At 33.8% G+C, this 72,089-nt stretch overlaps 5 protein-coding genes across 6 annotated transcripts; all 5 read left to right on the top strand.

Annotated features, from left to right (window-relative positions):
* Positions 1–2,162: 2,162 nt before the first annotated feature.
* On the top strand, positions 2,163–7,022 carry LOC105780650 (histone deacetylase 14, chloroplastic). The gene is made up of 9 exons (XM_012605098.2): positions 2,163–2,328; positions 2,741–2,994; positions 3,653–3,727; positions 4,415–4,516; positions 4,604–4,675; positions 5,158–5,214; positions 5,710–5,961; positions 6,243–6,424; positions 6,582–7,022. Exons 1-9 carry the CDS (start codon positions 2,274–2,276, stop codon positions 6,880–6,882), a joined length of 1,350 nt encoding a protein of 449 aa, XP_012460552.1. The 5' UTR covers positions 2,163–2,273; the 3' UTR covers positions 6,883–7,022.
* A 22,028-nt stretch (positions 7,023–29,050) lies between these two features.
* Positions 29,051–30,511, top strand: LOC105779242 (NAC domain-containing protein 104). 2 transcript variants are annotated; one of them, XM_012603012.2, is made up of 3 exons: positions 29,051–29,362; positions 29,463–29,737; positions 29,833–30,511. In XM_012603012.2, the coding sequence occupies exons 1-3, from the start codon at positions 29,188–29,190 to the stop codon at positions 29,995–29,997; spliced, it is 615 nt and encodes a 204-aa protein (XP_012458466.1). In that variant the 5' UTR covers positions 29,051–29,187; the 3' UTR covers positions 29,998–30,511. The 2 variants fall into 2 exon arrangements, with proteins under 2 accessions (XP_012458466.1, XP_012458465.1); XM_012603011.2 differs by having other exon boundaries at positions 29,864–30,511.
* A 5,280-nt stretch (positions 30,512–35,791) lies between these two features.
* Positions 35,792–36,376, top strand: LOC105778872 (uncharacterized). Its single transcript, XM_012602626.1, has one exon. It carries the CDS (start codon positions 35,792–35,794, stop codon positions 36,374–36,376), a length of 585 nt encoding a protein of 194 aa, XP_012458080.1.
* Positions 36,377–37,762: 1,386 nt separating this feature from the next.
* Positions 37,763–42,673, top strand: LOC105780146 (2-oxoisovalerate dehydrogenase subunit alpha 2, mitochondrial). The gene is made up of 9 exons (XM_012604289.2): positions 37,763–38,147; positions 38,740–38,877; positions 38,975–39,157; positions 39,394–39,551; positions 39,661–39,760; positions 40,122–40,233; positions 40,345–40,484; positions 40,610–40,795; positions 41,391–42,673. Exons 1-9 carry the CDS (start codon positions 37,869–37,871, stop codon positions 41,556–41,558), a joined length of 1,464 nt encoding a protein of 487 aa, XP_012459743.1. The 5' UTR covers positions 37,763–37,868; the 3' UTR covers positions 41,559–42,673.
* A 14,070-nt stretch (positions 42,674–56,743) lies between these two features.
* On the top strand, positions 56,744–59,340 carry LOC105780763 (cation/H(+) antiporter 15). The gene is made up of 2 exons (XM_012605258.2): positions 56,744–56,965; positions 57,049–59,340. Exons 1-2 carry the CDS (start codon positions 56,744–56,746, stop codon positions 59,338–59,340), a joined length of 2,514 nt encoding a protein of 837 aa, XP_012460712.1.
* The last annotated feature ends 12,749 nt before the right edge of the window (positions 59,341–72,089 follow it).

The following is a 72,089-nucleotide window of genomic DNA, read 5'->3' on the forward strand; positions in this document are numbered from 1 at the left end:
TGATTAAGCTTCAAATAAATAGATTTTTCATAATATTTTAAGAATTAGATATAGATTATTCTGCGAACCTTAGTTGTTTTGCAAACCTTAATTATGTTCCTTTGCGCATGAATCTTGACAGAAGTTTTTACCACACTCTAAACAAATATTAGTTTATTTTGTTAATCTTTCTTACATGAAACTAATTAGAAATGTTCATGGGTGGACCTAAAGGTTCGTCTGAAAAGTGAGAGGGTTTGAGAAAAAATATAGACATGAAAAATAGGCTTGGACAAAAAAATGTCTATTTAGAAAAAAACGGGTTAGGCCTCGTGTAAGACGTTTTTGTTCCGGGCCCGGCCCAACAAAAAGACAAATAAGAATTGCTATTTTTTGTTGTTTTCTCCTTATTTTGTTATCATTTCACTATTATATTACTATTATTTTGTTGTTATTGTTTGGATATTATATAGCACTTGTTTTATTGTTAATTTTGTTATTATTTTAGAGACATTTACTTGTTAAGTTACATCTATCTTAGTGTTATTTAAGTATACATATTTTTTAAAATTTATTTTCAATTTGTTGAGAAATATTTATGTAATTTTGATATTATATATATTTAAAAAATATATATAAAAAATTAATATAGCCGGACTGACCCGAATTTTAACATTTTTATTCGAATTAAACTTGGACAAAATTTTAAATTTATTTTTTGGGCCAAACCCAGGTCTAATAAACTAACCTAAATTTTTTTTTGAGTTCAATCCGGACCCGACCCAACCCATAAAGAATTCTAAAACCAATGTTTTCATGGTCTTGCTTTAGTTCAGCCTAAATGCCTAAATGTACTGTCTAAGCTTTATCAGACTTGATTTACTGATAAAGAAAAACAATTAAAGACAGCTGTAGGGATTTCCTTTCACAAAGTTTCTTGTGATAAAATATTCTTTGATTTTCTGGGCAAAACTTCTATCTTGGGCTCAGTGATGATTATCCCATAAATGATGAAAAATCCAAAAGCTGTTTATCAAAAAACATGTTAATGTGGTACAGTAGTTGCTTGAATTTTTAACGCATAACCAAACTAGGAAGTTGGAATGGTGGTGGAGAACTGAAGTATATTAATGGCATCAAGAACTAAAGCCATAAGTATATATCCACCTTAGCTAAATTTTGCTTCCGGTGCCTCCCCCCTTTATTATAAATTATAATTTTAAAAATTCAATTCTTAAATACAAAGGTTTACTACAACTTTTTAGTTTCTCGACACTTTCGCTTAATTTGATATTTAGATTTTTGGGGTCAGTTGATACTTAAACTCGACACTTTTTTTAATTTGATATTCAATATTTTTCTAGTCCGGTTTAGTATTTAAATTTGGACACTTTTTTCCTAATTTAGTACCTAATATTTTGTTTTGATCTGAATTGGTAAACTAAATTTGTCAACTGTTATATAAATTACTCCAACAGACTAACAAAAAGTTATTTTTATGAGGTAGCAAAAATAATTAATGTATGGTCGACCATGCTTGAAGCATGTGGTCCCTCTTGAATCATTTTTATCATTATTAGTCAAAATAATCTCAGCTGAGCTCCAATGAAAAGTAAAATTTGAGCATATTGTTTAGCGAAATATAGGAAACTCAAAATAAATGTAATTATTTCCGTTATCTGTTACATGCCGGCCATCCATTATTTGTATGTTTTTAGATAATTTATACAACATTCGATTTGGAGAGAAGTGGAAGAGAGGATCTGAAAGCAAGGTAAGTTAATCTTCCTTACTTTTATTTGGATAACAATTAAAATAAAATAAAGGGAAGTGTTCTAGAGTTCCTTTTCTTCAAAACTCTTATGCCTTATTTGGTTAGGAAAAAATTATTTATTATATTTATATTATAATAATTAGAAATAAAATAAAAATAATTAGTATAAATTCAAACTTAATATATATTTTTAAATTCATGAAAAATTCTTAAATTTTTATTTTTGAATTTATAAACAATTTTTGAATGAAAAAAATAAAACATAGGTCGTGCTAAGGTTGAACTTTGAATATTAAAATTGAAGCAGGATTTGTATTTTAATTAAATTCCGAACTTAATATTTTTATTTAAAAGGATAATCCTATTTCCAAAATTTATAGATTTTATAAATCAAACGAAATTCAGGATACAAATATCTTTCTATTTCCACAAATTTTCCTTCATAGAAAATATCCAATGTAGTTTTCATTATCAGCCATCAAGATATTATTATATATGGATCACAGTTGAAGAGAGTCGCATGCCGCTCAGTCATCTAATGGAGCTTCAAACCTTTCGCCCTCCCTCTTTTGCAGGTAACCATTTCTCTCTTTTATGTTCCTACTAGCTTCGATCCTTCCTTAGCTTTAGTTTTCTCAGAAGAACCCATAGATTATATATATACATGGTCAGTATGGAACTTTGGGTATTACTAATATTATGGCATTCTCATTGAAACAGGATATAATTAACTTTGTTTTCTTTTCATTTTCTCTGCATATTTTGGGATTGTACCCCTTTTTTTTATGTTTATTTTTTAATTTTAGCTTATCTATATTTTTTTGTTGAAAATATTATGACCTCTACAAGGTTCGTTTATTGGACCTTGCACTGGACATGGAAGAATATAAAGAAAAGAATCTTGTTTCAACCAAATTCAGAATCAGTGTGCTAATAATAAGGTGGTTATGTAGTTCTAATTATCAAAGCTGACTCCAATTGGTGTAGGAACTATGGTGTTTTTGGTTCGAAACCAAGTGCAACAATGGAAGAATCATTGTAGATTTAGTGCAAATACCATGCTTTCGGAGCATAGGTTCTATAAGCATTTATTATCAGGGAGGAAATGCGTCTCGAAAAATACCAAAACTTCGGTCTCTTGTTCTTATAGCACAGAGCAGAATGATACTTTGCCATCCATAAATCAGCTGAGTGATGCGAGAGTGATTTATGCTGTGGCTGCTGCCCTGGGTCATAACAAGGTATAGTTGTGGTTGTTGACTTTATCCTGATGAGCGAGTTTACTGCTTATAAATTTCTTATTTGTATAGTTTGTACTGTGATTTCTGGTTCTCTAAGATTTTTGTATTTAGGAAATCTTGACTTAGTTTTTATTTTTTGGTACAGAGAGCTTGGTTTAGTTTTAAGACATGAATTTCTGTGCATTTCATGCTTGAACGTCTGCCTTTTTACATAATTAAAGAGCTAAATCAAGTTCATCTTCAAAATTTTTGTTATGGCATGCGCTATTGTAACTATGCTGGAGTCCTTTTAATGTATATCTCCAATTTTATATATTTTTTTCCCCTTTTAAATCAAGCTCACTTAGTCATCCGTTTTTGGGGCAAGATTGTTTAAATTGGAGGGAACTCTTTTACCTTTACCTGTTTCTGATCATTTGATCTTTCATGTTGATTTAACTTGGAATAGTCAAAAAATAGTTTTATATGGAATGGATATTTTTCAGTCAAACCCTTCGTTCTTGAGCATGGGAAGTTTTTTTTTCTAATTATGTTGTTTTTTCTTTCATTGAAAGTGCAAGATAGTGATTAATTTGATTCTCATATTTCTCATCTATTAAATATAATACATATCCTCTAAGGCTTGCATATTCCTTGTATTATGGTTTTCTTACTATAGGAGTCACATCCAGAATCCAGTGCTAGAGTGCCTGCAATTGTGAAAGCTCTAGAGAAGATGGAGCTTACCCCAAAGGTACTGAAATGAATTATTTCTGTCCCTGTTTTGTTTCTGTGTCATTTGTTTTCAGTTGCAAACGTTCCTTGTTGATGCATGTTCCATACTTTGAACATTTATCTGTTAACAAAAAAGATGTACAGTTCTTTATGAAATGGCTTATAAATAGCTCTGCCATGAAATCACCACTCCTGAGTCTGTCAGTCAAATTGATGTTCAGGGCAATAGGTAATAAAGACAAGTTGTTTGAAAGGAAATTATAGTTAGTTAAGAAAAACCTCTTCATGTTGTTTGATTCAAATTTATTTTTTCAAATAATAACTTACTAGGAGATTTTGCTGGTGACAGAACTGTCCTATCAACGAAGGTTAGTATTCGTTGATAGTCTATGGCTTATTTGATTTTTTCTTTTAATTCTTTCTCCTTATCTTAATTGGAATTGGAAGGTCAAATTCAAATGAATTAAATGTAATTCATTGCCCTAATGGCTGAAGCAAGGGTTGCTCTCAGCTTCTCTAAAAGAAAAAATATATCCTGTAAGAACTGTGGATGGAAGAGAGGGGTCATTTTACAAGAAATATGAATAGTAGAGATGTGCTGTTTGAAGAAAACTGAACTGATTGACAGTAAAAAACTTAGTACAGTTCTATAATGATATTATTTTGAGAATTTTCGTTTTGTGTTCATTTTTCTTGTTTATGTCAGTTTCGTGGCTCAGACATCCTTGAACTTCAAAATTTCAATCTTGCTTCAGTTGATGACATTGCCAGTGTTCATGCAAAGGCTTATGTGTCTGGCCTTGAAAAGGTGGCCTCTAGGTCATGCGCTTCATATTTTCCTTTACATCTATTATTTGAAAACGGAACTTCATTTGTTACATGCTTCAAGTTATAGGCTATGGATCAGGCTTCTGAGAAGGGCCTTATTTTAATTGAAGGTTCTGGACCAACATACGCTACTTCCACAGTAAGTATATAAACTTATTGATTATTTCTTTGCATTTCTTTAGTTTTTATTTCATAATTTGATTAGTATCTTTACGAATTTAACCATATGCCTTTTATAACCACGAATGCCACTACTTTTTCCCAATTCAAAGGGGACTGGAGCTAAATTTCTTAACATATTCTGATGTTTTATTAGCATTCTCAACTGTTTTTAGGATCTCTGCAGGGCAGTGTCCCCTTTTCCTCCATTATGCATCTGTCCATAGTGGTCACGCTTCTACATTATACATTGGATTCAAATAGCAATTGTAACAATCTCATTGTAATGAATATCAGATACTTTTCAGTTAGAAGTGATTACTAGATCAAAACATTTGACAGTTCCATATTAAGAAAATTGAACAAATAATTGGTTGAAGGCATGCAATTTGCTTATATTGCTTCAGGTTCTTAAATATGTGTTCAATATGTCTTACATTGTCTTTTCGTTTTGTGATACAGACATTCCATGAGTCGCTAGTTGCAGCTGGAGCAGGACTTGCCTTAGTTGATTCAGTGGTGATGTCTCAACTTAGAACGTTAGTCGCTTAAATGATTATATCTTTCGGTCTTCTTGTTAGCTCTTCCCCTTTTGACTTTCAATTGTTACATTTCTAGAAAGTGAAAGTTCCATTCTCCTGTGTTTCTTTAAAGCTATGGAAAACATTTGTAATATTAGGAACCTAAAATAGCTAAAAGTGCATTAAATTTAATGCTGAGCCCAAAAGCCTTCTTGGAATGTGGTTTTCTTCCTCAAACAGATGAGCCATATATGTAGGAGTAACTTTTCTATGGGCCTAGAATTACTGTCCATACTTCAAAATAAAATAAAATAATGTAGAAAACGACAATTTCAAATGACATTATTCGAAAAAGCGAAGGATGCAATTAGGGGTAAACAACAATTTGAAACACTGCTCTTAGCTCTACAGACTAACAAATTCTTTCTTATTGTGAGATGGGGAAGTTGTTCCCGAATCTCTAAAAAGCCAAACATATTTATGTCATATTCAGGTTGCAGCATCAAAGAACCAACTGGATCCACCTACTGCTTTTGCTTTGATAAGACCTCCAGGACATCATGCTATTCCAAAAGGTCCAATGGGGTTCTGTGTATTTGGCAATGTGGCTATTGCAGCTCGTCATGCTCAGCGTGTACATGGATTGAAGCGGGTCTTTATTATTGATTTTGATGTTCACCATGGTAACGGAACCAATGACGCCTTCTTGGATGATCCAGATATATTCTTTCTTTCAACCCATCAGGTACACAACTTCTCTGATGCATATCAATACCTTTTTTACTCTTCATTTTGCAATATTATATCTTTCTAACCATTATTGGTATAAAACAATGCCAACTATTTGGTACTCGTGCTTTGCTTTTTCTGCTCAAACCAGTAAGAATTGGAATTAGGGGTACATGCTCTACTAACTTTTCACTCGAGTCATCTTCTGATATTAGACAAATGCATCTTTTAGAATCTTATTAACAGAATATGTTAGTAGCTAATAAATAAATCCCAGTTTCACTAATGTTGGTATAGGATGGAAGCTACCCTGGCACTGGAAAATTTGATGAGATAGGTATAGGAGCTGGTGAAGGAGCAACACTTAATCTACCACTACCTGGAGGCTCAGGCGATACTGCAATGAGAGCAGTTTTTGATGAAGTCATCGTGCCCTGCGCTCAAAGGTTCAAACCAGATATAATCCTTGTCTCTGCTGGGTATGCTCTCAATCACTCGAGGATGTTTGGTTAGATAATGAATCCAGAGAGTATTGGCAGTGCAATAGGATTGGGATGTAAATAGGACAATTTGTTTGTTTATTATATTTTGGAGAAGATTATGTCTTGAGCAGGGTTTGGATTGATCTTTGTGCAGGTATGATGGTCATGTATTGGATCCACTAGCCAGTTTACAGTTTACAACAGGAACGTACTACATGCTTGCATCTAATATCAAACAGCTTGCCAAAGATTTATGTGGTGGTCGCTGTGTATTTTTCCTGGAAGGAGGATACAACCTCGATTCACTTTCGTATTCAGTGGCAGACTCATTCCGAGCATTTCTTGGTGAGCCAAGTTTGGCAGCTGAGTTTGATGACCCTGCAATATTGTATGAAGAACCATCAACCAGGGTGAAGCAAGCGATTCAGAGAGTAAAGCACATACATTCACTGTGAATGTGCAGATATCTAAATCTTAAAAAGTATATACATGGAGATTAAAGTTCATATTGTTATTAACTGTGAATGGCAGTTATAACTATACTAACTCTATACTAGAAAGCTGAAATGCAAAATGTTAAAGCTTTTTCTACAAATTACCATAGCTAAAGGAGGGGAAATTCTGCTATAGCTCGTACTAAAACAAAAAAAAAGTTTGAAAATGGAGTTCTACAATATTCTGTTTCCATGATTTTTCTTAAATGGTAATTAGGCTTCTATATCTATTGTTTATTTGCGAAGCAGACCTGGACATTGGGTTAACAGTTTCATCAGTAAGTAAGCTATTTTCTAGTTTCAAAAGGAGGGATTGATTTGATACATTGGTTTCCACAATCAACTGGCTGATAGCAATTATCCCATTTCACAAGAGTGGGCTTTTGCATCCCATCCATTGATCTCCAAAAGCCCCTACACTATTCTTCGACTTCATTGCATGCATGAATAGGAAACAAAGCAATTTGCAAGTAATTCGAAATACACAAGACTGACTTTGCTAAAGTTACGTGTCTCGCAATGGATAATAGCTTCGAATCCCACCCACTCAATCGTTTCTTAACCTTATCAATAATGAATAGGAAAGTATCACAGGTAACTCCCAAACACTTCCCAAGATCTAAAACCTGGTTGTTATAATAAACATTCATAATGGCGATAAAATGATCGCAAAATAATAAAATAAGAAAAATAAGAAAGCATAAATTTCATGTGAAAACCCTTTTGAAAAATAATTAGAGGCAGAGGAGAAATTCACTAATGTTGAAAAACGAATGATGCAAGAGGAGTTTTGACTATATCTAGTTAAGGGTTAAAAAATCCTATTCTCATCAAAGTCAAATAGGAGAAAAATAGTTCTATACAGATTCAACTTGTGCTGTATGATTTATACCGCGGGAATCTATGGCGGGCTACAGCCCTCAGTCTTTCGCCCCATAGATCCTCTTATTTTGCCATTGTATTTATTTCTTCAACAAGTGAAGGGTTCAGGTCACACAATCTCTAAGAGAGGAAACCAATTTTTTTTCTTGATGGTGGGTACCATGCACTCTTCTGTATTCATTGAGAAAAACAATTAAGCCTTCATCGGAGAATTAATTTTATATTCGAAATACTAATTAAATTGTTGAACTCTAGACACCATGTTCGCTTGATCTAACTCTGCCTCAGCAATGAATAAATATGTGATTTGAGGTCAACCTCTAGACAAACAAATAGGTTCCCAAATCTGATTTCTCACCTCCCTAAGAATATTTTATCCCAAACTTTTCATACCCAAAACAAATAAATAACGTGATAAAGGATCACCATCCCTTATTCGTTCCTATGTGAATGTCCCATTCCAATGGATCTATGTAATAGCCGACGAAGTACAACTCATGATGGTTTTCTTCTTAAAGCGTAACTTCAAGAAATTCTCATTAGACTCCTCAAAATCCAACTTAATGGGCATCCATCTCTGCCTTCCTTAATTTGCGAGATTTCATAGAGTAGAACATTTCCTGCGCAATAAGGATATATAATCTGTAATTTTTCAACCAGCCACGAAGCTTACCTAATTGGGAGCAATGAGGTACACACCATAATGCTCTTGAGCATGTTAGCAATGACTTCCGTGACCACGTTGTAAAGCCCAATACATAAGTTGATGGAAAGATAGAGTTTTGTTAAGATTCGTGGCTAACTGCTGTTTTTGAAAAACTTACTTCACCATACTACAAGCTTAAATGCCAACAATGTTCCACTGACTCTGAAAAAATTGAGCATGTAAATTATGGATCGATCCCTGAAGCTTTTAACCACACCATATCAAAAAGAGCCCACCTAATTTCTTCATTTTTTAAGGCACTGGCCAATATCCCAAGTCTTTATTTTAAAATTTGGGAAAGCACCCTGTTAGTGGGAATTTCCTCCAAACCTGACCGGTGACCATCCACGATATAAAGATATTTGAAAGTTCTCATTATAGCACCATTCTCCATCACCTAGCTTTAGTTCCTCAAAACAGTTCGAGCCAAGGTCTGGTTATGAAAGTATTTCATGCTTCAATCCCCACATACTAACCAATTAATCATTGATTTCTGCTTCCATAACAGTTCTTGATCGACCTCTTCAAGTTTCTCGCATAACTCGATTTCCAACTCACACAACTTACTGGTTTGATAGCAAACATACAAATATAATTATTTGATCATGAATTTTTATTTAAGCACGAAATTATTATATTAAGTGCACAAAATGCTTGAGAAGTGGAGAAAGATGAGGTCCACGGTTGTACTGTAAAGTATTGGTTTTACACAACCCAGAGACCCTCGGATAACACCCTTGTATAGCTATCTATTGATCAAACTTTATCATTTAATAATCATTTTCCAAGTCCGTAAATTAAAGAGGCTGAGAAGGTTTCCACATAGCCAAAACCTTATTCCATTAGGCATTAAACCTAATTCTCCTTCCCAATAACTCGATAATTACAGTTTTAGACATGTTTTTTCCCATCAATAGATCGTACTCTCTTGGAGAAACTAATGGACGAAATTTCGTCAATAAGTTTAGTAATCACATCTCCCTCATTTAGATTGATATCTTTAAATTCACATAGTACTTTTTTGGTACTTCGACCACCACCACCCTTCGGAGTTGGCCATCTCCCTAAGTCTCCAGCGCCCCCATCGTTAGAGAGTATTATCCTTAAGCTCTCTAAGCTCATAAGACCCCTAGAAGCTATCATTCTTAATGGCTTTCCAACAATATTTTTAAAATTGGATCGGTGGTCGAATCAGTCAAGCCATTAGTTCATTGATCCTACTAAAAAATATAAAAAAATTAAAAATTTTAAAAAAATATAGTTCAGTTGGTCCATACTAGTTCACGTTTAACTGGTTCAATGCCATTCTTCGAATCAGTACCTTAGTTAGCTCCCAGTCTGACCAGTCGGTCTAGTCCGATTCAAGCACCATTACTCTCCGCACCATCTACAGTGTGAATCTCCTCCACCTTAATGACTCTTCATACCTTAATGATTCTTCACACACTTACAATGTGAACCACCAAAACAAGTTACTCCCAATTTTTAATGGATATATAAACTACACTAGTAGTGACCTGACTATTAGTAAATTTCTTTTTTGGCCACTCAACTATGAAAAGTTAAAAATTTTTACCCAACTATTCAAATTTTCTTTTTTGGCCACAAGTTGGCTAATGTAAAAAATGGAAACACTAAAAAATCCAAGATAGTTGGGTGACAAGAAGACAAAATTGACTAATAGTTGAGTGACAATTTTGTAACTATTCACAATTGAGTGATAAAAAATAATAATAATATTTAAGCGACTAATATGATAGTTTACCCATTTTTTTTTATTAAAGTAGCTAAGTATAAAGCATTAGCTTATTGCATATGAATAATACAGAAGGAATTGTATGAAATTGTGATTCAACGTCATTCCTATCCTTTTTTGATAGGAGAATAACAAATCAGATTTTTTTCCCTGAAAAAATTCAAATCCAACTAAAAATGCGGAGGAAAAATTTGATTAGCCATTCTCCTATTAGAAAGGGATAGAAATGACGTGAAATTACAATTTTATATAATCCTCTCTCACGAACAATATTATAGACTTATATAAACACCAATTTCAAATATAATTTCCTTTCAGCAACACTATAAGGTTATAATAGTTGGTTTGAATTTGCATTTGTGTTTAATAATTTGTTCAACGAATGTGCTTAAATTACGGCATATGTATATATTCTGTAAAACCCACGAAATCCAAATGGAAAACATTGACTTTTGAGGAAAGGATCTATCGTTGACTTTTTTTCTTCTTTTCACATAGGTTTTTCCAAGCTCAAAGGGATCAATCCTCATATTGAAGAAATACTTTTCACGTCATTCAAATAAAAAACCCCAAAATTCCTCAAAACAAGTAAATATCTTTCAATAATGATTTTGAATGGATGTGTCCAAATTTAATATGAAAAAGTTTTCATGTTATGAGTTTATCACACATAGACAAGAGTCACATCCCAAATCGGTAGTTCCTCTTAAACCATCCAACCCATAGTTCTTTTTTATGGTGGTGGTTGAAAAAGAAAAACGCATGCATGAAGCTATGCACACACACGTATGTATTTAGAAAATGTTGTATGGAATTGTGATTCCACGTCACTCTTATTCATTTTCAGAATAACAATAAGTGAACGATAAATTAAAATTTTCCTATTAATATTCAGCCTTTTCCTCTTGAAAAAATACAAATCTAACCAAAAATGTTAAGGAAAAAAAATCTAATTTATCATTCTCCTACTAGAAAATTTAATTTATCAATCTGCTATTAGAAAAGAGTAGGAATATCGTAAAAACACAGTTTTATACCATCTTTTTTCTATGTATATATGTTGAGAGTTTAACATTAGTTTCTATTGCAGCAGTGATTTTAGGGTTATCAAGCGAAAATGGGGAAAAAAGAGGAAAGACAGCAAAGTTACCACTTACCACCACATAACAATTTCCAAGTGTGAAAATGAATGTAGTCTAAAAGAGCAAAAAGGACACATTCTTGGAGACAAAGGGATTAAAGAAATCAAAATCTAGCATTCAAAAATTGACACGGCGAAAGAACAAAAGAAAGAAAACAAGCTTTCACATCTCTCAAGCAAATGAAAACTATTGTTTAAAAGAATAGGTAAGCAAAGGCAATGATGATGGAAACAGACATGTGTGTGGCCATTGGAGTCTCAAGCTTTCGTTTTAGACCTCGTCCTACCCACTACTACATATGGGAGATTGCGATTTGCCAGCTTTAGTAACTTGTAATCATGGTGGGTTTCAGATAAAGATGTTTTTCTATGTTTCTCTCTGGATGATTCACTGTGATAATATGTTAGTACCCATACCTTTTTTTCCCACTTTTTGTATAGAAAGGGCAAAAATTTCATCAGCTCAAGACAAAATAAAGGAGTATCAGTATGTATGAGAATTTTTAGTACTAAATGACATCCTATTTTCACTATTTAACTCTTAAAATTATTCTAAAATTCGAATTTTTGGTTATTGGGTCCATTGATGTAGTTGGTGATGAGTGTCAATTATGTGAAACATACTCATTGTACAATTTGACGAGATTTCCCATACCTTCTTTAGAAATATTCGTGGGTTCCTTTTTCTTTATAATTTTGGAAGCTTTCAGATTTATTTATTTATTTATGTCTAAATAGAAGAGGAAGGTTTTATAAGAAAAGGGTTCTCTGAGAAAAGATTATTGTATAACACTGAAATTTCACGTCATCTTTAATCTTTTTAAATGGGAGAATAATAAATCAAATTTTTCTTCCTGATTTTTAGTGTTTTTAGTTTGATTTGAATTTTTTCAAGAGAAAAAAGCTGAAAATCAGGAGAAAAAAATCTGATTTGTCATTCTCTTATTGGAAAGGGATAAGGATGACGTAGAATCATAATTTTATATAATCCTTTCTCTGTCTAAGTATATTTATATTATATATAAAATGGTTGATTGAGTTGATGTCACGGATTAACTCGATACTAATTCAATTGTAAAATTATTAAAATACTTTTATTTCAAAGGATAAATAATATTACTATAATGATATTTTCGCATAAAAATTTTTACCACTCCACTAATAATCATTTATATATAAAATATTTTTGTCCGCTCGTATAATAAAATTTAATTTTAAGATAATGTTTATTTATTTAAGTCAAACATTTATTAATTAAGATTCCATAAGCAACACACAGATAAAAAAAAGCAACAAAAAAGTACCCAACAGATCCCTGATACAAAAACATCTATTCAACATAGCCCTAAATATAGAAAAAAGGATCACAATCCAAAGCAGGGCATCTATTGTAGAGGTGATCATGGGCCCACACAAAATTTTGTCCAAGCCCGGCCCGAGAGAAAATTGTTAAGCCCGAGCCCGGTCTAACCCATATTAAATATATATTTAATATATATAAAATATATATATTAAATATATATATTTAATTGAAAATAAAATATATATATTAAATATATATATTTGATTGAAAATAAAATATATATATATTTGATTAAAAATAAAAATATATATATTTAATATATAATTTAGGCCGGGCCGGGCCCAAAAAAGTTTTACTCGAGCCCGGTCCGTTTTTTAAACGGGCTTAATTTTTTTGCCCAAACCCATATTTCAGGCCTATATTTTTACCCGAACCATCCCATTTTTCAGGCGGGCCGTCGGGCCGGGCCGGGTAGCCCAATCCATGATCACCTCTAATCTATTGTAACATACAATATCCTTATACAAAGATACCTACATGATAGTGGGTTGGATATTTATATTTTGTTTAAATTTTAAATTTATTTATTATTTATATTAAATTTAAATATTATTATTTGAATTAATTAGATCATTTGTTTGATATTCGAGTCGATGCATTTAGTAGGTATAAAAATATTTTTAAAACAAAATATATGTTCATTATAACGTTAATTTTTGTTACATGATTATTAAGTAAATTTTTTATTTCAAAATATCACGCCATTGAGTTTATTAATAGAAAAGTTCAACGATATTAATAATTGGACCCAAATTTTAAAATTTGAAAAGTGAAGTAACTAAATCTCTGAAAATAAAAATAGAGGACTAAATTCCAAATGTGCAAAAAGTACAGGAACTTAGAGCATATTTTAACCGTGAATTAATTTTTCCCATGAAATTTGATATCAAGAAATAATTAATTATTTGGGTTCTACAATTTGATTAGGAAGCATTTCAAAAATCATTGAATGAGTGTAATTATTTGTAATTCTGATTTTTAATATATGTTAGCTTTGATTTATCAAGCTTTTTAATATAAGAATACTTAAGATAAATTTTATATATTTATTCCTAAGTCAATACCATTAAACATTTTCAAGCTTTAAAATACTCAAAAGCATATTCTAAATGTTTTTATTTTATAAAAAATATTTTAAAGTTGATCCCAAAGTTATTTTAAAGTGTTTAAGATGATTTTAAAACAATTTAATGGCTACATATCAATACCCTTGAAAATCAGAAGCCACAAGTCATCCTAGAAGGCAAAGTATTGATACCCAACCTTCAAGGTATCGGTACATGCCTTCATGGTATCGATATTTAGTTCATTTTAACAGCTACTAATGACTATACTTATTATAGGTATCGATACCACGTGATGCAATGCACATTTTTTTTCATGATTCTTCATATTACAATGGTTTTAGTTTGTTCCAATAGCTCCAAATGACCACAAATTAATTCCTTAATATAAATACACTTCAAGAGCACTATAAAAAAAAATATAAAAATTATTTTTCATATTACAATGGTTTTAGTTTTTTCCAATAGCTTTTTATATTTTTCAACCTAACAATATATTCAGATAACTACTATAATAGGTAAGTTCTTTATAAGGATTTGAGAATTAGAAAATTATTTGAGGTAATTAGTCACATCACTTTCAAACTTTAAGAAAAAAATCGAGAAATTAAAAATCGATTTGAACTGTAGTGCTTGGACGATTTTTGGAATGCAAGTAAAAAAATCTGGGATTACACGATCCAAACATAATTTTATTTTTATTTAAGGTTAAAATATACTTCAAGTCCATTCACTCTTCATACATCTGGAATTTAGTCCCTCTACTTTTATTTTAAGGAATTTAGTCCTACTTTTCAAATTTTAAAATTCAAGTTCAATTGTGAATGTTGTTAAAATTTTCTTTCAAATTCACTATTATGACATTTTAAAATAGAAAAATTACTCTTGGTTACCATATAACAAAAAAAAGACGTTATAATGAACCTAAATTTAACAAAAAAATTTAAGGGTGCTCGAATTGGATCTGAAATTTGAAAAGTAAAGAGACTAAATTCTTTAAAATAAAAGTAAAAAGAATTAAATTTCAAATTCTGAAAAATACATAGACTTGAAGCATATTTTCAGCTTTATTTAATTTATAATAATTTTAATTTCTTATAATACAAAATAAATATTAAAATTACTTAAAATGCTATAAAATATTTTTTAAAAACTATATAAGAGTTATTGATTATTTTTATTTACTTGAAATATTATTATTTTTAGAAGTAATTATGAAAAGAAATTGAAACTCGACTAAAAAATGTCTGAACATAAAAAAATTATCAAAATAAACTCAAAAATAATGTAAAAAAATTAAGAATCGAACTAAATCATCAACAATAGTTCAAAAAATTCTAAAACCCAATCGAAATGAACCGAAATTACCCTATAAACTTCATTCAATCTCGTAACTACACTGCTTTCTACAAATGGTGTATGCTGTTGAAACCCTAAAAGGAGTGCCTAGAAATGAAAAGGAGGACTGTTTTCGTCTTTTAGGGCTTTTTAGAAAATAAGTAGGTGTGGGTTGTGAATGTATACCTCTCAATCATCACCAATCTCTACTTTTTATATTTAGAATGCCCCCACTCTCTTTTTCTTTTTCATGCTATTTTAACAAACCCAACTTTCCCTTTTTCTATGCTGAAAAGTTGGGTTCAAAACCTTTTGCATGCTATATATATAGAGGACACATGCATGCATGTCCATTTCATTCATAACTTCTTTCTCAAACCATGTTTTCCAAGTGTCACACCTTTTGGCTTACAACAGACATACGTAACTAGATTTCCTTTCCTTTTCTTCCTTTTCTTGTTTATGAATAAAGTTTTTGATAAGTTTTAAGTGGATAATTTTCTAAATCCATGTGAAATGAAGTAAAATAAATAAATAACCTAATCCCCATTTTCAATATTCTTTGATTTTAGTTTTGAGTAGGGATGTTCAAATTTCGATCAAAACTGAATTAACCGATCGAATCGATTTAATTCGATTCAGTAGGAGGTTGGTTAATGATTTTGTGGAAGTTCGGTTATCGGTTAATTCGGTTCAAAATTGGGTAATGAACCGAATTTAATAATTAGCATGGGATGGGCAACATGTTGTCCATTATTCATTGAAGTAATTGTTCTAATGTGGTGTTTAAAAGACATAATATAATCTAACTTTTAATACAAAAATTTCCTCTAACTGGTTATATCTTTACATCTTTTACATTTGGAAATATTCAAAGTGTAGGGAAATATCAATTCCATATAATTAGCATCTCCGCAAATATATACAACAAATCAACACCTTTTATGGTATAAATTTTTAACATTAATTTAATTATAGGTTCTTATCATATATGCACTGTTTTCATACAATACTTAGAACCACGTACAGTCTCTCTCTAACTCTTAAATAAGAAGATAATACGATTCAACACACTCAAACTCACGTTCTCTTATACTGACAATAATATCGATATCAATTGAACAAAACTAAAATATGATTACAACATGAAAACGGACAAAATACACTAAAACTGGTAATAAAATTGAAAAGAAAAAACATATAAAACAAACGAAAACCGCTGCTCCTGATGGCAACTATAGATTCCTTTTTAGTAACAAACAAGAACTAAATCAGAGAAATTCCAATGAATATGTTGGACACATGATTTTTTCACTTCAAATTACTTGTTTTCTTAAATGTGTTAAAATGAAATGAAATTGTGTTTCTAGTACCAACAGGATGTTTGGTATATGATTTTCTATTCCTCTCAATAATTTTTTCATATTTTAGAACAAAAGGAGTATTTTTTTTTTGTTGGAGATAGGTATTTTATAAACAACACTAAAAGGGATTAAAATTTTATATTTACACTATAAACTAAAATCTTGGTTAAACTAGTATCACAAAATAATCTAGCGTTAACTCAATTGGAAAATGATTAAAAGCTATAATTCATGTTATTATAACGCTATTTTTGTTTTTCTTTTGTTTATAACATATATATTCAATAAAAAGGTAAAAAAAAATTTCTCTAGTCTCTTTAAATTTCAAAATCGAGTTAATTAGTCTATCTAAAAAAAATTGGAGTAATTTAATTCCTGTCAAGTTCGAAAGCGAGCCACTAAGGGCAATTAATCACGACATGAATGTCTTCCATCAATTGTACATACTTTGATTGGTATAATAGAAAATTTAGCCTTCAATGGTTATATATTTTGTCATTTTGGCCTTAATTGTAAAAAATTCAACAAATTCAGCCTCAACATTTACACATTTGCTGTAACGCCTGAATAATTTATATCTGCTTCTGTAAACATTTAACACAAATGTGTATCTACTTTAGTGGTTAAGTGTTCTAGGTGTATGAGTGAGGTTTTGGGTTCAAGTTTCATTTTTGCCAATTTTTGTTATTTTTGATCCAAGCCTTACCCTTGTGGAGTGAGCTTTTATTAAATTGCCTGTAAATCCATATAATTAGAATGAGTTTGCTGGTTTGAGTGGTAAGGGAATTAATGTGTTGAGGGTTTTGCGTTCAAATCCAACATGGATGGTAATTTTTGCTCTGTCGACTGATGGAATTTCAGTGTAGTTGGAATTCTGAGAAAGTTGTTGTTAGTGGGATAGTGGGGAGGAATTTGAAGGATTCATGATATCTTTTATTTTATTTTCTTTTTTTCAAAAAAATTCATCTCTCTTCCAAAATCCCCAAAAAAAAAATCTGACGTTAATTTCTTTTCTTTTTGCTCTCTGTTGTTTTCTCCTTCCTTGTCTTGCTAACGTTTTTGTGTTATTTTTCTATTTGTTATTGAATTTTTGTATCTGTTATTTCGGTGCTCAGTGTGTATTTCTAGTAAGTTTGGCAGGTGCAATTACTGTTTTGGTTAGCGAATCTTTGGTTAATGGAGTTCGTTTGGTGTTTAGGAGAAGATCAAGGGGCTGAGGGTTTTCAATCGGCACTTTAATTGTGCGAAATCTCTGTTACTCGTTCGAAGGTAAGAACTTTGGTGGATTAAAAGGTTGTTATTTTGGATGTAGTTTGATTTAGTGTCGATTTAAGCGACTAATTCGATGGTTTATTGGTGAATTTTAGGTGTTGTGTGACTCTGGAGTGATTTTGCATCAAAATCGTAACATGTGTGTTCCCAAAACGCGAAAAGCTGAGTTTCGACGAAAGCCGAAAATGCTCACGACCAGTGCCACACGGGCGTGTGACTAGCCGTGTGGGTGGTCGTGTGCGAGACACGACCGTGTGATGGTGTAGGTGTGGTGGGCCACATGGGCTAGGCCAAGTTGGGTGTGTGGGCCCACACGAGCATGTCACACGGGCTTGTGAGTTTTGGGCCAGGCCGTGTGGGCACATGGGCAAGGCCAATCTGGGTGTGTGGACCCATAATTTTGAAATTTTTCATATGGTCGCACGGGTCGTTCCGATCGACTGTGGGATTACTGTAGGGTCGGTAAGGGCTAACCAAACCCTAAAACTATATGATCTGATAGTCTAAAATTCTGCTCTGAGTATGACAATGATATGCATGACTGATTATTCTGATAAGTATATATATATTAGACATTCGTATATGAGTATGATATGCATGATATTACTGAACCTATTATTTCTGTATTTGTGATTGGGGTGGGTTTTGTATATGTAGAGGAAGTAATCTGTACGGCGACACTTCGCCTTTATTCTGGCAGCTTGGCTGCACATTATCTGTAACGTGTCGCATCGATACTATTTGGTGTGTAGGGATGGGTGAGTGTTTTTAACCCCACATGGTATGATGGGATGGTCGGAGATGGTGTGTAGAGGATGGGGGTAGGATTTTGCATATCTGTACTGTTTATCTGATTCTGTAATCTGTATCTGAAATGGACAAAAGTCTGAATCTGTATTTGATTGTATATGAATTTACTATATGTATTGCATGTCTATTTCTTATGGGTTACCTACTGAGTTTACAAAAACTCATATTTGTTTGTTTGTTCTATTCAGGTAATCCTCAGACTTAGGCGGATCGGTGCGATTGAGACTCAGCGGTGACCACTCGACCGTAAACGTTTTAAACTTAGTAATTTATGGTTTATTTAAAATTCTAGATTCATTTGAGAGTTTGTAATTTCTGGGACTCTCTGGACTGTATGGTTTTGATTAACTGTTGACTTTGGTTTGGTTTGTTTGATAATATGCATGCTTCGACAAAGTGTTTTATGAAAAAGACGATTTTACGCAAATAATGATTTTTCTAAAAATACAAACTAGATTTCCAAAATGCTTCGGTTTTATTGAACTTTCGCTGTAAATTATGATTTGGAAAATGAATTAATTAAATAACAATTTCAATAAAAGTTGTAAAGGGGTTTCAAAGCTTCAATGAATTCGCACTATTTTCCAAACCCTTCATTGTTACATTTTCTGATTTGGCCATAATGTCTAGACCGGGTTTGGGGTGTTATATTTGCTCAAATATTACAGGATAAATTTGTTAAATTGAGATCAAATTGACATAATGTGTAAATTTTGAGGGCTATATTTGTTATATACTGTTAGAGTTATGTAATTCGAATCCGTTTTATCAGGCCTGAAAAGTTCAAAGTACAACTCACTTGTTAAAGAAAATAGATAGACAAAATAGGAAGTTTTTAATAAACTTCAATTTTACCATATTAATGTTTTCATATAAATTTTTAATAAACATGTTTTTTATCGGATATAATAATGGGGCATTGACTTATGTCAAAAAGTTGATAAGTACATGTTTCGTTTTCATGGGCTAGAGAAACATTTGATGTTCCATTCTATCTGTCCATGGTGACATGCAAGCTTATCCTCATTATTATAACTTAAATTAAGGATAGTCGAATGCGAAAGGAAAAGGAAAAAGAATATTTCCGGAAAGAATTACTTTTATTTGTTTGGTCCAAGAAAATCATGGTGCTGATAAAGAGGAAATATCAATTATGATTTTTCATTTTCAATCATAAACATAGACCACTTTAAATTTTATTTATCAGAATGAGCTAAAAAATCTAAAACGTGCCTACGTGAAAATGTTTTGAAGGAAAATTTCATAAAAGCACGCTGACGGGGACGCACTTTACTCCGTGTCAGCGAACGCTGACATGGACATGCTTTTGCCTGTTCTTAGACTAAATTTTCAAAAAAAATCATTTTTTTAAAATATTATAAAAATAGACCAATTTTTAAAAATTTACGAGAATAAGCTTTTATAAAAACCCAAAATGACAACATCATTTTTATTTTATTTTAAGATGTCACCAATTAATATGAAATTAAAACTTACAAAATAGATCTTTATATAGACCTAAAGTCTCATTTCCCTTATTTTGTTAAACAATATGAGATGTGAGATATACGCATATAAAGAGCCATGAATAGGTTTGCAAATTCCTTCATCTTTTAACTAAAAACATAAGATTAAAGGCTACACTATATTTTATAATTTTTTACAAAAACAATTTCTATTTTTTTATATTTTGTTAACATTTTCTCATATTATAAAATTATCTTTTGAGGTTGTTGCATTTTATAATTGTTAGCATATACAAAATGACTATTAAAAAAGAAGAATAAATTGCACATATGAAACTTGTACATGCAATAATCTTCTATTCAATTTTAAATGTTTGAAATTAAAATCCATACAATTCTAATTTTTAAAATAATTTTCCATTATTTAAATTTAGAAGTTATACTTTTAATTTTTATTATTTATTTTATATTATGAATGTTTGATTAATAAAAATGGTGAGTATTTGGTACTCAAATAGTATTTTTTTTGTAATTTTAAAAAATTGATATTTCTTTTTTAAATATTTATTTATTTTTAATATTTTACTATACTCATTAATTTTTTAATCCTAATTTTAAGTTAATTATCATCACCTAATGGGTGCTGTTGACACCATTTTTTGATGGAAAATGGGGTCGACTTGGGTTTTTGAAAATGAAAACGAAAATGGGAGTCGCCACCAATCCTTTTTAATAAGGTGTGATCGGATCACCTTGAAAAGTAGTTGTTTTTAATAAATGATTTGATTTTATTAAAACAACAGGTTTGGTCCACGAAATTCAGAAAAACGAGTTCGGGAGTCGGTTACGCACGAGGAAGGATTAGCACCCTCGATACGCCCAAAATTGGTACCTAGTTGATTACTTAATGTCTTAGTGTCGAAAAATTGGAAACTTTAATGAAGTTAAAAATACGATCCTAAAAAAACTCGGATGACATGGATTGAAATTCAAGAGGATATTTGGCTATTCGGTTAAATGAGAAAAATCGACACCCAGCACCTTAGGGCACGTTTTCTCGAATTTCCCAAATGCAAAACATTGCCTTATTTCGAAATTTTTTTTAAAAGGATATTTAGCCATTTGGTTGAACGAGAAAAATCGACACCCAGCACCTTAGGGCACGTTCTCTCGAATTACCCAAATGCAAAACATTGCCTTATTTTAAAATTTTTAAAAGGATATTTAGCCATTTGGTTGAATGAGAAAAATCGACACCCAGCACCTTAGGCCATGTTTTCTCAAATTTCCCAAACGCAAAACATTGTCTTATTTTAAAATTGTTTAAAAGGATATTAAGCCATTTGGTTGAACGAGAAAAATCGACACCCGCAAAACATTGCCTTATTTTAAATTTTTTTTAAAGGATATTAAGCCATTTGGTTGAACGAGAAAAATCGACACCCAGCACCTTAGGGCATGTTTTCTCGAATTTCCAAATGCTAAATATTGCCTCATTTAGAAAAATTTTCTTTTTTGAAGTATGGTGTTAATATGCATAATGAAATGATAAACATGATTATGTAAATAAAATGAACAAAAACGAATAATAAATCAATCATGCATATATTATAGCAAATAAACAAATAAATAAACTAAAGCATAAAATAAACATATAAATAAGTACATGAATGAACATAAAAATAAAGGAAAATATATATGAAAATTATAAAATATAAAAAAATGTATGTACATATGAGTATTTTAAAATTATTAAGTAAAATACATATATATAAGTATGTATAAATATATTCATGAGAAGAAAAAAGGTATATAGATATACGTACATAAATATGCATATATATAAAAAAGTATTTATATATATATTAAATAAATTATATGTAATATATAAACACCTATATAATAATGATAATATAACATGGCATATATATTTAAAATTACATAGTAAATCTAAATGGAAATATAATAGTAATAACAATAACATTAATACTAATAATAATAGTAAAGACGACGACAACAACAACAACAACAACAACAACAACAACAACAACAACAATAATAATAATAATAATGAACATAATGATAGGACTAAATCAAAACGGAAACGAAATCTCAGGGCTGAATCAAAAATAAAACAGAGTAAGGGATCAAAATGTAACGCGCGCGAAAAAAAGAAGGGCCAATTAAGAAATTATCCCTATTAATCGAACGGCACCGTCTTGTCAAGGCACAGGCGCATGGTTCCTGGACTAAATTGAAACGGATGCGAAAATTTGTGGCCAAAATTGTAAAAAAAATAATAAAGAAACCGCCTTGAACACACCACAAAAGCGGAGGGACTTATTGCGAAAATATCCCATTTGCAGAAAACGCGCGGATCCTCCCCCTGAGTCGGGTCACCGCGCGGGTCAGGGCCAAAACGGCGTCGTTTTGGCACCTGACCCCTAAGGGTAAAATGGCGTCGTTTGGGATTGGGTATTTAAACCCAATTTTCTTCCAAAAAATCATTTTAACCGATTCCCTAAAAAAAACTCCACATTTTCTCTCAACAGCCCAGCTTTCAGGGTTCCAAACCCTCCCCACGCCGATCATCGGCCCACTGTACCGGCGTCGCGTAGGCCACCGCACGCGGTGGCCGAAAAATTCAAAAAGGTAAATTTTTTTTTGTGTTTTCCGCAAATAAACTGCTTTTAATATGTATATGTATGTATGTATATATATATAAATAAACGAGTATGAGAAAAGAGATGCGAAAACGAGAAAATAAAATCACCTTTTGATTTTTGATTTTTTTGAATGTTACAAAAAAAAGAAAGAAGAACCGAGAATCACCAAAAACCGAACCCCTTGACAGTGGGGGATCCTCGGTTTTTATAGTCTGTTTATATTAAATTTTTTATGATTTTCTCTTCTTGTTGCTACTGTTTCTTGCGTGTTTTTGCATGTGACGGCGCAAGTGGATGAACGGTGATGTGACCGCGGCGGTGGCGACGTGACAACGGCGGCAGTGGCAGGGAGCCAAAAGGTCAAAAGGCTAAAGGGGGGACGCGGCGCCTAGGGCTTCTGAAACCCTAGGCATTTATTTTTTTTATGAAATTGGGCTTGGGCTATTGGGCTCCGGGTTTGCTGGGTTAGGGCCATTTGGGTTTGATGTAATTAGGCTCTGGTTTAGGCTAGTTGGGTCTGGTTCTGTTTGGATTTGGGTTTGGTTGTGTTTGGGTAGCTGAGGTTGGACCTAGGTAGGTTTATGGTTAATTGGGCTCGGGCAAAATTGGGCTATACAGGTGCTGATAAATTTATTTCAAATGTGTTTTGACTAGATAGATAATCTATTTAAACATAGTATAATATTATGTTAAATAAGTTTTTTTTATAGAAATATATAATGTAACACCCCTAAGCCATATCCATCGCCAGAATAGGGTTATAGAGCATTACCGGGAAACCGTAACTTAAAAACTTTCATTCTTAAACATTTCATATATCATATCATAATTCATTCAAACACATGCATAACGTCCCTTATTCAAGCCATCGGGGCCTTAGAATCACTTTAGAAATGATTCGGAACTAAATCAGAAACATTTAGAATTTCATAGAAAAAGATAGAATTTTTCAAACTAAATCACACGGCCGTGTGGACAAGAAAATGACCACTTCCAAACCATTTCTTTCACCTTTTCAAGCAAAAACCTACAAGAAATTTATACATGTATACAAGGCCTTTAAACATACTCAAATTATGCAAAGAATGACTAATCTCCATACCAAATGTTCATACAACCAATATGCCAAAAGACACCTCAATCATCCAGTATCAACTTATATATATACATGAGCATATTTGTTCCAACCTTAACCATACATACCTAACTTATCTCAATACTATTTTCATGCCATATAAAAAATAACCTCACCACATTTGACCACATTTATACCATTTACCAACTGACTTGTTTCCATACCAATACATAACACAATTGACACATACCAACCTTATCATATTAGGCATATCATACTTCAATCAAGCACATCTATACAAGACATTTCCAAAGCATACCATGTCTTGGCCATATTGAGGTCGATACAACACATACCACTTTGGTTATTTAAAGATACATTAATACATACCAAATTTGGTTACTTTTAAACATGCATCAAATTGACCATATCAACCACAATCAACAAGGCATCAAGAACACCATAAGTACCTTAAATCCAAGGCAACATTACAAGCCATAAACATCAACTAACTTTAGATATAAGTCCACCTATACATGCCATTATAACCATAACCAAGACATCAAAATCTACTGATATAATTGTTGGATAGTGTGATAGATCTTCGACGAGCTTACAAACCGATCAGGCCTCGATAATCGGTAAAGTTAGGGATAAACAACTACGTAAGCAATGAATGCTCAGTAAGCTTGTACAAACTTCAAATATAATATTCCATTTCAATAATGAACTTTATATGATAAATATAAAGCTATACCAATGCCTCAAGATTTATCAACTACGTAACCACCAACTCATAAATGAGTAAGTTTATCAACATCATATATATTTTCATTCCTAACATAATAGGATTTTATAAAACATTTTACACTATCATTAACCTTTTTCATAAAACTACGAATAACTTCCTTTACTCACTTTCCGCTCCATTTACTAAGTATAAACTTAAATAACAACATCAATTAAGTAATTAATATATTTATTCATAACATAGGTAAGTTCAACCATAACATACGTAATTTCTCATATATAAGTACATTATTCAACTCATCAATCCCTTTTTCATCATATCACATTTCAATTATGAAATTACCGTTTCATTACCTTTTCTTACCATTTCATTTGTATAATACCAAACATAAGCATATACATCAATCATAATCTCAAGCTTGACTCTAATCACCATCATCAATACACAAGTTAGTGCATTTATGTATATAACTCATTTGAGGTCAATCACATGATAAACCATTTTATAAGAAATTACACCTTTTGAATCTCACCACCTTTTCATGAACATAAGCATATTTCCATTTGGCCAATTACCATTTCAATGTATATCATTAATATTAAACATGATATAATGCAACCAAAAGCTTAGCACAAACCTAAGCATCATCCATAATCTCAACTAACGAAATCATTTATGTTCAGGTCAATATTCAATAAATAACAAATATTTCAAATTCATTAAACAAATCACCTTACCAAGATTTTCCATACAAATAAAGACATACAGGTAAGAGTACATCGTCAGTCCAACCAAACACACTGAATGCTCACATGAGTCAATCCCTCTAACACACCAATACTCATAAGAGCTAATCCAACCAACACACCAAACAGAGTGTATAACACAAGAGTTCGCAACAAATATTGAACCTTGGTTTACTCGGGTAATATGAATATACACCACTCCATAATCATCTCCACTCCAATCCCCCATCACACCAAATCACGACTGTACTCTATACCGCGTTCAATCCAATCCGAGTAATCAAATTCAATATTATATATCAAATTACCATTAATTATCAACAATTAAAAATAAATATACAAGTTGTACTATGTTAATCTACTAAAAAGCAAATCATGTTGATATTAAATTCTAACCATACGAACTTACCTGGCTAAATTGCAAAAATGTCAAAGTACAGAGGCATTTTGGTAATTTTTTGTTCTCCTCGATTTCCCACTTGACCTTGATCTAAATTAATAATTTCATTCAATATATTAATTTAGACAATAAAAAAATTAATTTTATACAATTTAGTCATTTTTGAAATTTTTATAAAATTGCCCTAAAGTTTTACTTTTATTCAATTTAGTCCCTAAGCCCAAAACAAGCAAATTAACCATTTTTACAAAAAAATTGAGCTCATCCAAATGTTCATGGTATCCAAAAAATCCCATTTATGGAACAATTTCACATTAAATCCTTATACTTTTATTAATTTAACAATTTAATCCCAAATTAGAAAATTCATCAAAAATCACTTAATAAAATACTTTTAAATATCAACCAACATTTTAAATTCATGATTTAACATCCAAAATCACAAGGTTCATAAATGGAAACATGAAAAATCTTTAACAGTTTCAAAATCGAAGGTACAAGCTAGCCGGACCTAGTTGCAACGATCTCAAAAACATAAAAATCAAAAGAAACGGGACTAAAACGGACTTACATGCATAAATGAAACATGGCCGAAAGCTTCATCTCAACATCCATAGTGTTTTCGGTTGTTGAAGAAGAAACCAAAAAGCTGATATTAAATTAACCTTTTGTTTTTATTTTATTTTAATTTAATTTATTAAATTACCATTTTAACATTGGTTAATAAACAAATAAAACACCAATTTCATGACCATAATTGTCCATCACATAAATATATGGCATAATTACCATCAAATGAAGGTTTAATTTCACAATTGATCCTTCAATTAAATTAAATTCTAACTAAATAAACTTATTTACAATTTAATCTTAAACTAATTAGGACTAAAAGAAGATTAATCCAAAAGCTAGTGGATTCAATCATGACACCACCGCTTGGAAACTTTGACCATGATTTAATTACCATTTAAGTCCCTTTATCTTTATCCCTTAAGCCATTTAATCACTTAAATCCAATAGTGATTAAATTTTACATCTTTTACGATTTAGTCCTTTCTAATTAATTAACTATCGAAACGTTAAAATTTTCTAACGAAACTTTACTACCACCTTAATGACACTCCGTATATTTTTATAAAAATATTTACGGCTGGATTTATAGAAATGAGGTCCCGATACATCATTTTCTAAAACCACTTGACCTTAGGGTCTTACCACTTGAACTTAATTAATCATTCAAATAGCATAAATTATCAAATAAAAAACCTTTCAAAAACCATATTTGACTCGTAAATATTAAATAATAATATTTACGAACTTACTCGTTGGATTTGGTGACCCAAAAACCTCTGTTTCCGACACCACTGAAAACGGGCTGTTACATATAATATACACAAAATATAATAATAAATTTTTTTATATTTTTATATCTAGATTAAATTACATTAGTAGTCACTTAACTATGATTTTTAGCTATTGAATTATAAAAACTTACAAAATAAACACTCAACTATTAGTAATTTTCTAAATATTTATTTTTTAATATTTTACCATACTCATTTTATATTTTACAATTTTTTTTACTTATAGTGTTTAAAAGTTTTATTTATAATGTAACAAATGTTAACTTTTGTAAAAAAATTAAACTCTATAAGTAAAAAAATGTAGAATATAATGTAGCCTTTAATCTTATGTTGTTAGTTAAAAGAGGAAGGGATCCCACATTATTTAGGAACAAGCTGCAACCCTATTCATGAGTCTGTATATACACATATCTCATATCCCACATTGCTTAAGAAAACAAGGAAAATGAGACTTTGGGTCTTTATAAAGATCTGTTTTGTAAGTTTTATTTCTATATACACCTTAAAATAATAAAAAAATGGTGTTGCCACTTTGGGTCTTTATAAAGGCTTATTCTTGTAAATTTTCAAAAAAAAAATTATTTTTATAATATTTAAAAAAATCACCTTTTTTGGAAATTTAATCTAAGAACGGGCAAAAGCATGCTCATGTCAGTGCGTTTTTGCTCACTCGGGGTAAAGCTTGTCCCCGTTAGTGTGTTTTTCTGAAATTTCCTCTTAAAACACTTCCATATAGGCGCATTTTAACTTTTTTTTACCCATTTTAATAAATAAAGTTTAAAGTTCATTTCCGTAAATAAAGTAGGAAATTAATTTTTTAATAAAATAGTCATAATAATGGGAAATTGACACTACGAAACATTTACAACAATCAACGGTTCTTAATGTTACTTAGGTTATCTTTGGATCAATGTTTTTTGGTGCGTTGCAGGTTTTAGTGCAATTTACTCTTTTAGGGTGGGTTTGGATGGGCGATTGGGTGCGGTGCGGTGCGTTTAGTTTACTTTTTGTCTCACGCTACAGTATTGCTACAGTATCTAATCTCATCGCCACCGCTGTTTTTACATTAACCGCAGGTAAACACACCGCCCATCCAAACTCACCCTTATTCTCTCCACTTTCACTTTTTTTTAAAAATTTTAATTAAAATATTAAACAATAACTATCATTTAATATCAAATGTTTTTAATAAGTTAATATAAATGTATTTTTATTATTTAATATTTTTTATTATATACATTCGTTTCGAATATATAGTATCTAATCTTACTATTATAATAATTAATCTTTCCAATAGCACATCCAAATGGACCCTAACCAAGTATTTGTTTGTTTTCCTACCTCTTGGACTCGGGATATTCTTTTCTAAGACTGTTTTTCGAATTTGCTAATTGAGAAATGTTTTACGTCCAAATAAATAATAAGTGATTATTGTTAACGTATATTTGTTGGTGGATCGGATTTGGAGATGAACATTATAAAAATGTGAAATAAATGTTTTTGGATGTTATCGAATTTTTACAAGATGAAGGTAAATTAAAAGATGTTGAGCTGATACTTCATACATCCGAAAATATAAGACGGAGAGAGATCCCTATCCCGTGTTTTTTTCTGATTTAAGAGTTTGAAAGAATTATGAGTAAAAAGGTAGATTGAATGAAAAACATTAATTTAGAATTTTTATTCAGAACATAATTTAAAATTTGGATAATCTGAAAGAAATCTAACCAACACCAGAGTAGAATAAGCAACAGTATTGTATTGGTCCAAACAACTTGTGGATGAAGGATGATTGTGATATACTAATCCTCCATAAAATAAATATAAGTTAAATAAAACTCCAATTGTTTTCCTTAAAAGAACAGTAATACTTCAATATTATCCATTTCTCCTGGAGTCCATCCCATAATATTATATATATATTCTTTTACAGCCGCCTTTTTATCAATTCGGAATGATCATCATCATCCATTTCCAACATTGTAAATATTTGGAAACACAGCCTATAAAAAGTAAAGAGAAGGCATAGCAACAATCCCAAATTAGTGTATTTGACTTTTGGTTATACATACACACCTTGCTCTGCTTAGGTTTTCATATAGATGGAAATGGAAGATGGCCGCAGTGTCAACCACCTCCCTCCAGGCTTTCGATTTTGCCCTACCGACGAAGAACTTGTTCTTCACTTTCTCTACCCCAAGTCCCTCCGTTTACCTTGCTATTCCAACATCATTCCTGAACTTGATCTTCATCGGCTTCACCCTTGGGAACTAGATGGTAAGCTTTCTATACATTATATATATATTCTCTCACTGTCATGTTATTATTTCAGCATATATATGTTATGTTCTGTAATATGGCTTTGTTGACTGAATAGGGAAGGCGTTGATGAGCGGTAAACGGTACTTCTTCTTTAGCCAAAAGATGGAAAATCGGGTCCTGGAAAATGGGTATTGGAAGCAATTAGACATGGAGGAGCCAATCTTCAGTGGAGGTTCAGGGAAAGTTGGGGTGAAGAAACTCTTTGAATTCTACATTGGTGGGGCTCCATTTGGTATGAAAACAAATTGGGTGATGCAAGAGTACCATCTTTGTAATTGGGGCTCAGCCCTTTCATTCCACTACCCTAAAACAAAAGGAATCAGAAAACTGGTAAGCAAGCACTTCCCTTGTCAATTTTGATTGTTAGTAGCTAGCATGTTCATCATTGAACATATTTCTAATCAAGGTGGAGTTTACCTTGTTAGGATTCTAATTATAAGTGGGTTCTATGTAAAGTTGAAGAGCATAAGGGCAATGCTCAGAGCTTCAACTACAGTGATGAAGATGGAAGTGAGCTATCATGCCTTGATGAAATGTTCTTGTCATTGGACGATGACCTTGATGATATATCTTCCTCCCATTTCTTGTGAATATATATATAATTTGCTAGTTTTTATATCTGGTTTTCTGTTTTGTTATTGTATAGAGTACAAAGAAAAATAAATGTTTTGTAGAATGCTTTATATATATATATATATATATATATATATAAAGTTTATAAATTTATGTAATATACATATGATATTGTTGCTTTGGAGAGTGCATCTGAGCACAAACACCTGACAGATGAACTTAAGACATAGTTGTTCCAAATGTTTTAGAATTTTGGCCTACTTAACAAGAGAAATAGCCTATCAAAGCCCCAAGAGACCAAGTTTGTAACTTGAAGGTCTCATGCCCTATTGGCTCTTCCATCTTACAAGAGGTCGCTCATTTTCACTCTCCTTTCTTTTCAACATTTGTTTTTTTTCTTAAATCCATTACATATATATATATATGATTTGAGCAGCGGAACAAATGATGTTTGGGAGTTAAACCAAAGAAGGGATGTGAATGCTAAACTTGTAAAATATAGTAGTGAAATGTATATATCTATTGGATCTATGATGTTTGCCTACAAAAAAAAAATGCATGTTCATTGTCATACTTCAAATTTTATACATTACTTGATAGAAATCGATTAATCTCAATCAACAATGATCGAGGCTTTTTCTTTTTTTTTTCAATTATATTACTATTATAATGCACCATGGATGTTAGAGGAGAGATTCTATCTCATGTATACATGTTGTATTTTACAGAAGCGACCAAATGGAGGCAGATCTATTTTCCGGTAGAGAGGGTAGCAATAAGGTTTGAGATTGAAAATGTTTAATATATTTTCATTGGAATTTTAGATTTCATAAATATAATAAATTATCAAAAAAAAAGTTAAATTAAATATTTGATAATTTTTTAAATTTATTTACGGAACTAAAAAATTTACAAGTGTACCGAATATTAACCCTAAAAAAATAATTTAAATAGCTTACTAAAATAAATAAATAAATAAATTAAAGGGCAGTAGACCAACGTGGGTCACAGCTGCCCTACCCGTTCCTGAGCCGACAGAGGGGGCAAGCCAGACTAGATCGGTCTTTGTTTGTCCGGCTCAGTCTATAACTAACCTTTGGGCTCTTACATTGTGCTACCTTGTTTGGGTTCTAGCTCAAATAAAGTTTGTCCGGTCCAGTTCTATAACTACCCATATATTATATTCATGCACCTTTAAATCATGTTTATGAATTAACTGGACGGGTTAGGTCGGGTTTAAGAATAATATTAATATACTTTATGCTTATTCAAGTCTAGTTCAGCCCAAAATTTGAGCCTAAAATTTTCTTTTAATTTGTTTATATTTGTAAAAACTTAACTGGTCTGCCAATAATTTTTTTTAAAAATATTTATATATTTTTTAATATTTAATATTTAATAATTTTATATATTTTTTATTTATGAAAATTTTTTATAGTCATCTTAACATTATTCCAATGTTTACATTAGAGTAGTAGTATATATTTAGTATAAATTTATTTTTTTAATGTGTTCTAAATTTCATAATATATAAAAGTAACATAATATAAAGTATTATAAACTTAAAACAGGTCGGGCTAAGCTTGGGCTTTAAATGTTCAAGCCCGAACCCGGTACATATTTTAAATGAGCCTAATTTTTTGCTTAACCCATATTTTGGGCCTAATATTTTTGCCCAAACTCTTTCAAACTTTGGGCGGACCTTCGAGTTTGGGCGGGTAACTCGATCATTGAACAACTCTATTTTGGCTACATAAAAAAATGCTTTTTGGTTGTTAGTTTGTTTTAGGTTTTTATGATTGGTATTAGGTTGTTGATAAGGGTGTTCAATCGGTTAACCGACCCGAACTAGCATTAACCAAACTTTTTAAACCCTAGATTGTTAACCAAACTGAATTTTTTTCAGAAAAATAAGTAACCGAACCAAACTTTTTCGATTAATTCGGTCAGTTAACCGAATTAACCGAAATTTATATATTTTTTGTTTTTTTTTGTTAAAACAAGTATAAAACATATAAAAAATTAACCGAATATAATATATGTAAAATGTATATAAAAAATATAAATTTTCGGTTAATTAACCGATTTCAAACTGAATTAACTGTTAACCGAACTTTCAAAAAATTATTAACCGACCCCGACTGAATTAATTCTGTTAACCAATTGATTAATTGAATTAACTCGGTTCGGTCGATTAAATCAGTTTTACTTGAAATTTATACACCCCTAGTTGTTGATGTGTTTTGCTTTCAAGGTTGAATTAGATGGGAAAACGTGAGATCTACATAGAAATTATAGCGAGGTGGTGACTCGTGCCGTCATCACCTCTTCTTGTGGGCTTGATTCCTTCTCATTCGTATTCCTAGTAACTTGGTAGTGACTTTTCACTCTAATATCGACTCATTTGCCTTTTTTTAATAGTAAAATAAATTTATTTTCAAATTTACCCTTAGTATTTATATGATTAAATCAATAATATATAATATAATATTAAATAAAAAATTTAAATTAATTATATTATCACTTAAATATTGAGGCCAAGTTGAGTTTCGACTCAATTTAAAAGAAAATTTAAATCTAAACTTATTTTCAAGTTGACCCAACTTAGTAGCATGTTTTACTATTCAATTATTAATAAAAAAAAATGTTTTTATGTTAGTTTAGTTAAACTAAAATTTTAAATTAATTTTTATTATTTAAATTGAGTTAAACTAAGTTATCTTGGGAAAATAAAATCTTTTTTCAAGCTCAACTCAAGTCAGGTCGCACCTACTACACCATGGTCCAATCCATAGCCAAATTTACTCTTATATATATATATATATTATAATTAAATTTATTTGTTTAATGAAAGTACAATATTATTAATTTTAATATCTATTGTTAAATATTAAATATTTTATTATATTCAATAAAATATAAATTCTGAATATATAATAATTTAATTTTAAATAATAATTATTTTAGTAACCCTATTTTAATATTATTTTAATATAATTATATAATTACAGTAATAAATTAGGTTATTAAATTTTAACATGATTTATGTTAATAACTTTTTAAAATAAATATAATTAATTTAAACTTTTAAAAATTATTATTAAGTCGAGCCATAAAATCACCATTTTCAATCTATTCCTTATGTATTCCTTAAATCATTTTACCTAACCTAATACTATACTTATCACTTCAATTCAATCGATCAATAATTTCTATTATTTCTCAATTCCATTCTCACCGCAAAACTATTATATTATTACTCTATTCGATTTTAGTGAGCCAAACATGCATGTTTGTCTACGATAAGGCAAATCATTTGGCTTATCTTTAAAGAACCAGTCGTAAACCAAATATATTTGTCTTGAACCAGTCATGAACTACCCTTCGTGAATATCATTGGAGCCATTGATAACTCTAGAATATAGAGTTATTTTTAACACTTTTAAACTAATAATTCATGCAAATTTTGAGTGGTTGATAACAAATTTTAGGGTTTTGTTAAAAGCCTGTCACGTTGAATAATACTAAGACAAATTTGTTATTTTGATCATTTTATATGCTAAACACATTAATTTTAGTTTTGAAGGTAGCTAGTCAACTGGGAAGAAAAACAGTCTTGAAGCTCACCTATTGAGACTCAATGTTATAGCATTTCTACCGCATAAGCTATGAAGAAGTGGACAGATGTATTATCATTAAGAAGAAGTGAATATATGTCTTACGGTTGAATTCACTAGAGAAGAAATTGTGAATCATCAGATCAACCGCAACAAATCACCCAGACCATATGAAATGTCGACACTCTTTTTTCAGAAATACTGGAATATTATTGGGAAGGATGTGGTCAATACTTGTCTTGAGTTATTAAAGGAACTGTTGATACGAGGGATATAAGTTTCTGCAATGTGATGTATAAGGCGGTATTGATGGCCATTGTCAATAGGATTAAGACTAGTCTTCCACAGTGCATTAGTGAAAATAAAGTGGCTTCATCCTTGGAAGGCAAATTATAGATAACATCATGGTGGCCTATGAGATTGTTTATTCATTAAAAGAATGAAAAAAAAGGAGAAAAGGGAGAATTCGTGCTGAAATTAGATATAAGCAAAACTTACTATAAGGTGGAAAGAAGATTTGTTGAAAGGATTATGCAGAGAATGGGATTTTCCGTAAACTAAATTAATCTCATCATGAGATGCATTTCGACGGTGACATACTCGATCATCTTCAATGGGGAAATTCTTGAAATTTTACTCCCCCAAGAGGCCTATGATAAGGCAATCCGTTATCACATTTTCTCTTTGTGATATGTGCAAAAGGTTTATCGACCCTTCTTAAATAGAATATGACTACGGACAACGGGTTGGGCATTCAAGCTTTGCCGACATGGGCCATTTAGCCACCTCTTTTGTGCCGATGATAGTCTTTTGTTTGCCAAAGCTTCTCAAGAGTGCGGGGAAAGGCTTCTAAATATGTTAAAAATGTATAAAGATCAATCGGGACAAAAGATCCACTATTAAAAACCAACTCTCTTCTTTAGTTCGAATACTAAGGCACAAGAAAAAGAAAGGATCTACAGATTATTTAGAGTCCTAATTGTTGAAAATCCAAAAAAATATCTTGGCTCCCTACCATGATTGGAAAAGGGAAGAGAAGGGCTTTCAAAGACATTGTGGATAGAGTTAGAACAAGAATTAAAGGATGGTCGAAAAAGTTTCTTCTTTCGGGGGAAGAGAGATCTTTATTAAATCTGTTTTTCAAGCAATTTCAATGTATGCAATGCAATGCTTCCTACTTCTAAAACCTCTTCGTGATGAGATAACAAGGTAGTAAGAAGGTTTTGGTGGCACAACAATGATGAAGGAAAAGGAATATCTTGGCTCAAATGGAACAAAGTTTGTCAACCAAAGAGTGTAGGGGGCATGGGGGTTCTAGGATTTGCATTTCTTCAACCTTGCTCTTTTAGCGAAACAAAGATGGCGTCTCATTCACAATAAGAACTCACTTTGCCATAAAGTCTTTAAAGTTAAATACTTTCCGAATTGTTCCTTTATAGAAGCAAAGGTTGGTTGCTACCCCTCTTTCCTTTGGAGAAGCATTTGGAACAGCAAAGCTATTCTTCATAAAGGTGCTAGATGGCCTATTGGAAATGGTCTCACCACACGAATTAAAGAAGTTTGGATTCCAACCCAATAAAATTCCTTGGCTCCATCCTCTTGTACCAACTTCAACGAAGAATCTAAGGTTTGTGAACTTATCGATGCAAGCTGAATGGTTTGGAGGGAGAACCGTATTAAGAGGGAGTTCTCTAAAGAGGAAGCAGAGGCAATTTGCAAGGTTCCATTAATGAACCAGAATGCTGAAGATAAACTGATCTGGACCTGGAATGCTGATGGGAATTACTCAGTTCAAAGTGGGTATAGCTGTTTGCTTCAATCGGCTAACGAGTTGGGACCTCATAGAATTGCATGGAAATTGATATGGAAAGAGAAAGTGAGCAACAAAATCAAGATCTTCTGTTGGAGAGTGTGCAATATTATTCACCCCTCAGGTTGTGCTTTGAATGCACAAATACAAGGTGCGAGTTTTGCTTGTTTAAGATGTGGAAATGAGTCAAAAGATGTTATGCATGCCCTACGTGAATGCCATTCTGCGAAGAGTGCATTGGTCTTAAGTAGATTTTCGAATCAGATTTGCGATGGGGACGTGAACAGCGAAGGAAGATGATTTTGACAGGTTCCTTTTTTTTTTATTTGGAAATTATGGAACTCGAGAAATGCTTCATTTTTTCGCAATTCCAATGATATCAATATGAGAATTGCTGAAAGTGCCAAGAATTGCTACAAGGATTTCACTGAAGCAAATATGAGAAGCAAAAGAAGTGATGGTTATTCACCTTGCTGCCAATGGAGAAGCCCAACCTCCAATTTTATTAAGGTCAATTTTGATGCTAGTTTTAAGGCATCAAACAACAATGGAGGGGTGGGAGTTGTGTTAAGAGACTTTGAAGGATTTGTGGTCGGTGCAGCAGCTTTGAAATTGCCAGTTGTAGCAAACACTGCTACTGTGAAAGCTATTGTAGCTGTCAAAGCCATTGAAACAACTATTGGCATGGGATTTTCTTATGTTATTTTCGAAGGTGATGCAAGAGTGATTATGAAAGGATTGATTAGTAAAGAAGAAGACTTTTCCGAGATTGTACCAATTCTTGACAAGGCCAAATCCTTGCTGCAACAATTTGATAAGTTTCATATCAACCATACGCGACAAGAAGGCAACAAGGCTGCCCATGAGCTTACAAAATTTAGCAGTACTCTTGATAACGATTTGTATTGGATTGAGGACTATGCTGCTTGTATCCACCAAGCTATTTTGGATGATGCTGTCAATCTCTAATGAAATATTTGAAGTTTCCATTCAAAAAGAAGAAGAAGAAGAAGAAGAAGAAGAAGAAGAGATCAAACCACAATTTTAAGTATGGTAAGGGACCAAAACTAAAATTCAAGCACTAATCTATAATGAAAAACAAAAAGAAAGCACAATACCATGAGGTGCCACATGTCAATAGAAGAAAGGTTGACTTATTTAAGGTTTGCTTAAACTTACCCTTCAATTGGAAGAATGCTCCCCCATTAGAGTTATTTCCCTAATTTCTTTACTTCTGAATGCAGCTACGATGAGTGCATTAGAATTGGATAGCATTAGCAACTACTTGACTTCGCTAATTATTTCATTTTCTTTATATGAACATTTTTTTTCTTGTATAGATTAATTTCATTCCTTCAACTACTTTTGAAATTTTATTTTGTATAAAAAAATATTATATATACAATTTAATTGACAATAAAATATTTTTTTAACAAACAACGATTGAATATTATATCTACACTTTAATTAATAATTAATAATTAATTTATACTAACTAGACTTAATTATGGATTGGGTCGATGTAAAATTTTATGTCTGACTTGAAAAATGGGCATAAAATTCTATCCAAACTTGGTCCAGATTAAAAATGCTAAACCCGTCCCCACTTGGTTTTCCCATATTAATTTTTTTAATTATTTTTATATAAAAATAAATTTAAAAAATATAATGCATCAAATACACTACAGACATTAAAATGAATACTTCTCAATAAATTAAAATAGTTGCAACTTAACAAACAAATGCCTTTAAAATAGTAGCAAAATTAACAATAACACAATAATTATACAATATTCAAATGATAACAATAATATAATAACGAAATTGTAACAAAATAACAAGAAAACAACTTATTCAGGCCAAATCAAGCCCAAGCAAAAAATTTTACCTAAGACTCGATCTGTTAGAAAATGGACATTACTTTTTTACCCAAATCTGTTTTTGAATGATGTGAACGAATAATTTAACTCATGATCGAGTTTAATACTAATAGAAAGTCCGGAGGTAGTTATTAATAATAAAAGAGGCGGAAAGAAGCAGATAAGGGGGGATGTAGGAGTCTACATGGAATCGTTATCGTGAAAGGCGTTTTCAACCTCTATTAATATTATAGTCATTATACTGTCTATATTAATCAAGGACGTCCACGCTCCTACCATTAGTAGTGATTATACTGTCTATCTTAACCCACTGATTAACTGAAATTAGTTCAGTTTTGAACACTATAATAAGTAAAGAAAAAAGGAAAAAAAATAAATTTCTGTTTGGCCTTTGCTAGCGAGTATGTTGTTACGCTCAAACTCGCGCGTGGTAATAATAGCTTATATCTCATTGATTAAATCCATGAAGCGTATCATGTCTAGAGTATCGATCCTCGTCGGCGTATTAATCATCTAAAAAAGCTTCCTTTATTTGTCCTATGAAAATTTTGTTTTGACCATCTAACTTGAATCTCTTTTCCATGGCTTTCTATTCGAAAATCCCAAGAAACATTATCAACAACCTTAAATCAAAGGTCGGATTATGGAGTTTAATGAAGCAGAGTCATGGTACTTGTTCTTACAGCTCTTGTCTGAATACCATTCATCTTCACCGTTTCCTCCCATTAACTACTCTACCACAATTCACAAACCCAGATTCTATTTCCCATAAAAAAGGACATTTTCCCCATTTTCAGCGTTTTCAATCCACTACAACTGAGAAACAGATTGATTCTGTCCCAAATGGTGAACAAAGTCAGGTTTGGATTTTCCTTTTTTTAATGTTTTATTATAAATAGTAAGGGTTGTTGTTTCTAGAATTTTGTTAAAATTTATGTTTCTCTCTTACATGTTTCAGGAGTCTTGATCGATCAGTTGTTATCTTTTTGAGACCTTTAGTTGTATACATGTTAAATTTCCTTTATTTGTTGTATACAATGAATTAGATAAAAAGCACTTAACTTTTGGCCGAAATTAATATCATAGCCAACTAAGGAAGGTTGCCAACATGATCATTGGGATCTAGATTTACTTATCTGTTCTGTTTTGGAGCTTTTCATGTTTTACTGATATTACAAATGGGTGGTTTGGTTGGATATTACTACATCATTTATGCTGTTTAGGTTTCTTGGATTCCATTGGTACTGATTATGAGAGAGATATCACTTGGTTTGCTATTGGAATGACGAATCCGTAAACGAAACTAATCGATTGCACGATCTTGTACTGATGCTTTATAAGCCTTTGCAGCAGATGATAGAATGGGACTCTGTTTCTGTACTTTTGATTCTTCAGTGTGTTGACAACTTAGAATAGTTTTAAAGGCTAATGAAAGCTTTCATTTCATGTAAGGTATTGGATTTTCCAGGAGGAAAAGTTGTATTTTCTCCTGAGATGCGGTTTTTATCGGAATCTCCTAGTGTGTATTCCCAGTGCTACCGAGTTCTTGATGATAATGGTCAGCTAATTAGTCACAGCAACTTTGTTACGGTATATTCACCTGCTCGAATCAATCATTTCGTTATTGTTTTTGTTTAAATGTATCATTTCAGCCAAAAAGAATCTTATGGATTACATACTAAATTAGGTCAGTGAGGAAGTTGCTGTGAAAATGTATAGCAACATGGTCACCCTTCAAACTTTGGATACCATATTCTACGAAGCTCAAAGGCAAGGAAGAATTTCCTTCTACGTGACCTCCATTGGAGAAGAGGCTATCAACATTGCATCGGCAGCGGCACTTACATCAGATGACATTGTTTTCCCCCAGGTTAGAAGAACATACAATTCCTTCGAGCTTCATTTTTCATTACTATGGATAGAGCATAACTTTAACGATTTACAAATTTATTTTAACCCAGCATCTTGTTTTTAACCCTATGTTCAAAGCATACAATTTCTCGTTGTAGATACTAACCGATATAGACAGCTTATTTAATTAAAGTATAACTGTTGAGAAGTTATACGTGACCACCATGGTTGAAAATTAAATGATGTGATTTTCAGTACAGGGAGCCAGGAGTTCTATTATGGCGTGGTTTCACCTTGCAAGAATTTGCAAACCAGTGTTTTGGAAACAAAGCTGATTATGGGAAAGGCAGACAAATGCCTATTCATTATGGATCTAACAAGCTTAACTACTTCACCGTAGCATCAACTATTGCGTAAGAGATTAAGCTTATCTTTGTGGGAGTTTGTCGGATAGAACTTTCTTAAAATCTTAAGATCTAATTCTGGAAATAAGGGCCATAAACATTCCCCACTGTTTTGCAGTACACAAATTCCTCATGCAGTTGGTGCTGCATATTCTCTGAAGATGGACAAAAAAGATGCATGTGCTGTCACTTACTTTGGTGATGGTGGCACAAGTGAGGTAAATATGAATACTGAAGTTCAGTTTTGATTGAGAAAAATATTTGTTTCTATAATCCATACAATTGCCTCATATGCTACTTATTGTAACTAGACAAGCATAATTTCAGTAAATGAAAATCATTTTTCTTTCCCGAGTATTATATAAAACTTGAACTAAAATCTCCGACTAAACTCCACCACACCCTTAGAACTCTGGTGAAGTCTAGGGGGAATAGATGGAATCCACTGGTTATATTAGAAAACCTTTTGTCCCTCTATTCCTTTCTGTTTCTTTGGAGCAGGATATATATACTGAGTCTCATTGAATTTTAGCTTATGCCTTCTGGTGCTTTGTTTCTAACACGACCAAATAATGGTAGGGAGATTTTCATGCTGCTATGAATTTTGCGGCGGTCACAGAGTCTCCAGTCATTTTTATCTGCAGGAATAACGGATGGGCAATTAGTACACCCACTTCAGACCAGTTTCGAAGTAATGTTGGATCTTTTGTTTTTATGTGCATTCTTTTATTTTAACAATCCTTGAATCTGTCAACAATTTATATATATCCCATCATATATTTTAGTTTTGCATATGTTGTAGGTGATGGGATTGCTGTTAGAGGGCAAGCTTATGGAGTCCGGAGCATTCGTGTAGATGGTAATGATGCACTTGCGATGTATAGTGCAGTTCACTCTGCACGTCATATGGCTGTAAATGAACATAGGCCCATTTTAATTGAAGTAAGTCTTCTGTTGTTAAGTCTTTTCCATCAGTGGCTTTTCAGCAAAACCAAGAGAGGCGTACGCATAATGCTGAAACATAAATGCGACATTTGTTCATCTTTTCTTCTACCATTTCACTTTAGGCTGTTACATATCGAGTTGGACACCACTCCACATCAGATGATTCCACCAAGTACCGTCCTGCCAATGAAATCGAATGGTGGAGAATGGCAAGAGACCCTGTAACAAGATTTCGAAAGTGGATTGAGATAAATGGTTGGTGGGGTAGTGAGGCTGAGTCACAGCTCAGAAGCAGCATTCGGAGTCAGGTATAACACTTTCCCTCTATTCTTCTCTTCAATTAACAATTTCCTGCAACTTTTGGACAATAGTCTCAGAACATAAGTGCTTGGAATTGAAACAGCATTTCTTGCACCATCACCCGATAGCAGTAGGCATAGCAATATTTGTGATAAGTTGTAGCTGATAAAATAGAAGTACTTACATCTCAAGGTGCAATGTATGTGATAGACTCTGATAGCAGAAGGCATCAGATACACTTTCCCTCTATTCTCCTCTTCAATTAACAATTTCCTGCAACTTTCGGACAATAGTCTCAGATCATAAGTGCTTGGAATTGAAACAGCATTTCTTGCACCATCACCCGATAGCAGTAGGCATAGCAATATTTGTGATAAGTTGTAGCAGATGCAATAGTAGTACTTACATCTCAAGGTGCAATGTATGTGATAAACTCTGATGAGCTATTAGAACTGCAAAAGTCTGAAGGCTGTTTGAAGTCATTTCTTGATTTTTTGTGTTCTTTTGTTTGTTTTACATACCCTTTAACCCCTGATTAAATTATTGTATACTGCTGGTTGGAACCTAAATTCCGAAGTTTCTTACTAACAGTCTTCTTGACAGTTATTGCATGCAATTCAGATAGCAGAGAGAGCTGAGAAACCTCCAGTTAATGACTTATTCACAGATGTATACGATAATATTCCGTCCAACCTGCGCGAGCAAGAGAAACTGCTGAAAGAAACCATCAATAGACACCCCAAAGATTACCCTGCAGATGTTCCGATTTAGGTGAACCATATTTACTTACAAGCAGTGATTACTTTTTCTCCAAAGCTTGAACTTGTGATCCTGCAATTAGTTACAATATGAAGCAGACTTAATTATGATGAAGTATTAGAAAGCAAGTAAGCTTTCTTGGATTCAAATGCCTGGAATGATATATCTCTATTCGATTTGACACTCCCTCATTGCAGTGAAAAGGATGAAAAAAGAAATTTGTTTTTGGATAAGTAATTTTATAATCCAAAGAAGCAGGATGATATGCAATATCAAGACAATGTACTGTATGATGCAAGTAAAGGAACAATCAAACAATATTCTACATACGATGCAAAAACAACAAGCATAACAGAATACTATCTAGCTTGTTGCAGAAAAACTAAATCTGAGATTCTACAAGCCTCCCACAGTTCCGTATTGGTTGAGTCTGCTGCAATTCCCTGCAGACCAGATAACCTCATCTTGATGGTATCCTTTCAGGTCAAGTAGCTGCATTACTTGCTGCTTCCCAAACTGCCTATATCTTATGTTCCTATCCTACCAAGTCTGGTAGATGCAAGCTGCCGAAGCAATCCTTCAACTTCGTTATGCCCGACTGAGCTTCCCTTGCCAGTCAACAGCCGTCCTCTGAAATAACTATAGGATTTGTTTCCATATTTCTTTGGAAAAGCTGCAACTAAAGAACGGGTCTCTTGGACTCATTGTCCTGTCTGCATAATACACAAGGTGCTGCCATCTTTGATTCGCCATTCCATAGCCCTGTCCTTGGTTATCTATCAGGATTGCCATCGAAACCATTATGGCAAGCTTTGGTGTGTGTAGTTTGCACCAAATCAACCGATGCGACGCCACTTTCTGCTGCTTAGGCCATGATATTGTTCCACGTTTAGGTAGTGGATTGAGTTGCCCCCTGTCCTCTTCAGTCTGCTCCCAAGCAATTCATGGTGACCCTCCTGCAAACATGGACCAAATGACTATTAATTTTTTACACATGCATCAAGTAGTTAATGTATATCTAGTACGTACATGCATCTTATGACAAGCAAACAACAGATTCCCAACATTCTTTTCTTCTTCGGTAAATGTAGCTTGTTGTTGATTATTGAGACAACCATCTTTTTGCACATGCCTGAACTTCTTGCAATTGTAGTATTGTTGCTTGCCTCTATTCCAACAATCTTTCTCTTCATAACTATTCTTTTTACAAATTCCACACCATTTATTAGATCCAATATCATTGTCTTATCCACCATTGTTGTTGCTTCTACCTCGTCTATGTGAATTTCTTCCTCTGCCTCAGCCTCTTCCAAATCTACCACCTCTAGAAGGCTTGCCTTTATTTTTCATTGAAGATTTCTCACCATTCTTGGAATCAATGGTAAGCTCGGATTAAAACACACTCAACGAAGTTTTTTAAGTGACATAACAATCTTTACTCATAAGATCTTAATGAACCCATCAACGCTCGAATAGTCATGATGGATAGATCCTTAGTTTTTTCAATAACAACCACCATGAGATCAAATTTTTCTCTCAAGCTGATCAGAATTTTATCAATGACTCTACGATCATCAATCATGTCTCCATGTGCCTTTATTTGATTCACCAACTCGGACAATCTACTATGATACTCATTTATGCTTTCATGCTATTTCATGTTTGCATTCTCAAAATCTCTTTTGAGAGATTGGAGTTTTAACAATTTTCACATTCATGTCTCCTTCAAATTCTTGTTGTAGAATATCCCAAGCTTCTTCGGATTTCTTTGCTCTTGTGATTCTAGAAAATATGACATTCAATACTCCTCTTTGAATCATCCCGAGAACTCCAGCATCAGTGGTCTTATTCTTTAATTCTTCAAGTTGTTCTTTTGTAGCATCTTCTAGATCTTCATAGCCTTCCTTAACTAATTCCAAGGCATTCAAGGAAGTGAATAATGCCTCCATTTCGATTGCCCTAAAAATCACAATTTTCATCTTTGAAGATAAGAACTTGTATATTGCTGTAAGTTGTGCTTGCAGAAGCCATGACCAATTTTATTTTTTACACACACTCACTTTGTAAGGATCACTAACTCTTGATACCACTTTGTTGAAGAGATAAAGATGGTAGAAGGAAGAGGCACTTAAGATGGAGTGAAATTTTATTCTATTTTTTAGCTCACTCGCATCATATTTTCTTACGCTATTACATTTTCTACATCACTTACAACCCTTTATATAGTTGTTACAAGAGATTATTAATTTTTTATACATGGATCAGGTAATTAATGTGTATCTAGTACATACATGCATCTTAGACAAGTACATTCATGCATCTAGATTTTCTTAGATTCATCCACCTTAGTCACTTTGATTAAATGCACATATTGATAACATCACATTATCTAATATCTATCAATTTCTCCCAAAGGATCTCTCGGGAGTTCATGGCTCAGGCATTACTAAACTTGGTAAACAAGTTCTCAACTTTTGCTGCTTTTCCAAGGGGTCATTCGAGACTGGCAACAATCAAAGGAGCATCGACCCTCTAGAAGAGAAGTTGAACGAAAGAGAAGATGAGTTGTTTGAGATAGATATGCAGAAGGCATGGATGAGTTCCACCCTGGAGAATGCAAGGAAACTGGCTTACAAGATAAAGGGAAAATCAAGAATCCGACTACGGAGGACGTTGGAAATTTCATGTTCAAAACAAAGATGTATGGGAACCGTGGCTCATCACTGGTGGATCAACTGCATCATGCACCTCAAACAGTTCTACTTGTTCTCATCAACAGTTGAGCAAGATGGAGATTGAAAACCCTTCACGCTAGACTTGAAATTAAGTAGCTCTGTTTTTGTAAGGGTTCATCTTTAAATTAGATGATGAAATTTATTTAAAAAAATTTTATTGTCATCACATAGTTAATATCAAAATAAAAAAGAAAAGGTAACCTATAAAATAATTACCCAATTATTAACATATTTCTGTTTTGGTTATTTAAGTTTAAAATTTTCTATTTTAGTCATTGACATTATTGAAGTTTCATATTTTAGTCACTCTTTGGTTAAATCACTAACGATGATTTTTTTATTGGTATAATAATAACTTCAGCCCTTTAATGTTAATAAATTCTATAAATTTAGTCTTAAACCTAAAAAGTTTAACAAATTTAGCTCTCAACTTTGCACATTTTGTTAATTTAGTCTTGATTCTTAAAATTAAAAATTAAAATTAAAATCATTTAAAAGTTCATTTTCAATGAAAATACATAAGATTTTATAAAATACATATAAAATTATAAATAAATATAAATAAATGCATATCTATTTTTCTCAATTTCTAACATAAAATTTATTTATTAAAATAATAATTTTATAAATAAAATAATAATCTTATACATAAAACAATTTAAGGGAAAAACCCATGAAAAAGACTTACACAGATTCAACTTTTCCCTTTTTCTTTTTTCTACATTAATGAGCACCATACTTAGGTTAGGTCAAAAACTATAGCCTAAGGTCAAAAAAGGAGAGAACCAATGTCTTTAGCTTGTTGCCCAAAACGAGTTTGTTGCTTTATAGAGATGAGGATGAGGTCTTGAAAACTAGTATATGGAAGGCCAAGTCAATAGCTCCACAACGAATTCTTAGTTCAATGGTGTGGTGATGGAAGATGTGGAAACTGAGGAGATCAGGGTAAGTGTTACTGGTGTTAATAGTTGTGGAGAAGGTGATGACCAGTGCTCGACAAATTTGGCAAGGATTAAGGAGCAAGGTTAAAAATATAATAAAATTTATTATTTATAAAATAAACTATAAAATAGAAAAGCTTAAATATGGTTGAAGACTTGTTTGAGGGTCTTTTAAAAGTAATTTATTTATAAAAATACTATTTTAATAAATAAATTTCATGTAAAAAGAGAAAAAGAAGTATTTATTTATTTATGATTAAATGCTAAAAATACATATTTCATGTAATTTAATTGGTCAATTTATGAGAATGCACCACTGATTTCTCCATGTTTATATTAAATTTTATACAGGGGTGCAATTTGGGGCTAAATAGAAGAAAAATGAAACAATTGGGCTAGATTGAAGAAAGGAGCAAAGAAAGCGGGCCAAAACGGAATTTTCCTAAGATGTCATTAGCTGAAATTTTATTTTGACTTAGTGGGAGATTATATAGGGATTTTTATATCATGGAATATTTTATTTCCTTGATTTTCTATGGCTAGTGGCTCTTAATTTAGCAAAGCCACTAGTATAAATAGGGGGCTACTTTGTTCATTTAATCATTAAGTCTTTCATCAAGTTTTTAATCAAGCTTTCATCTTTGGAATGCAATCTTTCCTTTATTCTCTCAAAATTATTTGTTGTCTTTGGTTTCTTTACTTTCAATTTATTAATTTCTAGCTTGTCACCAACCTACACTACTTGCATTTTTATTTTCCAAACCTTTTTCTCATTCCGTGTAACCTAAAACTATTCCACATATTAAGCCACCCACTTTTTGCCATTTCAACATTTTTTTCCATCCAACCTACTCAAGATATGACCAACTCCAATATGCCCCAAACCTTAGTTAACTAAACCCATTTCAGCTTCAGGTCGGTGTTAGCTTCGTTAAGATCCGTGAGTTACGAACCCGAGCAATTTGATTCCTAATTTTCAGTATTTATTACTTCTCCCAATTAAGAGTATGACTTCATCAACTCATAAAGTCAAATCAACACTAAGTCAAAAAAGACGTTGTTTGAGTTAGTGTGGTTAGACGTACAGTTGGAATTCCGAAAGGATCGATTGTCTAATCGGTTTTTCGTGAACATATTGGCGTGCAAAGTGGGGATTGCTTTTTGGTTTCGTCAAGGGAAGTAGTAACCAGATTTAAATGTCCCACGTGGTTGAGGACATTGGTTCGAGCTAGGCTCTTCTAGAACGCAAAGCTGCCGGATTTCTAAACCACGAACGTTTCGTTAGTTGTTCGATCGGTAAGGGTTAGTTATAGGACGTTTCATAACTAATTTACACAAGGAAGAGTTGGTGTCCGAGGCGTCCTTGGTAGCTATAACTAGCTTATTGGAAAAGAGAAGTTCATCTAATTTCGAGGATCAATTCAAAGATGGAAAAACCCGTACCTAAAGCTAAGCTAAGTTTAATTAATTTTTCTTCAGATTTATTTAACTGTTTTTATTATTTTGTTTTCAGCTTTTACTTTTACTCATTTTTTACTTATTTATTTATTTCAGGTTTCAAATTTTATCCCCCCGAATTTCTTGGGCACGACAACTGCCCCGACATAAATCTGGTCAAGAGAGGAACAATTTGCAATAAACTCAGTCTCTGAGGGATCGATCCTACTCCCTATACTGTTTAAATTTGCAAATTAGGCGTCGGATTATATTGGTAGAATCGATACTCATCAGTTTTGGTGCCGTTGCTGGGGACTGGCAACACTCACAATTGTTTAAATCGTCTTCATGACCAGATCTTCATCCGGAGATTTCGAATACTACCCAGAGATCGAGAAATCGGCACGAGCACGACGAAAAGAGACAGAAGCTCTTAAACATACAAGTAAAGCAGAAGTTAAGCTAGGACAAGGGATCCTAGAATCCGATATCGAAAAGTTGAGCTAAACAATTTGTGCAGAGGCAATTCGATGTAGGAAACAAGTCGAAGTGGTTGAACCTGAGACCGAACCACTTCCTGAAACGAAAGAAGCAAAAGACAACCTCAGTGAACCAAAAAGGATGGCAAATCGAACCATTCGTCAACTAGCCGCTGCTCCCAATGAGCAAACACCGTTATGCATCAACTATCCAATCAGAGAAACCCCGTTCGAGTTGAAATCAGGCCTAATTCACCTTTTGCCTACTTTTCGAGTCTTGAAGAACGAAAATCCACACACTCACTTGAGAGAATTCCACATGGTTTGCTCAAGCATGAAACCTCAGGGAGTAACCGAAGATGAAATTAAACTTCGGGCCTTTCCTTTTTCTTTAGTTGATACAACAAGAGAATGGTTATTTTACTTACCCCCGGTTCTATTGCAACGTGGGATGACTTATCTCATATATTTCTTGACAGATTCTTTCCAGCATCGCGAGCAGCTGAACTTAGGAGAGACATAGTGGGAATTCACCAAATGGAGAGCGAATCGCTCTATGACTATTGGGAGCGGTACAAAAAATTGTGTGCAAGTTGTCCTCAACATGGATTGACCGAACAATCACTTCTTTAGTATTTCTACGAGGGTTTGCTCCCTATGGAAATGAAGATGATTAACGCTGCTAGTGGAGGGGCACCACCATAACAGTAAATTCTTAATAATATAAACCAAATTCAGAACCCACAAGACGAGTTAATAAAGTAAAGGTTTCATCCTTAGAAGATAAATTGGATAAGCTTACTAATATTATTCAATCTATGCTTACAGAAAAGAAAAATCTGACCCAACTTTGTGGAATTTGTACTACGTCTGAACATCCGACGAATTTGTACCCAATCCTTAACGATAATTCAACGGTACATGTTGATGCTGTCGGAGGCTTTCTAGGACCTTCGCAAAGACGCTATGATCATTTCTCCAACACCTACAATCCCGGGTGGAAGGATCATCCCAACTTGAATTACGGAGCTAATTCCCAATAAAATCTATCATACCAACTAAGACCTCTGCAACCACCACAACAACAACCCAAGCCGAGCACATATCTAGAAGCTATTGTGGAAAGACTTGCCTTCGATATTGTAAAATATCAACAAATGACAGACGCATCAATACAAGAGTTAACTAGTCAAGTTAGTAAACTCTCGATGGTAGTTAATCATTTGGAATCTCAAGATAGAGCCGAATCCTCAGCAGAATGCAAGTGTAATAACTCTTCGTAGCGAAAAATTTTTGGAAACAGTTCCAGATAAAAGTCATGGGCAAGACAAAAAAGCAGAAAAGTAGATCTCTGATCCAAAAGCCAGACCGAAATCAGAAATTCAGAAACAAGTCGTGATGCCACCTCATTTTCTAGGGAGGCTCGCAAAGGATAAGAAAGAAAGGAGGAAAAAGAAATCCTCAAAACATTCAGGAATGTGGAGGTAAATATCCCTTTACTCGAAGCTATCAAACAAATCCCTCGTTATGCAAAATTCCTCAAGGAATTGTGTATTAGCAAGAGGAGGTTAATAGGTAATGAAAGAGTAAATGTAGGAGAAAATGTCTCCGTAGTACTGCAAAAGAAAGTTCAGCCCAAATACAAGGACCAAGGTATGTTTGCTATTTCATGTGAGATAGGTAATGTAGGCATTAAGAAAGCCATATGTGATTTAGGGGCTTCTATTAATGTTATGCCTTATTCTATTTATAAGTTGATTAATGCGGGTCTTTTAAAAGAAATAGGAGTAATAATTCAGTTGGCAGACAAGTCAGTCGTCTATCCAGAAGGATTGCTTGAAGACGTCCTTGTTAAAGTTAACAAATTATTTTTCCCTGCAGATTTCTACATTATTAATATGGAGGACGATAATTCAACTAATTCGTCTGACATTTTGCTTGGAAGGCATTTCCTAAGTACTGTAAGCGCAAAAATTAATGTTTAGAGTGGAACACTGATAATGGAGTTAGATGGAGAAATCGTGAAATTCAATGTCTATGAAGCTATGAGTCATCCTAACTCATTATTAAATATTTTTAGTATCGATAGTATAGATTGTTTAACTCAATCTTATTTTGAATATCATGACTATGATGAGTTGAAAACTGTCCTTTACAGAAGCATTAACATGGATGTTTTAAATCATCTCGAGGAATAAGCAATTATAGAAAAACCGTTGCGAGAAATTGTCAAACACTTGTAGACGCAACCACCATTGACGAACCGAGGTAACCAATTTGAACTATTACCTTCTCAAACTAAAATGTTGCCATCGGTTTTGCAGCCATCAACCTTGGAGCTTAAAGTATTGCCGGACCACCTTAAGTACATCTTTTTGGGAGAGAAAGATACCTTACTGGTGATAGTGTCAAACAAACTAACCAAAGACGAGAAGAAAGTTTAGTTCGTGTTCTAAGAGATTATAAGGAAGCTATTGGTTGAACAATAGCTGACATAAAAAAGGCTAAGTCCATCCACTTGTATGCACAGAATTTTCGTCGAAGATAATACGAAACCAAAGAGAGATACTCAGAGGCGCCTTAATCCACCCATGATGGAGGTAGTAAAGAAGGAGATCTAGAAACTGTTAAATGCTGGAATGATATACCCGATTTCTGACAGTGATTGGGTTAGCCTGGCTCATGTCATGCTTAAGAAAACTGGCGTGATAGTGGTGAAAAACTCGTCAAGAGAGCCAGTCCCTACTCGAGTCCAGAATCGATGGAAGGTTTACATAGATTACAAGAAGTTGAATGCAGCTACTCGGAAAGACCATTTTCTACTTCCCTTCATCGATTAAATACTCGAGCGATTAGCTAGGAAGGCCTATTATTGTTGTCTCGATGGGTACTCTGGATTTTTTCAAATTCCGGTTGCTCCTGAGGATCAAGATAAAACAACTTTCACATGCTCCTTTGGAACGTTCGCTTATAGACAAATACCGTTTGGACTCTGTAATTCTCTGGCCACTTTCCAGAGATGCATGGTGAACATATTCTCTGATTATGTTGAGAAAATCATTGAGGTCTTCATCGATTACTTCACGGTATACGGTAACTCTTTTAACGAATGTCTCGATAATCTTGCTAAGATATTACAAAGATGCCTAGAATTCAATATTGTTTTAAATTATGAAAAATGCCACTTCATGGTTTTTAGGCCATATAGTTTCCTCGGAAGGAATTGAGGTCGATAAAGTAAAAACGAATATTATTAACTCATTACCTTACCTCACATCTGTGAGGGAAGTTCATTCGTTTCTTGGCCATGCAGGATTTTACAGATGATTCATGAAAGACTTCTCGAAAATCTTGCAACCGCTTTACAGTCTGCTACAAAAAGATAAAGAATTTGAATTTGACCAGACTTGTAAAGACACATTTGACGTGCTAAAGCAGAAATTGGTCTCCGCTCCCATAGTGCAACCACCAAATTGGAACTTTCCGTTTGAAATCATGTGTGATGCAAGTGACCGATGTATGAGAGCTATTCTTGGCCAAAGAATAGGGAAAGAGCCTCATGTTATCTACTATGCTTCGAAGACTTTGGATGCTGCCCAAAGCAATTACACAACCATTGAGAAAGAATTATTAGCTGTTGTGTTTGCTTTAGATAAATTTAGATCTTACCTATTGGAAACTAAGGTGATTATTTTCTTTAATCATGCAGCTTTGAAATATTTAATAGGGAAGAAAGAGGAAAAACCTCGACTGATTAGGTGGATTCTGCTCCTACAAGAGTTTGATTTTGAAATCCGGCATAAAAAAGGATGTGAAAACTTGGTAGCTGATCATCTGAGTCGATTACCGATTCCAGTAGACGACACACCATTGAAAGATAACTTCCCAGATGAAAACCTGTTTTCAGCAAATGCGATTCATCCTTGGTACGCAGACATAGTAAATTATCTCGTTACAGGTACTGTTCCTTCGGAATTACCAAGGTCTAAGAAAGATAAGATAAAGAAAGATGCCCAGTATTACATTTGGGACGATCCTTACCTTTGGAAACATTGCTCCGATCTGGTAATTTGACAGTATGTAGCAGAAACAGAGGTACAGTCTATCTTAACTTTTTGCCATTCTTATGCATGTGGAGGACACTTTGGACCTAAACGCACCGCACATAAAATTCTTGAATGTGGACTATTTTGGCGAAACATATTTCGTGATGCCTTTTTATTCTGCAAAACTTGTGAAATGTGCCAAAAAGTTGGCAACCTTAGTCATCGAAATGAGATGCCCCTTACTCCTATTCATATTTGCAAAATTTTCGATGTGTGGGGCATCGATTTTATGGGTCCTTTCGTTTTTTCTTTCTGTAATTTTTATATACTCTTAGCTGTTGATTACGTCTCTAAATGGATAGAGGTGAAAGCCACTCGCAATGATAATGCTAAAACCGTAGTTGACTTTCTTAAAAGTTCTATTTTTTTAGGTGTGGCACTCTACGAACATTAATCAGTGACAGAGGAACTCATTTTTCCAATAAGCTCGTAAGTGCACTTATGGAGAAATATGGAGTGACTCAACGAATTGCCACTGCTTACCATCCACAAACAAATGGGCAAGCTGAAGTGTCAAATCGTGAAATCAAATCCATCTTGGAGAAGACTGTTAAACCTAACAGAAAGGATTGGAGCTTGAGGCTAAGTGACGCACTTTGGGCTTATAGGACAGCTTACATGGGACCAATAGGCATGTCACCTTACCGACTTATTTTTGGTAAACCGTGCCATCTCCCGGTCGAATTAAAGCACAAAGCATTTTGGGCAGTTAAGCAATGTAATATGGAGATGGAGTCTACAGGAAGATCTTGGAAGTTGGACATCCAGAAACTCAAGGAAATTAGAAACGATGCATATGAAAATGCTCGAGTTTATAAAGAAAAGACGAAGGCGTTTCATGACAAGCTAATCACTAGGAAGCAGTTTTCAATAGGACAAAAAGTTCTCCTATACGACTCCACCTTAAAAATTTTCGCCAGTAAGCTTCGATCCAAATGGATAGGTCCATTCATTATAACTAATTTATTCTCGAATGGTGCAGTGGAAATTCAAAGCGAGGAAACTCGGAAGTGCTTTAAGGTAAATGGTCAAAGACTGAAACCCTTTTATGAGAATTTTCAAACGCACACAGTTGAGGAGATTGTTCTCAAGGATCCCAAAACTTGAATAACAGGTCGTCGAGCTAACGACGTTAAACAAAGCGCTGTTGGGAGGCAACCCAAATTTTCTCTTTATGCAAATAAAATTTTTGGAAGGTAAAATGGAAAGTGAAAATGCATGTCGAGGATCGGTTTTGTCTAAGGAAAGACTTGGTACTTAAGAATGTCTATTGTGACTCACCTCTCTTTCCTGGGAACTTACCTGGTGCATTTATCACGACTATTTTACTAAATCCCATAATCTTGGTTTTTAATAATTTAAGCATAGCATTAGCTAAGCTATAAATTCGAGAAATAAAAATTACACATTTTATTTTATTTTATTTTATTTTTATTCCTTCTATTTTATTTTATTTTACAGGTAGACCTTCTAAGACAAAGTTGAAGCCCCTACGTCTTTTGAAACTCGATTAACCAGAATCGAGGAAGGAGTCGACTCTTTACGCACCTTAGTAATAGACGTTCTCACACACCTACGAGGCCACCCTCTACGACGTTGAAATACATGGGGAGTTTCTTTTTTCTCTCTTTTTCCTACTTATCCTTACTTTTTATTCTTCAAATTACATTGGGACAATGTAAATTAAGTAGGGAGACGGAAACATAAATTGGTTCTAATTTGCTTATCTGTTATCGCTGTTTTTGCATGTTTTTCGTGAAGGGTAAAATTTTTCTTTTGAGAAATTGGGATGGTACACTAATGGTTTGACCTATTTAGCTATTTAGTAGGGGTGTTCATTCGATTAACCGACCCGAAATAACATTAACCGAATTAACCGACCTTTCCAAATCTTTAACCGTTAACCGAACCAAAATTTTTTTAAAAAAAATTAACTGAACCGAAATTTTTTTATGTTAATTCGGTCGGTTAACCGAATTAACCAAAAATTATATGTTTTTTTTATTTTTGGTTAAAAATTAACCAAATTAACTGAATTAACCGAATTACCCAAATTAACCGAATTAACTGAATTACCCGAATTATCTGAATTAACCAAATTGAATCACTACATAATTAAATTATTTTTAGACTTTTAGACTTTAGTTTTAGTCTTAGTTTTAGAATTTTATTTTTATTTATTAAATTATTTGTAATTTTTATGATTGGGTTGGGTTGGGTAATTGGGTTGGGTTGAATACTTGGGTTTAGATTGGGTTTAGGTGAATAGTAGACCTATTTATATATTATAATTTTATTTATTAATTTTTACGGTTAAACCAAAAAAATTCGGTTAACCGACCGGTTTCGAACCGAATTAACCGTTAACCTAAAAATTAAAAAATAATTAACCGACCTCCAACTGAAAAAGTTCGGTTAATCGACAGATTAACCGAATTCGGTCGGTTAACTGAATTTTTTCGGTTTCACCCAAATTTTGCACACCCCTACTATTTAGTTCTTTACACATAAAACTTTTCAATAACCTAGACTTAGTGGGTAAGAAATTTTTAGGAATTATGAGTTTGCTTGACTGCCTACCTTATATCACATGTCAATTTTCTGCCTTTTCTTCTGTAATAATAATAATAATACTCCTCTGATATGAACGTTAAGAGTGAAAATTGGGGTTGTACCTTGACCGAGTAACCGGAATATGGTGTTTGGGTTGTCATCACATCTCGCGTAAAAAGGTTCGTGTGGCTGTCCAATTTCTTTGCACCCACTCTGCTAACAAGCTATCATGAGTAGGGCGAAATAACCCGCTTAGAGACATCCGAATCGAGTAACCGAAACATGGTGCTTGGGTTGTCATCATGTCTCCCATCAAAAAATTCGAAGATGTCTTAAGTACAAAAATAATACAATGAGGGGTAGGTCCTTCTTATTTCTTAGGCTAGGTTATTTGAGATGATAATATGTAAAGACTAAATTGTTGAATTGTGCAAACCATGGGGGTCAAGTCCTATTATGGAGGAAATTTTTTCTTTTGCAGATACATATAAAATGCTCGAGGACTAGCATGAACTAAGTAGGGGAGATTTGATTAAATGCTAAAAAAACATATTTCATGTAATTTAATTGGTCAATTTATGAGAATGCACCACTGATTTTTCCATGTTTATATTGAATTTTATACAGGGGTGCAATTTGGGGCTAAATAGAATAAAAAGAAAATAATTGGGCTAGATTGAAGAAAGGAGCAAAGAAGGTGGGCCAAAACAGAATTTTTCCAAGATGTAATTAGCTGAAATTTTATTTTGACTTAGTGGGAGATTATGTAGGGATTTTTATATCATGGAATATTTTATTTCCTTGATTTTCTATGGCTAGTGGCTCTTAATTTAGCAAAGCCACTAGTATAAATAGGGGGCTACTTTGTTCATTTAATCATCAAGTCTTTCATCAAGTTTTTAATCAAGTTTTCAATCAAGCTTTCATCTTTGGAATGCAATCTTTCCTTCATTCTCTCAAAATTATTTGTTGTCTTTGGTTTCTTTACTTTCAATTTATTAATTTCTAGCTCGTCACCAACCTACACTACTTACATTTTTCTTTTCCAAACCTTTTTCTCATTCCGTGTAACCTAAAACTATTCCACATATTAAGCCACCCACTTTTTACCATTTCAACATTTTTTTTCATACAGTTAGAATTCCGAAAGGATCGATTGTCTAATCGGTTTTTCGTGAACACATTGGCGTGCCAAGTGGGGATTGCTGTTTGGTTCCGTCAAGGGAAGTAGTAACCGGATTTAAATGTCCCACGTGGTTGAGAACATTGGTTCGAGCTAGGCTCTTCTAGAACGCAAAGCTGCCGGAGTTCTAAACCATGAACGTTTCATTGGTTGTTCGATCGGTAAGGGTTAGTTATAGGACATTCCATATCTAATTTACACAAGGAAGAGTTGGTGTCCGAGACATCCTTGGTAGCTATAACTAGCTTATTGGAAAAGAAGAGTTCATTTTATTTCGAGGATCGGTTCAAAGACGAAAAAACCCGTGCCTGAAGCTGAGCTAAGTTTAATTAATTTTTCTTCAGATTTATTTAACTGTTTTTATTATTTTGTTTTCAGCTTTTACTTTTTACGCATTATTTATTTATTTATTTCAGGTTTCAAATTTTATCCTCCCGAACTTCTTGGGCACGACAACTGCCCCGACATAAACCTGGTCAAGAGAGGAACAATTTGCAGTAAATTCTAGTCTCTGAGGGATCGGCCCTACTCCCTATACTGCTTAAATTTTCAAATTAGGCATAGGATTATATTGGTGGAATCGACACCCATCAATTTATAATTTTGCATGAGTTTTATCAAAAAATGAACTTTTAAATAATTTTTAATTTTTAAGAAGTAAAACTAAATTGACAGAATGTGTAAAGTTGATGATTAAATTTTGTTAAATTTTTTAAAATTAGGATTAAATTGATAGAATCTTTAGACATTGGAAGGTTAAAATTTATCATTATGCCAATAAAAGAAAGGTCAACACTAGTAATTTAACGTAGGAGTGACCAAAATATTAAATTTGAGTAACACTAGTGATTAAAATAGAAAGTTTTAAAATTGGGTGACCTAAACAAAAACACGCTAATAATTAGATGACTATTTTTATAATTTACCCTAAAAAATGTAAAAGCAAGTTAACTTTAGGTATTCACCATACATGACTAATCCTCTTGCCACATGTGCTCTCTTAAGAGGTAAACATACATCTGACCACGAAAATGTGCTCCATTTCCTTGAGCGGGAATAAACTCCAATCATATGATTAAGAGACGATACAAGTAATCATCACACTACACCTCATGATTTGATTAAAAAAATTAAGGTGTATAAATCAATAATGCGTATAATTAATCATTAATTTTTAGTATAAGTGTATGAATTAGTATTTTGTATAATTAATCGTTGTTTAATTGTTACTATTGCTGGTTAGTTTTAGGGATAGGAGGAATTATGGAAAAGTTTAACTCCTCAACAGAAGTCTCTTATCAATGCATTGTACCATGTTTTAACTAATTGTACCAATTTTAATATAATACGGTTGAGAATAAAGTTTTAACTGATTTTACCTCTTGTGGACCGTAAAAGATTAGAGATTTTACCAAATGGTACGGGCAACCATCAGAACCATCCTACTTTCCCTCTTCTTCTCCAACCTTCTTCCTCCTTTGCAATTAGCAAACAAGACAAACAAAACAAACAACAAATTTTTACAAAAATTATGATGATTTTATGATAAGGGGTCGTGGTTTTTTTTTGGCTTAATTTGTTATAACAAGAAAAAGTTTCGTCATGAATATGGTCAAAGTCCTTGGTGGTGGTGATAAAAATGAACGTTAACGTTGCATGTAAATTTGCAGTCACAAAAAGTTAGAGTCAAAGAGGTGGCGGCGGTGGTGGTGGATTTGGTTATATAATATATTGGAGGAGACGGTGTTTTTAATCAAAAAACAATGGAAAAGGCGGAATATACGGTGGCCAACAAATCAGATGATACGGTGGTTTGCTATTCACCCACCATGATCACTACAAATGGTGTATGGCAAGGTGATAACCCTTTGGATTATTCGCTTCCTCTCTTCATCTTGCAGTTGACCCTGGTGGTTGTCACCACTCGCCTGCTCGTTTTCATCCTCAAACCCCTACGCCAACCTCGAGTTGTTTCTGAGATTCTCGTAAGTTAAATTACTCGTATAATCAACAATCAAGCTCTCGTTGTTTTTATGTATCTTTTTTTTTAATAGCTGGTTTTGTACAGGGAGGAGTATTATTAGGTCCATCTGTGTTAGGACGGAGCGTAAACTTTGCCAACACATTGTTTCCTTTGAGGAGTGTGATGGTGCTTGAAACAATGGCGAATATCGGTCTTCTTTACTTCCTCTTCCTTGTTGGTGTAGAGATGGACCTTTCGGTGATTCGTCGAACGGGAAAGAAAGCTCTCGCCATTGCCATTTCTGGCATGATCCTACCCTTTGTAATCGGCATCTGTTTCTCTTTCATTCTCCACGGCAACGAAGCCGAACCCCTTGCTCATGCCACCTACGTTCTTTTCCTTGGAGTTGCTCTCTCAGTCACAGCATTTCCAGTGCTTGCTCGTATCCTTGCGGAGCTGAAACTTATTAATTCAGAAATCGGCAAGTTGGCCATGTCTTCTGCTCTTATCAATGACATGTGTGCATGGATTCTTTTAGCTTTAGCCATTGCCTTGGCAGAGAATGATTCTACTTCCTTAGCTTCCCTTTGGGTTGTTCTTTCTAGTGCTACTTTCGTTGCCATTTGTATTCTCGCTGTTAGGCCAGCCATTTCATGGATGATTCGAAGAACACCTGAAGGAGAATCATTCAACGAGTTTTACATATGTCTTATCCTAACAGGGGTTATGATCTCAGGCTTCATTACAGATGCCATTGGGACACATTCTGTGTTTGGTGCCTTTGTGTTTGGTCTTATCATTCCCAATGGACCACTTGGGGTTACTCTAATAGAAAAGCTTGAGGACTTTGTTTCAGGGCTTTTGCTGCCTCTCTTCTTCGCCATTAGCGGGCTCAAGACAGATGTAGCTTCGATCAGAGAAGGTCAAACATGGGGGATCTTGGCTGTTGTAATCGTCCTTTCTTGTGCTGGAAAGATAGCTGGAACTGTTCTTGTGACAACCTTTTACCATATGCCACTTAGTGAAGGGTTTACACTTGGGTTACTCATGAACACCAAGGGCCTCATTGAAATGATTGTTCTCAATGTGGGCAAAGATCAACAGGTCTTAGATGATGAGTCGTTTGCAATCATGGTCATCATAGCGGTGGTTATGACTGGGATCATTTCGCCCATTGTAGCAACCATTTACAAGCCGGCAAGGAGGTTCGTACCATACAAACGTAGAACGATTCAAAGATCAAAACCAGACGGTGAGCTACGAGTGCTGGTGTGTGTCCACGGCCCTCGTAATGTCCCAACAATAATCAACTTACTAGAAGCCTCCAATCCCACCAAGAAGTCTCCAATATGCGTGTACGTGCTCCATCTCGTTGAACTCACTGGTCGTGCATCTGCAATGCTTATTGTCCATAACACCCGTGGATCCGGTCGACCGGCTTTAAACCGAACACAAGCTCAATCAGACCACATAATCCATGCTTTCGAAAACTTCGAGCAAAATTCGAGTTTCGTCTCCATTCAGCCCCTCACAGCCATTTCCCCTTACTCCTCCATGCACGAAGATATTTGTGGGTTAGCCGAAGACAAACGTGTTGCCCTCATAATCATCCCTTTCCACAAACAACAAACAGTAGATGGAGGAATGGAAGCAACGAACCCGGCCTTCCGAACAGTTAACCAAAATTTACTCGCAAATGCGCCTTGCTCGGTGGGAATTCTAGTTGACAGAGGCCTAAGTGGTTCAACACGCTTGGCAGCAAACGAAGTGGCACACCATGTAGCTGTGCTGTTCTTTGGGGGTCCAGATGATAGAGAAGCACTTGCATACGGATGGAGGATGTGTGAAAATACAGGAACAAGCCTCACCGTGCTGCGGTTTGTCGCGAGCGATGAGTCACTCGCCTCTACAACAGAGTTGCCACCTCATATGCACGATCAAGATGATCCAAGGATTCTAACAGCAGAAACAGACGGCATTCAGGAAAAACGGTTTGACGAAGAACACTTAAACGAGTTCAGGACGAAGAGTGAGGAGAACGAGTTAGTTGTATATGCAGAGCAAGTTGTGAACAATGGGGAGGAAACAGTGGCTGTCATTCGGTCATTAGACATCCAGCACGACTTGTTCATCGTCGGGAGAGGACAGGGAATGTCATCACCGGTCACAACCGGACTTACTGACTGGAGCGAGTGTCCAGAGCTCGGTGCAATTGGTGATATTCTAGCGTCATCGGATTTTGCATCGACGGTGTCCGTGTTGGTGATCCAACAGTATGTTGGGTTAATGCCCCATGAAACCGCAGCAATACCAGATAGCCCACCTGGTCAACCAGATGACAAGCTTGCCAACCGGTGGACACCACAAGCAAGTGGAACTGCGACGCCTGTTTTCTAACTTGTACAAAATTAGACAACATTAGTGGTGGTATTGTAACATATATAGGATACTGATCTATCTGACTATAATTAAGAGCACATTCAAACCAAAACATGAGATACAAATCACAGTTACCTCCATGATTTCTTTGTCTTCTTAACTAAGTTTCTTTTCACTTTCTTTCCACCGTTGCATAGAATTCTAGTTAGAGGTTGCTTTTCATTTTAGCGAAATGTACATAGAAACAGAATATACGGTTCACAATTTGCATATGCTTTTCTATCTAATTCTTACCTACTTGTGTCACATGCCGTGGATTAAAGTATTTGACCATTGCACACAAAACGCTCCATGAAGGTCAACTAATTAAATAAATGAGACTCATTTAATCTTGTTAGAGTTGTGTAACTCAAATTCTAAGAGATTGCTTGCAAATCAAGGTAAACAAAATATATTTTCTTTTTAGAAGATTTAGCATTTATTAGTATAATATATTTAGCATTTATTAGCATAGTTTATTTGACTTACTAATTTAGCCTATAAATAGGTTCTTTTATAACCTTAGAAAATACACCCATTAGAGATTAGAACTTATAACACATTTACAGAATTTTGTGTTTACGTTTGGAGGGTTCTTTGTTTTCGGATTTTCGGGGTTTAGTTTTTTATCTCCATCTTTTGTACTCTTCGTTCTTTTGCCATTATAGTAAAATTATCTTTGCTCGTGATTTTTTATCCTCTTTGAAGGGATTTTTCACGTTAAATTTGTGTGTTCAATTTCTCAATTTATTCCGCTATTTTTTTTACTTGTTGCTTAATTGGGTCGATCCTAACAAATCCACTTGAACTAGCCGATCGATTTGTGAAATACATGAGATTTGAAACTTTGGTAGCATAGTGTAACACTCTACTAAAACTAGAGTTACCAATATAATTATTGTAAATTATAAGGGATAAAGATGTATAATTTAAATCTCTTAATTAGGACTCTCATTTTGTAGATAGACACAAATCTTGACCGTCGATGTAATTCAATTTGTATCTTTAAATATAGGGGAACTCAACTATAAATAGAGATCTTCCGCTCATTTATAATCACTTAATTGTAAACTTTTAAAGTAATAGAATACTTTTCGGAGCATTTACTTAAACACTTGGTGTGTGTTATTTTTGTTGTGACTTTTATGTTGTTTGTGGCTTCTTTCTCTTCAAGTTTGCTTCCGCTTTGCTTCAATGTCCTAGAGATTTTTTGCGATAATTCTCATTCTTCAAGAGTAAGATTGACTTAGGCGGATTTAAACTTGAGAAATCATCTAAGACTGCACGGTTTGTCAAACTAAAGTTCTAGCTCCGTGACACTTAAGTCTAGTTGCATATGAGCTTTATAGAATTTGCATATGCTATTTTATTCACATTCCATATAATTTTACTATTATTTGATTTTAATAATATTTACATAATTATGAACATGGTTTATTATTGTGTTGTGAAATATTATGCCAAATGTAATGAAATATTAAAATAATGATTCTTTGTAAGTAAACTTTTGATTCATATTGAAATGAAAAATTTGTTTTATCTAATTATTTAACATTTTATTATAGATTCTTTCATACTTTTTTTATTTTTATTACTTTTAAAATTTTATTTTATTCTTTAAATTATTTTTAAAATTAATACTTTTCTTATAAATTAAACCAATTCTCATTTAATTAGAAAATATAAATTTTAAAAATTATAAAATCATGTGCAATATACTAAAATGGGAACTAGCATACATAAAAACACAAGTTTAGAAAAACTTTTAAAGCGATGAAATACCTTTTGTTGTTAATTATATTACTAAATTGATATTAAAATAATAATTTATTGGTATTATTTTTAGATAGTAATATAGGCTTTTTGAGTGAATCAAGTTGAATCAGGCTTGGACCTAAACTTGAATTAAAAAAAAAATTCAAACCTCGATATGAGCCAATTAAAAAGCACAACCGATTTAAATAATCGTTTCGATCGATTTTTTTAACCTACTTAACTGACATTCATTTGAAAAAAATTAAACCTATCAAATTTCTTTATCAAAATCGATAAAACTAAACAGACATTGATTTAATTGGTTAGAATGGTATTCTCGATTTACTGAGTAATTTTAATGCTTTTTGTTTCCTTTCAGTTGCTGTTGAAAAAATAATTCATGCCTACATAACCCTTAAAAAACACATAAAAGACCTAACAATATGATTGGTTCGACGGAATGGAATGCTATTCCACGCGCTACAGTGATACATTTGATTGGTTGAAATTTGATTGCCGAATTGTTATTCCGTGCTGGCCCTATTACTTGTAAACACTGCAGATCCATTCAGAGGGTCGGGCTCTGAATTGCCTATTCAATACTTCTCGTAATAACTCTATTTCTTTTAAGACTAAAATCTCCTCCCACATTCGCTCATCATCCCGATAACAATAGCAAGAGATCTTCTTGGGTTTTGCATAAAATGCATCAGAAGACTCTCTGCTTTTGGGTTTTTCGTGTGGCGAATTTGTATAGGAGTGAGTATTCGATCGAGTTGAGTCGAATCGAGTAAAAAATTTTTGAGTCAAGTCGAGTCGAGTTAACGAATCCTATTATTTATACTCAATATTGTGTTTACATGGACCGATTATTTAACTAGTAGACAAAGTATAAGATTATTTAACTACATAAACAATATAATGGTTTTCCTTTTAACTTTAGAAAAGTTAAACATTTATAAAAACGACGTAGTTTTGCCTTTTAACTGAATGGTTTTGACTTTTAACTTTAGAAAAGTTAAATATTTATCAAAACGGCATAGTTTTGACTTTTCTTATTCGGATTTTCGGATAACTTGATTAACTAAAATAACTCAAACTATTTAATTCAAAATTTAAATTTTTTATCGATTTTTTCGAATCGAATCGGATTTTACTCACCCCTAAATTTACATGCAGTGGAAACTATGGAGAAATCGATGTCGAAGGCGGAGCTTTCCAAATAAATGTGCACGTCTCCCGTTGTGTATCCCAGCGATTGTGGGGTTGGCGAGGCTCTGATCAATGATGACGTGAACACTAGGAAGGGCGAGACTTCTTCGACTGCTGTCATCGTGGCAATACCTATAGCTGATAGTTAGTTCTTGTTTTCAACTATTTTTTATTGGCATACATATATATTATTTGAGTTTAATTTCAGTTAATTTGGATTTGCATTTGAGTTTTTAGATGCGTTCTTTCACTTCTTACTTCTTGATTCTTGAATTTACAAGTGTCCTTTGAGTGATTTTAATTCTTGATTCTTGATTCTTGATTCTTTCAAAAATTTTTCTAGGTTCAAAACGAAATAGCTTTTTCATTAGGTCATGGGTTTTCAATTTTCAGAACTTTCTATGTTAAATGTTCACAAAAGCTGGGTGAACAATCACTAAGCATTTCTAGAGTTTTTGAGAAGTGGGTCTCCTTAAAATATTAAATTTAAATTATCAAAATATTGAATTAGAAGCCCAAAGTTACCAAATTTTTGAGGGTGCATGAAACCAGTGAAGAAAGCTGGAAAGAACGAGCATCACTTGTGGGAGAAAAGAGATTCAGCTAGCTGTTACGGGGTAAAATGATAGTAGGAGAAGACTTAGTCAAAATAAGCTAGTTTAAGTAAAACAGGGAGTTTTGGGGTATTAGTGAAACGGTGTGTTTTAATTGTAACCGAATTGTGCCCACGTCATTACTTTGTTATTCCCTTAAAATATGCATGTGCTGCATGGGAGAGTTTTTTTATTGAATTACGGAAAGAAGTTTTCAACCAACTCTCTCTAATCTGTTTCTTTTCTTCTTCTCGTTCCCAAAATTTCTGTTCATTCTTCTATCTTCTATCAAAGGTATCAGAGCTAATCGGTCCCTCTAATGGCTGGTGATGGAGTGACGACTCGTTTACAGAAGGAGATGGGCAGCATGCAGCAAGAAATTTCAAAACTCCAGGAGGAGTTTGGCCGTTTGGAGACTAAAGTCGAGTTCCGTTTGCAGGAGTTCAATGAGGAACTTAAGGGAGATTTGCAAGCTCTTTTGGGTCAGTATTTTGGACCACCTCCAAAGAATTCAACTGGGAAGGCCACAGCCGACAAAGGGAAGGGAGTCTTGGGGGCTCCTCCGGGGTTTCTACCTAAGGATCCCGACTTACCACAGGCTCAGGCAGATCCGTTTGTCATGGAAGGGGGCAGTGCTCACTTGAGGGAGCAATCACTTGTTTCTGAAGCCTCCGTGAAATGTAGCAGGCTGGACTGTCCCAGATTTGATGGCACCGACTTCAGGGGTTGGTGGACCAAACTGGAGCAGTATTTTAAGGCAGAGGAGACACCAGAGGCTAATAAGGTCCACCTTGTGATGCTGAATCTGGAAGGAAGAGCGTTAGAGTGGCATCATTTTTATTCTCAGCGAAACGGGGGTTTGCATAGACTATCGTGGCCGGCCTATTTGAAAAGTCTACAAGATCGGTTCGGGTCTGGACAATTTGGGAATCCAATGAGGGATCTGGTCAACCTGAAGCAGTAAGGTACGGTTGAGCAATATCAGGATCTGTTTGTAGGATTGTTGAATCAACTGCATCTTCCTGAGACTTATGCTCTTAGTATCTTTATTAGTAATTTGAAGGCAGAAATAGGCCACTATCTAGATTTGTTTGAACCTCCCACATTGATGGAAGCTTTCCAGTTGGCCAGGAAAATAGAAGTTTTTGTTTCTAACTCGGGAAAAGGATATACATCGTCGGGGGTTAGTTCACCGAGAGCTTTAACCACCACTTCGTTTGCCTCAAGGTACTCTTCCTCGCCTACGAGAACTATGATGGAGGCGTAGTCCAATAGCAATGTATCGACTAACAAAGGAGGATCTAAGGTCATATCTCCAGCGTTGATGGCTGAACGGAAACAAAAGGGCCTTTGTTTCTGGTGCGGGGTTAAATATCACACAGGTCACAAGTGTGTGAAGTCTCAATTGTATCAACTCTTGTTAGAACCACTCTCAGATAGTGAAGCCGATGAATTTCAAGAGTGTTCTGAGAAGTTAGAGGAGAATGGTACTGACGAAGAGGTTCCCAAGTCTCCTATCATCTCGTTGCATGCCTTAATTGGACTACAAGGGCATAACACGATGCGGGTGACTGCTCGAGTTGGATCCTGTGTGGCTGTTTTTTTAGTCGACTCTGGTAGCACTCATAATTTTATTGATTCGAGGTTGGTTAATAGACTGTCGTTACCAGTGATTAACCAAGAGAAATTAAAGGCGTCAGTCGCAAATGGCAGCTTCTTGTTCACGAGAGGGTTGTGCCAGGGAGTTGCATGGGAGGTGCAAAACCACAAATTTGAAACGGACTTTATGGTTCTGTCTCTGAAGGGTTGTGATATGGTTTTGGGGGTACAGTGGTTGTTGGCGTTAGGGGACATCATATGGAATTTTAGCTCGTTAACGATGCAATTCCAGTTACAAGGTGAATCTTGTAGTATCCAGGGCATTGTTCCAGGCGCGCTAGCAATTCGAGACAATGATTTAAAGAGTTTTGCCGTGGTTGGACAGTCGATGGGTCCGTATGTAGCAATATTAAGTTCACCAGAGCAAGTATTGCTCTCATCTATGGGGGTCGAGGACCTAGAGAACCAGCTTCAAACGTTGATGAGGGAATTTGAGGATGTTTTCCAGGTTCCTAAGGGTTTACCTCCTAGAAGGATACAGGACCACAAAATTCCTTTAAGAGATGAGGGAGTTATGGTTAAAATCAGACCTTATCGCTATCCAGCTTTTCAGAAGACCGAAATGGAGAGGCTTATTCAAGAGATGCTCCAAGTAGGGATAATTCGGGACAGCACCAGCTCATTTGCATCCCCCATTGTCATGGTTAAGAAGAAAGACGGGAGTTGGCGGTTGTGCGTCGATTATAGGTAACTCAATCAACATACAATCAAAGATAAATTCCCTATTCCAGTCATCGAGGAGCTATTGGATGAGCTAGGGGAAGCTCGAGTCTTTTCTAAACTGGACTTGCGAGCTGGTTATCACCAAATTCGCATGTGGGAACCGGATGTGCATAAGACGGCGTTTCGAACACACGAGGGGCACTATGAATTCCTCGTTATGCCATTTGGCCTTACTAATGCCCCCTCAAGTTTCCAAGCCCTCATGAATTCTATCTTTAAACCATGGTTGCGAAGATTTGTGTTAGTCTTCTTTGATGACATCCTCGTGTATTCAACGTCCTGGCTGGAGCATTTACAACACTTGAGGTCAGTTCTTCTTGTCCTTAGAAAACATCAGTTATATGCAAACAAATCAAAATGTTGTTTTGGATCATCTCAGATACAATATTTGGGGCATGTTTTACATGCGGGAACTGTGGCTATGGATTCTGCTAAGGTAGAATGTATTTCTTCTTGGCCCATTCCCCAATCACTTAAGGAGTTGCGCAGTTTCCTAAGTCTCACGGGCTACTACAGAAGATTTATAAAACGGTATAGGGAGGTTGCCAAACCTCTAACGGATTTACTGAAAAAGAATGGGTGGTGCTGGTCAGAACAAGCTACCGAGGCTTTCCTAGCACTCAAAAAAGCCTTAACTTCTGCTCCGGTGTTGACACTTCTTAACTTTCAATTGGAATTTACTGTTGATACGGATGCAAGTGGGGTTGGTGTTGGTGCGGTTTTACAGCAACAAGGCAGACCACTAGCTTTCTTTAGCAAAGCTTTGGGAATTCGACATCAAGCCCTATCCATCTATGAAAAAGAGATGTTAGCTGTTTTGCTGGCAGTTCGGAAGTGGCACACTTATTTGGTTGGAAGGTATTTTAAAATTCGTATGGACCATCAGAGTTTACGATTTCTGTCAGACCAAGTAGCTGTTACTCCATTCCAACAGCGCTGGGTGGCCAAAATGTTGGGGTATGATTTTGAAATTGTGTATAGACGAGGAATAAACAACAGAGTAGCTGATGCCCTCTCGCGTCAACCTCAGTTGGAGCAGGGTCAACATTTTCAGCTTTCAGCCAGTACAGTTATCTCCAGCCTTTTGGATCGAGTGCAGCGATCTTATGTGTTGGATGATAAATTGCAGAAGATCATTCAGACTATTCAACAACAGCCAAACCAAAATCAACGATATTCTTGGGATGGTCGTTTTCTATTTCGAAGAAGGAAGATTGTAGTTGGCAAGGTTCCACACTTAAGACAAGAACTGTTTACTCATTTTCATGCAAGCGCAGTGGGTGGTCATTCGGGCGTGCATGTCACTCAGAAAAGACTCTCAAGTCTATTGTATTGGAAGGGTCTATCCACTGATGTTAGGAGATGGATTCGAGAATGCATCACCTGTCAGCAATGTAAAGGCGAAACAGTAGCTTCCCCTAGGTTGTTACAGCCATTGCCTATTCCTAATCGGGCTTGGTCAGTAATAAGTATGGATTTCATCGAGGGGTTACCAACATCCAGCAAAAAGAACTCCATCTTGGTGATCGTAGACCATCTCACCAAATATGGCCACTTCTTAGCTTTATCTCATCCGTATACAGCTAGGGAGGTCGCCCACGAATATCTGATACACATGTATAAACTTCACGGAATGCCCGAATCTATTATCTCTGACAGGGACAAAATCTTTGTCAGTGGCTTTTGGCAAGAACTTTTCCGGCGGTTAGGTACTAAGCTCCTGTTATCGACAGCCTACCACCCTCAAACGGATGGCCAGACTGAGGTCTTAAATAGGTGCCTTGAAAGCTATCTAAGATGCATGACGGGAGAAGCTCCAGCACGTTGGTTCTAGTGGTTGCCCCTTGCGGAATGGTGGTATAACTCCTTATTCCATTCGGCGATTCAGCTCACACCGTACGAGGCCTTATATGGCCAACCCCCACCGACGCACATGCCGTACTTAGCTGGGGCCTCTTCAGTGGCAGTTGTTGATCGTAGTCTACAAGCCCGCGAAGCTGCCAGGCACTTGCTTCAATTTTATCTTAAGAAGGCTCAGACACGTATGAAAAATACTGCTGATAAACATCGCTCCGAGAGAAGCTTCCAAATTGGGGACATGGTTTATTTGAAGTTGCAGCCTTATCGGCAATAGTCTCTTCGAAGGGTTATTAATCAGAAATTAGCTCCAAAGTTTTTTGGTCATTTCCCTATTATTGGGAAAGTAGGAGCAGTTGCTTACACCCTTCAGCTCTCACAGAATTCTCGAATCCACCCAACATTCCATGTTTCCCAACTGAAGAAACACGTCGGATCAGCTCCAACTCAAGTTCAATTACCTCTGGTTGATGATCATGGCACCTTGCCAAAAGAACCAGTTCGCATTTTAGATAGAAGAATGGTTAAGAGGGGAAACCAAGCACTGACAGAGGTGTTGATTGAATGGACAAATACTTTCCCGGAGGATGCAACCTGGGAATCACTCTCGACAATTCAATCCAACTATCCTCATTTTCATCCTTGAGGTCAAGGATGTATTTCTGGGGGGAAGTACTGTTACGGGGTAAAATGATAGTAGGAGAAGACTTAGTCAAAATAAGCTAGTTTAAGTAAAACGGGGAGTTTTGGGGTATTAGTGAAATGGTGTGTTTTAATTGTAACCGAATTGTGCCCACGTCATTACTTTATTATTCCCTTAAAATATGCATGTGCTGCATGGGAGAGTTTTTTTATCGAATTACAGAAAGAAGTTTTCAACCAACTCTCTCTAATCTGTTTCTTTTCTTCTTCTCGTTCCTAAAATTTATGTTCATTCTTCTATCTTCTATCACTAGCTCTGGACAAAAGGCATCCAATCTTGTTAGAATTGTAAGTCTAATTTGCTTATTTGCTCTATATTGGGTATAGTTGTTAGTTATAGTATGCATTTAGTATTTGAAGATAAAGATATACACTGATTCTATATGTAAAAGTAGGTTTCTCAACTTCCTAATGAAAAAGAGACAGTTTATGGAGCCTTGGACAAATGGGTAGCTTGGGAGACTGAGTTTCCATTGATCGCAGCTGCAAAAGCTTTACGAATTTTGAGAAAGAGAAGCCAATGGCTGCGTGTTATTCAAGTATGTTGGTATTCTTGCTTTGTGTTTTCCAGCTTCTTAAATGCATTTATTGATGCAAGGAAGCTTTATATGTTCAACAATTTTCCATTAATATATATTATATTAAAATAGCCTTGTATTATCATATTTGATTCTATAGAATACTCTCAATCAGTATTTTAAAGGAACCTTAATGCTATTATTTGTGAATAGATACATTTCTCACGCTGAAAGATTCATTGAATGATTATTTGGTGTGCTTCTACTGATTCATCCTATTTGTTCAAGATACTATAATTTAAGGTGTGGCTGACGACTTGGTTATATTTAGTATTTTCTTGGGTTAAATTAGATTTCATGAAGTCGCCGATACTCAGGTGATAAAGTGGATGTTGAGCAAAGGTCAAGGAGCTACAATGGGAACATATATGACACCTTTCTACTTGCATTTGATATGGAGAATAGAGTGGATTAGGCTGGATCATTGTGGAACACGGTTTTACATACACACAGTTGTTCTATCTCAAAGCGGTTGTTTTCTAGGATGATTTCTTTATTTGATCATCATTGCATGCCAAATAAGATAATAGAGGTATGCCAATCACCATCCTGAATGCCATACAAAACCAATTATGATGTTTTTACTTGATACCACTATTCTGTTTGTGAGTATTTGTATCAAATGAAGCACAATTATGTTGGTTCTAAGTTATTGGAGTTTTTAAAGGTATTTGCAGACATGGAGGAGTTATGTGTTAGACTAGATGAAAACACAGTCAAGAAAGTAGTTCGTGCCTTTCAGGAACTCAGCCAAGAAGACAAGCAGAAGTTGGTTCTTAGAAGATACATGATCAAATGGAAATACATCCACTTTAATGGCGAACAGGTTAGAGTGAAAAGATATACATCAGATGAAGATTGATGTTCAATTCAGTGAGTGCATTCTCTTGGCATCAATGGCATAATATGAGTATGTTTCTGTTGAGTTGGACCTTGCCAATCGGGTATTGCAGCGCCAAGGCATCTTATTCACTTTTCTTGAGATAATCATCATACACTTAAATGCTATATGAATAGTTTATCATTTCTGGGGGGTTGTTCCCAGTATATAACTGTAGCTTGGATGTTGCAAACCTCTTCTCTAATTTCTAGGGATATATATGCTATAAGAGGGCCGAAAAGGGTTTTTGCTATTAGTGTAGGACATTGTTTTGAGACTTTGTCCTTATAAAACTCTTATGTCTTCAGATAATCATTGATTCAATTGAAATATTAAATAGTTTTTTAAGAAGTCTCCAATATGAATTATTAGTTATTTTCTGAATGTCATCACAGTGTCTCTAGAGTGGCATAACACAAATTGATAACTGTGATGTGTGCTTGCAATACATTTGTTGGATGTAAAATATAATTTTGAAACTATTTATCTTATATTTTGGTCATTCAATTTAAAAAAATTACAAATGATATATTAAAATAAAAACATAATTATATTAAAAATGTTATTAAATTTTATATTATTATAAAATTATATTTAATAATAATTATTTTATTATTAAATTATATTTAATAATAATCCAATTAAAATTTACTAACAATGACAATAATCATCTACTTAAAAAAAATTCTGTTAAGGGTGCTCTGGTCATTTCAGTTTTTTTCCTATGCTATTATAACTTTTATTCTATTCAACCAAACATAAGAATAGTATTACAATTCTATTGTATTTCATTCAACCAAACAATTGAATTACTAATTACAACTCTATTTCATTAAATACTATTCTATTCGAGCGGATCAAACGTGATGTAAATGTCGTAAATAGATTTGGGGATGGGAGAGCAGTCAAGCAGAAACATGATAAAGGCAAAAAGCAAAATGATAATATTTACCCATTTTTTTTAGGGTTTTTTGTTTTATTTTAATTGGGTTAGTTGGGTAAATTTATTTTGATTTTAGTGGGTTAGCCATATAGTCCATTTAATATTTAAAATAATTAAAATATAAAAATAAGTTAATATTTTCCATCGAGTTAATTTAAAAATTTTAAAATTATTATCTGTTCGAAAAATCCACAAAAAACCAAAGGTACAATCGAAAAAACCACCTCGCCTAATTAGGGTGAGTTTGGATGGGCGGTGCGTTTACCTGCGGTTAGTGTAAAAACAGCGGTGGCGGTGAGATTAAATACTGTTGCGATACTGTCGCGTGAGACAAAAAGTAAACTAAACGCACCGTACCGCACCCAATCGCCCATCCAAACCCACCCTTAAACTGACACTGACCAAATTTTTGGGTCTCCTAAACTTGATCTATAAGCACCATTTTGGATCATAAAATTAAAAAATTCCATTTAGAGAAATCATGTGATAATTACCCAATTTAGTTGAAAAAACCAGCGGCAAATGGACCCTACATCATCATTGTATTAAATTACCACTTTAATAACTTAATAAATAAACAAAAATCAGTTCCTTAGAAAAGAAAAACTTGGAACCTCGTCATGACTTTGATTTCATTTCAAAAAGTAACCTCTTATTTTTCTTTTTAGGAGTAGAACGGACGCATGCATTATTTATATTACTAAAATATTTTTATATACATTTTAAAATGTTTTAAGATAAATTTCCATCAACATGCTATAATCTAATTAATTTTAATTATTTGAAAATATCTAACGTATAAAAGAAAGGAGAATTCTTGATCCTAATTCAATTTTCTTTTTTTATAAAACTGAATGATGAAATAAAGATTATATCTATAATGTTTATATACAACCCGTTATGGCACTTTAAGAAAAATTGAGGATAGTTATGATTGACTGGCATGTTCTTACATTATAAGATTTGTCATGAATTAGTGGTGGAAGACAAGATAGTGTTCAAAGTTGAAACGTTTGAATGGTGGCCAAAACAAATACATAAACTATTCGTATGATTTCTCCTCCAATAATTTTATGTTGGGACTTTTGTTTTATCCTATTCTCAATTGTCATTGTCTCTCATTGCTTCATGGATCTCCCAATATTTTCTTTTCTTGCTTACCTATCTTTCCTATTTTTGAGGCAACACAAGTTTTGGCATATAAGAATAGGGTTGTCTTTTCTCTCACACTTTTGTATTTGGGTATTTACATAAAAATAAACTATTAGGTACTTGGACGGGTAAAAGAATAAATAAAAGGTTTAATAGTATAAATATTCATTGAAATGGTTTTTTTAAAAAGTAATTCAAAATTTTTTTTGCACTTAATTGAGCTCTTTCGTCGACAAAAATCATTAATTAAGTCTTTTAATATTAGATTTAACGATTAATTATTAGATCTCAACGGTCTTGTTAACATGATCGGTAATAGTTTTTGTTTGAAGTTTGCGATAATAAAAATGCTAAATTAAATTTATTTGATTATTTGAACCTAAATGAACGTCAACTGTTGGATCAAAGAAAATTGATTTTCTTAGACCCAATAGGAGGAATTAAAAATAGTGTTAGCATTGTTGTTTTAAAAGAAAAGGGAATTTTCTATGTGCTTTACTTGACTAAATATTAATTCTCAAATTTAAGATTTTCTTTGACTTGCTTTTATCATTTGGGACTATGACTCTTTTGTAAAAAATATGATTGTTCTAAGGAATTGTCTTTTCTAATGAGTTTTGGGACAATGATATTTTTTTAAAAGTGAAATAATCTCATTTAGATTATTTTTATTA

This window comes from Gossypium raimondii, chromosome 4 (assembly GCF_025698545.1).
Source record: "Gossypium raimondii isolate GPD5lz chromosome 4, ASM2569854v1, whole genome shotgun sequence".
NCBI lineage: Eukaryota > Viridiplantae > Streptophyta > Magnoliopsida > Malvales > Malvaceae > Gossypium > Gossypium raimondii.

Excerpts from the sequence above, each read along its gene's own strand:
- LOC105778872 (XM_012602626.1), top strand. The coding sequence starts at position 35,792 with ATGAGAATTGCTGAAAGTGCCAAGAATTGCTACAAGGATTTCACTGAA.
- LOC105779242 (XM_012603011.2), top strand. The coding sequence starts at position 29,188 with ATGGAAATGGAAGATGGCCGCAGTGTCAACCACCTCCCTCCAGGCTTT. Across the intron at positions 29,363-29,462 it reads TCACCCTTGGGAACTAGATG|GGAAGGCGTTGATGAGCGGT; the intron begins GTAAGCTTTCTA and ends TTGACTGAATAG. Across the intron at positions 29,738-29,863 it reads CAAAAGGAATCAGAAAACTG|TTGAAGAGCATAAGGGCAAT; the intron begins GTAAGCAAGCAC and ends TTCTATGTAAAG.
- LOC105780650 (XM_012605098.2), top strand. The coding sequence starts at position 2,274 with ATGCCGCTCAGTCATCTAATGGAGCTTCAAACCTTTCGCCCTCCCTCT. Across the intron at positions 5,962-6,242 it reads TCTTTCTTTCAACCCATCAG|GATGGAAGCTACCCTGGCAC; the intron begins GTACACAACTTC and ends ATGTTGGTATAG. Across the intron at positions 6,425-6,581 it reads ATAATCCTTGTCTCTGCTGG|GTATGATGGTCATGTATTGG; the intron begins GTATGCTCTCAA and ends ATCTTTGTGCAG.
- LOC105780146 (XM_012604289.2), top strand. The coding sequence starts at position 37,869 with ATGGCTTTCTATTCGAAAATCCCAAGAAACATTATCAACAACCTTAAA. Across the intron at positions 38,148-38,739 it reads CAAATGGTGAACAAAGTCAG|GTATTGGATTTTCCAGGAGG; the intron begins GTTTGGATTTTC and ends ATTTCATGTAAG. Across the intron at positions 39,552-39,660 it reads ACCGTAGCATCAACTATTGC|TACACAAATTCCTCATGCAG; the intron begins GTAAGAGATTAA and ends ACTGTTTTGCAG.
- LOC105780763 (XM_012605258.2), top strand. The coding sequence starts at position 56,744 with ATGGAAAAGGCGGAATATACGGTGGCCAACAAATCAGATGATACGGTG. Across the intron at positions 56,966-57,048 it reads GAGTTGTTTCTGAGATTCTC|GGAGGAGTATTATTAGGTCC; the intron begins GTAAGTTAAATT and ends GGTTTTGTACAG.